Consider the following 60,948-nt stretch of genomic DNA (forward strand, 5'->3'; position numbering starts at 1 on the left):
CTGAAGAGCACAGACACCCAAGTGGTTTTCTCCATTATGCCCAAAGAGGACTCAGCAGAAACATGCATGAACTGCTGGTTGCACAGCTGCTGCTCATAGCAGACTTCTGATCCCCACAAGCACATCAGCCATGGTGAGAATCTGAAGAACATAACCAGGTTCTAAGGAGAGGGAAAGCTGGCAGAGAAGAACGGATATTGTTGAGGTAGATAAGTAGATACCTGCTGTATACCAGATTAGGGACAATCAAAATAGGGAGGAACAGGTTAAGGTATACTTCAACACCCTATATGTACACAGGTTTGTGGAGCCAGATGGGCTTGACCCATGTGCTGAGGCAGGTGAAGGCCAGTGGCATTGCAAGGCCATCCTCAGTGTTCTTTGAAGGTGGAGGTGAGTAGGAAAAGTTGCAAAAGGCTGACTCTCAGCCCTGCCTCCTAACTGTGTAAGGAAGATGAATGAACTGCAGCTTCTTGCAAACCTTTGGAAGATGCTGGAGAAAATCCTCGTGGAGAGAATTTCTGAAAGTGTGAAGAATCAGAAGGTGCTCAGGAGTAGTCAGCCTGGATTTCTGTGCAGAAAACCAAAAACTGTTTACAAAACAAATCCAAAGCTGTTGAAACTCTCCTTTAGTGACCTCCAGGATGGGACAGTGCAGATTCAAGCAAGTTTAGAGAGAATATAAAAGTGGAAGGAGTGAAAGGTGCAGCAGACAGTTGTGCTGCACTTTTTGGGAGCTTCAACAGGAGAAATGCAGAGCTGGGCAGGGAGGAATGTGATAAAGCACAGCAAGAGCAATTGCACTGTCCTGCAGTTGAGGAGGAATAGCTCCATGCACTGGCACATGCTGGGGACTTGTGAAGCTGACAAACAGCTTTGCAGAGAAGTTCTGTGAGGTCCTGCTGGACAGTAAGCTGAGTTTGAGCCAGCAATGCTGGCTTCCTGCAAAAATAACCAACACTGTCCTTGGCTGTATTTAGAAGTGTATTAAAAGCAGCTCAGGGGAATTTGTTCTTCCTCTACCCTCAGTGCTGGTGAGGCCATGTGAGGAGTACCAAGTCCAGTCCTGGGCTCCTCAGCACAGATAAGCTGTAGACAGACTGCAGTGTCTTCAGCACAAGTCAGAGATCCCGCTCTGAAATGGTGCTGCAGCATGTCCAAGAGGCAATTCCTGATACTGCAACTTCACTTCAGTGCCCCCCTGCAGCTCGCACCCACCCTGTGCTAGGGATGGATGCAACCCAGCCCAAAACCATCAAGGGTGATCTGCTGCTTCCTACTGCAGTGTAAATAAGGGGGCACATCATCTCTATGTTCTCTGATTGCAGCTCCTTGAACACTCCAAGGGTACAGCCTTCCAAGATGAGAAATCAAATGAGAATGACAACTATTGTCTAGGTTTTATTCTGCAGTTGGCAGCTGGAGTAGAGGTGAAGTAGAATGTGAAGTGTTTTGGCTCCAAATCCAGCAGGCAAGCTAACACTGCAGGGCTGTCTTTTACTCTCTCTTTGAGATTAAGCAGCCATAACACCAGAGCTGCAAAGGCACTGCAGGCACTTCCTCTGCCTCCCACGCTAATCTGCCTGCTATTGCCTTTTTCTAGGCTTTGCTCAGAGCAATGGGACTGTATTGGCCCCTTAGGAGGGATACAGTGCCTGCCCAGTACCCTCACCAGCAGCTCAAGGATCCTTACAAGACCAGGAGGTCATAGTGTCCTGATGACATGGCAGGTGCACAAAGTTTTCAGCACAGTCTTCCTCCAGCAATTTCCACCATTTTTTTCTCCTTACAGTGGCCTAAAATATGCTACAAACAACATTTCAAATTACATCTTGAATGCAGCCATGAACATTTCCATGCCCAAAGCTGTAATGGATCAACAAACCGTTACAGTGAAAGACAGCTCCAAGGACATGAGCACAGGCAATGGTTCTTCAGATTTTCACCGTGGCTACCATGCCTGTGGGAATCAGAGCAAAACAAAGTAAAACAAAAACAACAAAATAAGCTTTAAAGAGAGTTACAGACTTGAGCTGGCTTCAGCCCACACATTTTTTTTCCAGTGATTGGAGATATCCAGCATCATGACAGTAAGTGTAATGGGAGTTTTGTTTGCATTGTGATCTAGCTGAAGGTTGAAGCTGTTATATTGTGCTTGTATTGTCCATGCTGCTTCAGTCTGCTAAATTAAAATCCAGTCTTCAAATAAGCAAATTTGGTAATAACACATTAAACCCTCCTTATGTGAAATATCTAAAACAGCCTGGTCAGAATGTACTGCATAAGAGAAGAGCCAGGACTGCAAGACAGCAGCAAACACCTCACCACACAGAATGCATCTCCAGCAGGACTGAGTTTACTCAAGGCAACACACACAGTACCTCAGAACATTGTGGAACAGCCACCCCTTTGTGGCATCAAGGGCAACTGGGAAAGATGTAAAAAGACAGGGCCATCTGCATAACACTGTGTACAATCCACCTACTAATGTAAGGCCACAGCCTGACGCAAGCGACAGAGACAGTAGGTGACGCTCCTTTCTGACCTTGATTCAGCTTCAGTCAGTTGAACAACACAATAATAAAACAACAATCTTGCATGTATCAAAAAGTAAAACTCTAAATATATTTATTATTCAGTTATATTTGCTTTTCATTGCACAGATTTGGTTTTTATCCCCATGTTCAACAGTTTTTTACAAAGCTTTTTGGAGTTTTAGAAACAGTTAGAATGATCACTCAAGACTATTTAGGCACAGATCATGAACACATAACTCCATTTTCTCAAGGTTTTTTCCACGTGAAAGATTAGCGGTTGCAGCTAAGCTCCAAATTTAAATACATTTCACAGTCCACGCTTTTACAGGCATACTGTCTAAAAAAGAAGTTTTCATTAAATAGTCTCACCAAAGCCAAAATGAAAGCACCTTCTCTTCCATAAATGCAGAAATCAACACAACTCTAGGATAAAAATCATAGTGGCCAATCATTCTTTATGCTAGTCAGTCATAGAATAACAAAGAACCAGTCCTCAAGAGGATGTAAAAATCCCCTGGAAAAATTACTTTGCTTTAGAAATAATTTAAATAATTTATTTTGTATGAAAAAAATAAGCAAAAAGAAAGGCCAATAAAACACATCTGGTGACAAGGATTTGTCCTAGACATATCCCCTGGACCTAGCTGATTCCGTGATTTCTATGTGCCACAATGGAGGTGCACAGTTACAGGCTAAACAGTGTTTGCTTGCTCTGCCTGGGTTTAAGACATCACTATAACGTCCAGCATCAAGTCAGAGAGCTGGTGCTGAAGGGCACAGATCAGTGTGGCCACAGGGTTGAGGAAGGCTGAGCAGTCTGGGAGGATGCAGGAGGCTGGACAACACAGAGGAAACCTGCAGCTGTAGATGGCTGCAGGAATGGGTCAAAGGTGCTGGCACCTGTGAGCTAAGGAAGCAGCAGTTGCAGGCATTAAGGACAAGTGATATTCCAGCAACCCTGGAGGGCTGTTCATGAATGGCCACTGTCCTGTGATCTTACTGTGGTTGACACACTTCTAGCACCATTGCTGAAACGCCTGCAGTGGGCTGGGGGGTCCAACTCCCCACTAATCCTCTTAAACCCTCTTGGCAAATTCCCCCATTGTTAACACTGTGCAGCTTTAAATGTTGCCCTCATATCTCTGATGACCCTCAGCTGACTGCAGCTGGTCTTTGGCAGAAGGAGGGAAAGAAGGCCACTGACTCACAGGACATAGAGACACTTCAGCTTCTCTGGTGAGAACTAGTCCACACCATCACCTTTTTAAAGTAGGACCTCCAACACCAACTCTCCTTTTCCTATCACAGAAGTGCTGGCCCTTGGCACCCCCGGTGCAGCCTCCCACTCAAGAGCGGGACTATCCCCAGCACCAGGTCAGGGCAGCCACAGCTTTCCCGAACCACCTGGGGGCAGGGCCAAGCTGTCAGGTGAGAGAGGTGCATAAGGATCACTTTGGAGCTAGAGGTACCTCTGAAGCTCAGCAGAGTAGAGTCCCTGGGCAAGGGGACAGCAGCCACAGGAGCTACACTGCTGGGCCCTAGGGTGAGAAAAGAAGCTGGTAGCTGCCTTCAGTCTCCCATTCTCCTGTCACATGGAGGGGCAGCAAAACAGGTCATTCCTAGAGCTTAACATGTAGCTTCTCCAGGGCCAGAAGAGCAAGATTTTCCAAAGTCTCTCACTAGCATTAACACACAAGCTTCTGACATTGGTGAGCAGACAAGCAAGGGGAGCCTGAAAAAGCGCAGAAATCCATCAAAAACTGTCTGGTGATGATTAGGGAAATGTGACCACCACAAGCCAGGGAAGTCCATGCTGCCTGAAATACCAATTTTACCCCCAGTAAAAAACCTAGGAGGAGTTATCTGCAGGAACTGGAGCCTCCCCCTGTGTCTAGGGGCACAAAGGGCTGCAGGCCAGCAACCTCATTAATTGTCTGTGTTCATTAAGACGTTTCTGAGCTCCAGCTCCATCTGTTTCATTTGGACATCTTTCTGGATTAATAACTCACGTAGTCGACGGATTTCTTCTTGTTGCCGGTAATACATCTGTAAAAGCTGTAAGAAAACACACATTTTATTTACTTTACACTAAGAAAACATAGGCTCAGCCTGACAATCCCACCCACCAGAGCTGTCACATCACTTCTGAGAGACACATCTAAGGAGGAGGCCTTTCACTGACTGACAACATCAGCAGTGCTCCTGCTGTCCACTAGATTGGGCTGTGACTGCATGTGTTTCACATAAAGTATTTGTGTAGGGAAACACAGGGCATGGGGCTGGGGCTGAGCCTCATCCCTAGTAGAGTGCAGCTGTGTAAGACAGGTGAACATCATTACAGGAAAAGGAGCACAGAATGCTGATTTGCATTGAGCAATCACAAAAGAGTAAAAGGGCATGCAGGTGTTGTGCATGTGAGAAACAGTCTGTAAAAGGTTGTACTGGGGAATAATAAAGTGCCAATACTTGAAATCATTCTTGGTGTTAATCATGTGTCAATTGGTACCCTGTGTAAGGAGCCACCAACAATGTATTTGGAGTCTAAATTCCTGGTTCTGCCATATATCCTTCTCTGACTTTGGAAAAGTCCTTTTTTCTCTTGCAGTTGGGACTAGCATAGTCTGTCACTACATGCATGCAGCAGAGCACCCAACTCTGCAAGCACTGCCTCTGTAACCTTGGGGTACCAGCTCAGAAACATATGGAAAAATATCCTTTTTCACACCACAGGGAAATTCAGATATGGAAATGCCTGCCCTATCAAGGTGCACATGCTAAATTCTTGCAGAGATGAAAGAGAACCTCAGAACAGGTCCCCTGTACTGGAAAGAAAATTATTCCAGGGTTTCTAAAAGCAAACACTACATGTAGTTGAAAATGTCCCTGAGCTGCCAGCAGTGGGAGGCTGACAAATCACCACAGAGATGTACCACTGTGCCAGCTTTGATTACTATACAGAGAGTATAGCATGTTTTCCATGACTAAAGACAGATCACAGAGCTGCCAGGACCTTTTCTAGAGCCTTTCCCAGGTACATGCTGCAGCCAGCAGCCAACCTCATCAGCACTGCACCAACAAGTTGCCCCTCAGCAACGAGCTGCAGAGGCAGACTCTTTCTCATGTCAGGGTCCACAACAGAGTTAGGCAGCTAAGACTACATGGAAACACCAGGGGTACACCCACCCCTTTCACAGAAATCCCTGCTGCCTTACCAGGCTTACTGACTGCAAGCCTTTGGCTCATCAAAGGGTTATCCTGCATAAACCCCCTTCTCTTCTCAAGAACCTGGAAGTCACAAGGACCTCCTTGTCCCCAGCCTGCCACCAGGGAGGTCTATCCCACAAGAATGCCCAGAAAGTTAAAATGCTGACTGCCCAATCCTTTCCAGATCCCCTCAGCTGGGTTGTTGTTGGGCCACATTTCTGCTTCCCACGTGGCAGGCAAAGCTTTTGGCACCATGAAGAACAAAGAGTTTGCACTGACAATAGGCCTGCAAAATAAACCCTCCCTGAACTGCCACCATGTGAATGGTATCCTTTTGTCATCTGGCTTTGGGCTTCTCCTCTGGCCACACTTCACCCCAGACATCCATACCTCATTTTCAGTTTTTGGTGGTGGACACTCAAATATGTCAAATCCATTGGATAAGCACATTTGCTCATTTTTTGGTAGTTCCTCCTCCACTTCCATCCAACTTCTGTCATCTTGAGCCTCTCTTGGATTTTGCTGGTCCTCCACTGACATACTTTCCTCTTCTTCCTGGTTCGCGTTAGTAGCTTGTGGGAGTGGCTCTGGCTCAAGAAACTGTGGTGGGGAGTTCACAGCTTTAGAGCCTGGTCTTAAGGATACCAAGAGAGGCCCTAGGGAGGGAGGAGACAAGTGAGCACTCACAAACCACACCCAGAAATCAAGCTGTGAGCAATCAGAGATAAGCATGGAGACACCTGACCCGAGCAGCTTCCAAACTTTACAGCAGTAAGTTATTAACCACCTGTAAGTTGTAAGTAAGTAACCGCCAAGTTATTTTAGCTTCTAGCCATGTTTACTATGTCTCTCCTTTTCCATCTTTCCTCTTTCTCTGGCAGGTAATAGGCCAGAGAGCTGGCAGCAGCTTACCCAAGCCCTGGGGAGCTGAAGGGCTGGGGAGCTCTCCATGTGCTGACCTTTATTAATCCCGTTGAGCCATTCTTGTGCTGTCAGTGCTGGCTGGGCTGCTGCAGTCAAGGGGTAGATATCTGCCTGGTATGATTCCGACTGGAAACAAACAGAAGTCCAGAGTAACTATGTCAGTGAGATTTTGGCTTAAAGAGGTCATACTGGATTGTGGTGGAGAAATTAATTTATCCCCCTTCAGCACAGAGAGTGTCATGAGCACTCACTGGCACAGCAATAAAGTCCTTTCACCTGCTCTGCACCTCTCTGCTCCTCACCTCAACTCGGAAGAATTGCATCTGAAGGCCTAATTTAATTCATGCCAGTAAGGTCTTCAGACTAGGGGAGGTTAACATAGGCCAACTCAACTCTCATGAAATCATGTTCCTAAGGATGAATACATGGATACAGAAGATGGACAAGTCACAAAGCATCAGTTGATCATGAGCTGACAGAAGCTAGCCAGGGAGATAAAGCTGGAGGAACACACCTGGTTGGAAGTTCCTGTGTCTCTGAATTCAAGGAACTCATACCTTCTTTTCACATTCTACTTTCTGGAAGTAGAGAGCACAGTACTGACATTTCCCATGTACCATGTACCTATGCTCACAGTCACACGAGAGCTACTTTGGCTAGCTACAGATAGCCAAACTGTATAACTGTATAACTGATAATTGTATACAGTTTCTATAATGACATCAGCTCTGAAACTTACTCCTACATCACCCAGTGCAAAGGGTTGTACCTTACATGCTGCAGAGCAATTATCTGTAACACAGTTCTACCCAAGGGGTGGAGACGCATGAATTCATAATTCATGTTTTACCAGGGTGATTGTTCCTCCTTCCACAGAGATTTTTATGCCACCCAACATCAGCTCCAACCCCTCTCCCTCTTTTGTCATTATGTCAAACAGATTATATTGAAGAAGTTTACAGACAGCTAGCAGGCCTGGCAGCATGTCTTGGAAAGTCAGACATTAAATAGAGACATAACTCCTGAATAACTCTTGAGTTACCCAGATAGGGTTTGTTGGCAGGGCTGCCCCAGAAACTGGCCAGCTATGTCCCTCATGCCAGGAGAGAGAAAATCTCTTGTTCTACCTATTCTCCTGCCCTCAATAGTCACAGAGTGGAGGCAGTGCCCTTATTTTTCCACTGATATTTGCCTCAGATATGAACATGATCTAAGGCTGACTTACCCGTCGAGGCACAATCATGGAGATGGGCTCAATCAGGTTTTTAGTTGGAATCAGTTTGTAGAAACGGAAAATTTCACAAGCTGCCACATCAAGACCTCTCTTTGGCATCACTCCTGGGGGAAGAGCATGAAATGAATGGAGTATAAATCTCCTCAGGAAAGTAATGTCATCAGCCATGTGAAAAGGGTCATCAAACAATGAAAGGAGTCATAGCATCAGCACCACATCAGCATGGTTTGAGGTCCATATCCAAAACTGGCTCAATGGCACAAATGACAAGACTAAACAATTTTTTTTTTCATGTCAGATGATGTTGTTACATACAGGGTGTGTGGTTTTCATGCTAAGCCTCCTGTTCCTTATTCATTCTAATGGCTCCAAATAGAGTGGCAAGAACAGAACAGAACTGGCAGGTGATGCCACAGGATGTGAGTAACAGGATCACTAGGAAGGGATTTCAAGACACCTAAACAGCACCAGAATAGCTATATATGGCTGAAATACCTACCAGGCAAGTATCCTCCCCCAGCGCTGTCCCAAAACAGAAATGAGAATGAGAAGGGAGCGAACATCTGTTCTGCCCATTTGTGTTTTAGGGACTGACTAAGCCACGCAGGGTCTCTCAATTAGGGGTAAACTTTAGGCACAAACTGATAACCTCAGTGGGTTTCTCTCCCATTAGCTTGTACAGTCCAAAGTTATATCCATGTCAATTCTCTTAAAAAGAGAGATTCCCTACGCTAGTAGACCTTGCTTCATGCGACCCAAGCTTAGTTTTCTAATTTCCTATCCTTACTAATACCCAGTGACTTCATTAAGCAGCAGATTCTACATGAAGAACTGTTGCTCCTTACATTATGCATTCTTCTAAAAGTGAATCTAAACTCCACTCCTCCACACAGTATTTTGTTTCAGTAACATGGAAAAGGAAGTTTTGTACAATAACCTTAGCAGTATGCTTGATCAGCTGAACAAAGCAGGATAGGGAAGCAGACATGATTCACTTAGGCATTTTAGAAACACTTCTACACTTCCTTTCCATGAAATTATTTTTAAAGAGATTATGACAATGAGAAATAAGGATGTTGTACTGGAAGGATTATAAAAACTGGATAATGAGGAGATCCTTACAGTTAAATTTTAAATAATATATTCCTTTTAATTTTTTTTAAGGCAACCTTCAGGCAAAAAATTCAGTGCTGCCAAATACCTGTACCAACGTCCTCTAAGAGCAGGAGAGTCCACAGGTAGTGGGGAGGGGTGTTAATGATCCTAGAAACATGTAGAGGAATATGACTCATAGAGTAGATTAGAGAAGGTTCAATAAAGGGTTAACAATAAGGTCTGAGGGCTGAAAGCTAAATTCTGTGACTTGAATTAGTTAAACAGTGGGTAATACATAGACAGGTTAATAAGCAAGGGTCTCCAAAGGAGGAGAGGTGACCTAATCACAGTACATATATTTTTCTAAATAGGAAATGTCAGTAAAAAAGAAGGTAGACAAGCAATAAAGACTGAAGCCATTAAGCAGTGAAGCATCTGTTACCAGAGAAGTCACAGAGTGGGAATGATGGAAATAAGAGTTCAACAACAAAAATCTTGAAGCAGATTGACAAATGGCAAGGAGCATTCTCCACCTTTAAATCCAGACTATCCTCCTTTCCACCATGACCAGGTATGTGAGAGGAGATGCAGCAGTGACTGGTAAAACTTCCCAGCCCATGCTCTGCTGGTCAGAAGGGCCCTTTCCAGGCTCTGACGCTGTCATATTTGGGTGGGCTGGGCCAAGATGACTGTAAGGGTCTGTAAACCTGGGTGGAGGAACCTGACCCATTCTCTTTTCTAAATGGTATTTTGAATAGTCCTACTCTGGCAGCCTTTAAAATAAAGCCACAGTCCTCTTGTAACATTACACTTACATAATGTCATGCCACTCACCAATTCCTTTCTGTGGTAAGTGAGAACGATATTCCATCAGGTAGTTCAGATATGGTTTCTTAGGGCTTATCTCATAGTACCGTATGTTTCCATCACCCTGAAGGCAAAGAAAATCAGCATCAGCCGGACTCTGCTGTTCAGCATGATAGTCTGAGAAGAATTCCTGGCCCCAAGAAGCCATGCAGGATCAACAATGAACCAAATGTTTACCCTTAAATTCCTATACAGGAAGGTTAGGACCCAGCTGTGTACCTTTCCACAATAAACATGGTACACCTGTAAACATGGTAAATGTAGCCTGATGATGAAACACCCTCTGGCCCCACCCCATCTGCTCATGTCCTTAGGTTAACATGCTTGAGGAGCATCTTTGACCTCAGTCTGTCACAACACAGGCTGACATCAGAATCAAACAGGCCTGCACTTGCTGATGTGGGAAGCACTTACCTTTCCCACCACATAAAGCATGTGTGTGTCAGGGTCATAGATGGGAAACAGTAGTCCTGAGGAGCCATCCAGATCCTCCTCCAGTAAAGGCACAGAAAGATCATCCTGGGCAGGACACAGGAAGAAGAGTCAGCTACAATCACCTGTCAGTCATCTCAAGTCCAGGACACCTCACCTGAACCCCACCTGGCAGTGGCATGGGAGCACAGCTCTGTAATGATCCACAGCCCTGAGCAGGGGACTATGCACAGGCCTCTGCAAAGCTCTCTGGGTGGGAAATGGGTGCTCTGTCCCAGGCCTTGACTGAGGGCATGACATCAGTTCCCACCACTCTAACACCTCAGGCATCTGATGGCATTTCAGGGTAGATATGATAAGAAACATTGCCTGCCTCTACATGGGCCAGACCCCAGGAAATGAAGCAGCCTTCAGGGTACACCTGCATTGCTGGTGTAAAATTCACACTGAATTTTACTCATGTTTTCTCAAAATCTCTAGTCAAGGTGATACTTTCACAATAATGCACCACCATAATAAATGCACCATTTCATAATAAAGCAGTCTGCATCAGCCAAGCAGTCTCAGCATTGCACTGTGTGGAGGTGCCTGTTGCAAGGACAGAACCTCCTGCTGGCCTTCTGCAGGTAAGCCGCGTAGGAGGACACAGCACACCACTCCATATGCAAAGCTGGCATGTCTTGTACAAAGCTATCCCTGCACTGCTGAAGGGAGTTATTCTAGGAGGACCAACAGGGCAGATTCTGGTGTCCTATGGCTGTTCATGTTCATGTGTGTTTATGTGATTCTCACATAAACATGTATTTAGCATAGGGTTAACACACATTTTCTCCTGCAGAACTGACCAGCTGCAGGCTGCAGTAAGCCAGAGCTTCCATTTAGATGCAAAGATGGGTGTGGACCTGAGGAAGAGGCCTGCCGGGCAGGTCCTGTGCCAATCCCTGTTCCTAAGGAGGCTTTACATACCTTGCCTCACAGATCTTCCCACTGTGTTCTTAAACCAAGTATGTAGAACCCTGACATGACACCCATGAAGTGTCACAGCACTGCTAAGCATTGTGAAAAGCCTTCAGACAGCAGCATAGAGCTTTGCCTCTCGCATGTGCAGAGCCACGTCCAAACACAGCCAAAACATATCAAATCATAGGCCTAGTCTACCAGCTTTGTCTGGTAACGAAGCGTGACAGCACTACAAAGAGACCAAAGATTGTGCTGCATGGTGGTTGATGCAATGAGGGACACAAAGTAAAAGCATCTCACTGCATATGAAAGGGTAGATGAGAGCAGGGTTTAATAAGGCTATCAGCCATCCTGACAGGAGACCATGTCTTGGAAAGGACCAGATAAGCACTACCTCAGTACTCTACCCTCAGGAATCAGAAATCAAAAGCACCCAACACACTTTTCTTCACTGAGGGCTTCCTCTGAGTAGACTGTGTCTAGAGCTCATTTCTCTTTCCAGCACCAGGACCAGTTTGCCAGTGAGACCAGTAAGAGTCATGTTAAGTCAGAGCTACTGTAACCATACAGAGGTCCTTTGAACAATCTCTTCCTGTAGTGGGCTGTTGTGGTTTAACCTCAGTCAGCTACTAAATACCACGCCATTTGCTCACTTCCCCTTAGTGGGATGGGGAAGAGAATCAGAAAAAGGTAAATCCATGGTTGAGAAAAGAACAACTCAGTAATTGGGGAAAAAAAAAAAAACCACCAAAAAATAGAACAATAACAATTATAATGAAAAGGGAGAGAGAAGAATAAAACTCAAGAAAAGTAAGTGATGGACAACACACACTCACCACACACTGACCCAACCAGTCCCTGAGTAGCAATCCATAGCTCCTGGCCAACTCCCCCAAGATGAGCATGACATTCTATGGGGTAGAATATCTCTTTGGCCATCTGAGTTCAGCTCAGCTGTCCTGGATATCCTCCCTCCCAGTTTCTCGTGCACCTGCACACTGGCAGAGCATGAGACACTGAAAAGTCTTTGACTTGGCGTAAGCACTACTTAGCAGCACCCCAAAGGTCAGTGTGCTTTCAATACTAAATCCAAAACACAACCGTGTGCCAACTGCTAAGAAGAAAATTAATTCTATCCCAGCCAAAACCAGAACACGGGCACAGCATTCACATTGTTCTCTTAGGCTTCTATGTTGAAAACTTCTCCAGAAACTCAGTTAGACCTCACAGCAGTAAGAATTATCACCCTTCAGGAATCTGACAGATCACTTCTGAATTGCTGTTATAAATCAATTCTTGTGTATGTGGCAGGTGGAAAGTTAAAGTGACAGCAAAAGAGAGAAAACTGAAGCTGGTATGTTTAAGATTTTTAGTCCAACTCACTTGATTCCATAATGCAATTTGCCTATTATTCCACCAAGACGTTCCAGTAGAAAACAGCTTTTTCATGTTTCCAAGGAATAAGACTTTATTGACTCTGTGAGACTTGTAGCTTCCTTCCTGTAGAAGAGAAAGGACATTGCATGAGTAAGACATCTGTTGCATAGCTACATTTCATGTTGCATGACAACTCACATTCACCCACATCTGAAAGATCTGTTCAGCCCAGAAAGTTCTGAAAGTTCAGCTGAACTACAGTGAGCAGGATTTCACAGGCATCTGAAAAAAGTGGCCTAAACTCTTCAGAATCACTCCCAAAAGCTCAACCATAGATCATAGAATATTTCGAGTCAAAAGGGACACACAAAGACCATCAAGTCCAGCTCTTAAGCAAATGGCCCATACAGGGATTAAACCCACAGCCCTGGTGTTATCATCACCCTGCTCTGACCAGCTAAGCCAATCTCACCTCCCTAACTATTGATTCACATATTTGCAGTACAGTAGTCTCTGATAGTTGCAGGCAGGACTACCTGTGTACACAAACCTGTCCAAACAGCTACAAAATGCAGACAGCTTCACCTAGCCAACAAAATCCAGGCAACAAGAACAACCTTGATCATTGGGACAAATGTACACTTGCATCCACCTGTCCACCTGATCTCTACCTTCCCTCCCATGATGTCCCTCAGAGGGCTGCACCTATGAAAACAATATAATCCAAATAAGGTTTCAAAGAGCAAAAAACATGGTATCAAGATACAAAATCCCTATTTTCAACAATGACAGCAAGCATTCCATGGAAGTAGAAGGGAACAGCACAGTATAGTGCCTTGGGCAATGCAGGGCACAGATGCATCACCTTTTATGGCAATGAAGCTACCCAGGAGAAGAAACACTCCGAGGTGAGATCAGATGAACCATAAAACTCTGAACCCAACCTACCTGTAGGACTGTTCCAGCACGAGGGTCTATCACACGTATCTTTTTGTCCCTGCAAGCAGTGGCAAGGAGACTGCCATCTGTGTTGAATGACATGGAGAGGACCACATCTTTGTGAGCATCAAGAATCTTCACTGGCTTTTGAAGAATAGCATCCTTGACTTCAAGGTTCCAGATCATTATCTGGAGCAAAAATAATAAAAAAAATCAGCTCTTTGCTGCCTCACACACCAGGGACTTTGTATACTCTATTCACTTCTTTGTCATTTCTCTACATGTACAGGTTTTACTATCATAAGTGATTGCTCTCCACCACTTAAAATAATTCCTGATACTAAGAGCAATGTATCAGTGTCAGCTAAGAATGTACAGTATTTTAATTTCCTTTGCAACCACATTTTATACATTAAAATAGACAACATCAGTGCAGATATATGCATTAGCACAAAGAAAAGTGGATGGCACTGCATGCTGTATCCAATTCAGTAAATGAGAAGTGCAGAGTAGACTGAAGTTCATCAGAAGACTGAAAAATAAGACTCCTTTTGAACTTGTAGCAATATCCTTTTGCCTTTCAGTCACCATGGAATTTTCCCCTGAAGAAAGCTTCCGAACTCTTTAGTACCATCTTACAGCTTATTAAAACAAATTTTAAAACATCCAGCCAAACAGGGTGTCCTAGGAGCACGGACCCACCTTGTAGTCATAGCCAGAGCTGAAGAGGATGTTATCAGCTGTGGGATGCCATTCAATCAGACCGACTCTTCGAGTATGCGCAAGAAGTTCTTTCTTCGGAGTGGTAATGTTTCTTTTTAGCAACTGATTTGGGATGTCCCAGATTTTAACCTGAATGGCATAGGATAGGTCTTTGTCAGATTCCTGAGAAGGAGCTAGTTTGGAATTTACCAATAGCTATCAACTGCCTTGGAATTACTATGCCCTTTGCAGTGAATAGGAATGCACCTGGTTTTTTGAATGTTCATCATTTGCATCTTTACTCTTCTGTGGACCTGAAGATTCCTCTTTATGTTCTATCTTTAGACAGCAATCCTGCCAGGGTTTCTTTAAATTTGGCAATTCAACCCTTAGACCTGTCAGCACAGTTATGAAAAGATATTCCCAAGAGGAAGAAGTAAACCACTGGTCTTGCAGACCTTGACTCTTAACAAATTTTGAGTAGGAGCCAGCAAATCTGAATCCCAAAAGATATTATCATTCTGTGATTCTGTTATATTAGAGCAGTGATTGATCCAAGCTCAATCCTCTCTGACTCTACTGGCCCTCTTCATCCTGGTCCTGAGGATCCATTCAATGTCACCTGGCAGAAGAACTGAGAACTCCTCTGGTCAGGTGACAGCTATACTAACGTGTCTCACAGAAAGCTGTGCCAGTGCTGAATGCTTTGCAAATGACACAGCCATTTGTCAAAGTTCACAGAACACCACGCAGGTGGCCTCAAAACAGACACCCTTAGCAGAGACACCAGGCTGCACCTCACTGAAGCCACTCAGCACTGGGAGCATGCCTTCTTGTAACAGGCCCACCTACAGCTCTGGATCCTTCTAGAAGGTTGCTACATGAAGACAAATACGCTCTGTCCTCCCGGGGTGGAAGAAAACAATAGAGGAAACCAGCAAGAGCGGCTGAACCTCTGGGGGTATAAAAGGAGCCTTTCTCACACTAACCCTAGAAACACAAGTATTTAGGATGCTGGCAGATGATTAATCCTTTGGCTCAATGAAAATTACTATGCTTGTGTCATAATTTTTCTAGTTCTTAGCCTAAAGCAAAAGCAAAATGCTCTTTGGAACATAATTTGTGGAAATCAGCCACAGCTGCCTAAGTCTCCTACTGTTTGGTTGATTTGGATCACTCCTTTCTAAGACAAATAAGAAGCCAACCCAAATTCTGGGACCTCCTGGAAAATATCATAAGCACTCTCCTCAGCAGTGTTTATCCCAATAAGGAAACAAACTCACTAGAAACATAATGACTGTAGAGTCCAGCTGTACCCACATGAACATCTACAGCAGTTAGAGAAAACATCACACTTTACAATCAGACTGACTTGTTTCTTTACACTTTCAACTGCTATCACTAAAGGAATGGGGCTGAGAAACTAGAAAAGGGAAAAAGAGGTTGTGTTCATGCTGACAAGACCTGCCTAGAATGAACCATCCACTCATACTGTGAAATGGTTTGTGATAAAAGCAGAGAAAAGCACCTGGCTGGGGAATATCAAGCTGCATTAAATGGCAGAAATTGCCAGTTCTTTAGTGTGCAGAATAAGCAGATCTTGGACTCAGGCCTGCAGGGCAAGGATGGACAATCCAAGCATGAACAATCTGTCTACCCTGCTACATCTTGAAGAAAGCCTGGTAAAATGAAGTAAAAGGCATGGAGTTGCCCCTCTAAGCAGAAGGGATCAGGTCTTCAACAAGTTGAACTCTTCATGCCTGATGGTTTGCCAAGAAGAACAGAAGGTGTGTAAGAGGACAAACTCTCAGCCCCTAGGCATTTGCATTGGCCTCTGTCCTAAGCCTGCCTGAAACAGCAGTGGGAACTGGAACTCAGTGTTCACAGAGAACATACAATCCTTCCCATGCCCAAAAGTGCCATTCTACATAGCTCCAGCTACGCGCCACAATAGACAGCCATAGTGCTGCCAGATGAAAAATTGTCTGCACCTGGTGGGCTAACACAATGCCTATTCTTCAAAAACCAGTGGCCTGTGGAACTGCACAATGCCCATTCTGTAAGAAGAACTGCAACCAGCCCAGTTGTGCCAACTTTTACCATTTGATCAGGCAGTCAAGTATGACTTTGGGAATCACCAACCACCAGGGATGACCAAAGAGATCCCCAGGACAGAAGAATGCATGTGTAAAAGGGAGAGAAAATATATTACTGATTTGAGGGAAATTATTATTATCAGGGAAAAATCACTGACTATGTACATAAAATATAGTACCTAAACAGGAGTGTTTTTTGTAGTCAGCATGCATGATATTTCAGAGGAGACATCCCCTCATGCATCTGGCTGAATAAAGAATGTCTGCTTCTTAATGCTACATTAGCATTAAGGAGTTTTTATTTTTACCAGTCTTTGGTAACAGCACTGCCACCAAGGCAAGCTCCAGCAAGACTGGTCAAGAAACCTCTGAGAAATGTGGGAGAAGTGAAACTTCCATTGTCTACTCAGAAGCTTGTAGCCTTCATCAGAGGGAGGTCCAGCCCAGTAAGCAATTAGATGCATCTTTGCACACAAGTCTTACTTGCACAGTGGCTTACTAATGCTCAGAGATGGAAGAGAGCACCAGGCTTTTAACAGCAGACTGGAAGGAAGGTTTTTCCTCTCATGTCCAGCCCAGTGGAAGTGATGGACACTTCTGTGACCCTCAAAAAACCTTTCTCAAGCTTCTCTTAAAACAGAGAAGTATTGCTGTGAAGATGTCTCAACAGTATGTCCAATCTGAGCTCTCCAGAACAGGCCAGGTTGAGTAAGATGCTGACCCCACAGAATGAGTCCAACAGCAGACATGAGATGAGAAGGAGACAGCAGCACAGCAAATAAGGAGAGCTGGAAAGAAAACAATTTGTCCAGTCTCTGGCTGCCCTTCAACTACATAGTATGAGAACAGGCAGCTAAACTCTTTGAAGGTACACAAGGAGAGCATCAAATGCAATGAATGTACACGGCAATACAGCAATGCCTGGAGGTCAGAGGTATCCCATTTTCCCTTGAAGGATACTCAACACCTGGAAGAAGGACCTAGTGAGGCCACAGGATCTGTAGCTTTAGAGATCTTCCCACCTCATCGGAGCAAGCCTTGGAGCAACCCAATTCTTTGAGTAGGAGTAGAGTTGGAGTCAGGAAGTGACCTCCAAGGTCTAGCTACAAGGTATCAGGAAAGATACACCAAGAAACAGTCTGCTGTCCTTGCTACTTAACAGGCAGGGAGGTGATGTCTCTATGTCACAGTGCAGAGGACCCCTAAGATACCATTTCCTGGTGCTAGGATGAGGATGGGAGAGTAGTAAAAACAGAGTACAGTCACAAACAGACTTCTTGGAACAACTTTTGATACTGACACCAGTGACATGCTTTGTGTTTCTTTAGTCTGAAGAATGATCCAGAAGTTTCTAGAGAAAATTGAAAAGGAAAGCTGGGGATAGTGAGTCCAGTTTTGTACCCCCCAGTGTAAGAAAGTGGATAAATCTGTGAGTCCAGACGAGGCCACCAGGGTGCTCAGGAGTCTACAGCTCTTTACCCTGTGAGTAGAAGCTCGGGGAGATAGGCTTGGTCAGCCTGGAGAAGAGACAGCTTCCAGGTAAATTGATAAAAGCCCTCAATACTTACAAGACTACTGAGAAAATAGAACCAGGCTCTATCTTGAAATGCGGGGTAGGAGAACAGGGTACAGCAGTTATTAACTACACTGGAAGGAAAAAAAATCACATGGGAAGAGTGAAGGACAGGAACAGGTTGCCCAGAGAGGTGGTGAAAGAAATCCCTTCAACTCAAACACTTCTGCGATTCTGTAACAGCAGTGGGATGTTTTGAAGATGGTGTTCATTTCTCATATGAGGCTCAAAAGAGTGACCAAGGCAGTGCCCTCTGCCACAAGTAAGCCATGTTATGCCATACTTCCTGAGTCACTGAACAGGAAAGACAATCCAAAAAGCTTATAATCAAGAGTGACTTCTTGGCAGAACTAAAATGGCAGAGCATGTGAACCAAGCCAGGGCTGGAGAAAATGACAAAAGAAACCTCCCAGATGCTGTACAACAGAGTGAGAATAAACCCAGTGGGATCTCATATGGGATCTCTGGAAAAAAGCATGTCCTCACTATCGAAGACATCAACATCACACTTTTTACAAGACCTTTTCAAGTGACCTTCCAGTAGGTAAATATGAGCTAAATTGTCCCTTACAAACATTACTTGATTTTTTCAATTGCCATGGTGTCTGCATCCTAACCATACTAACTCCAGCCAGAGCATCCACTGTATGATGCAGAACTGTATGATACAAATTCCTCACCACAACTGATCCAGCATGACTTTATAGAGCACCTGAGTGCTGGAACAAGCTCAGGGAATTCTCTTTTCTGCAGGGATTTAATCTGAAAGAACTGGTCCAGATTATGTTGTGTTGAAGCTCTTATTCTAAAGTACAGACGGAGTTTCAGAGAGATTAAACTTGAATAGCCATTCAAGTTTGGTTACCAAACAAACACACCAAAAAAAGACATAAGCTCCCACAAAACAGATCTTCTTCATTATAATGAATTGGTGTATCACCTGGAAAGCATCACACAGGTCTGAACTCAGCGGAAAGAAAGGAATCTTACTCTTACCTGACTTCTCAAATAAGTATATGCATGCTTTCACATCTCATCCATGAGCTTTTGGTTTCTTTTAACTTCATTCTCCAAAAAGCACATTAGCCAGGTACTAACACAGAATACAAGGTGGTAAACTTACTGTGGCATCTTCTGAACACGAAGCTATTACAAAGTCATTGAATGGGTTCCACTTGATGTCCAGAACATTTCCTTTGTGCCCACACACTTTGGGATAATGTGGATCAAGCTTGCCTGTCTGGAAAAAAAAAATATAATCAAACCTAAGGTGAGCTATGAAATTACAGGAGATTTTCAAGGCAGCTCCAGAAAGAAACTTCTTTCTGCTTGTTGTCCTCGAAGCCCTGGGTGCTCTCTGTCTGTTAAGAATGGGGTTTTGCTGTCCCAAAATGGGGTTTTGCTAGTTATGTCTTGATAATATCACCATAAAGAAAGACTGTCCAGGCCTTCCTAAGTACATGCTGCTGTGAAAAAAATTCTGTCCATGCTTACATATGTATTAGAAAACAGTATTAGGTTCAGACACCAAAATGTAACTTGGAGGAGAAACATATATGAATGACATGAATCTTCGACATTTTTTAAAGATCTTTTAATGGGGAGACAAACAACAGCAAACTTTCTTTCAGAAGACATTTGCAACAAGCAGCAAAAAAAATGGTTTAGGATTTGGATTTAGCAAAAAGGTATTTGTGACACAGATTACAAATTATGAAGTTTTTCTTTCAGCAAGCTATCTATTTCTCTCTGATGGTGTTCAAATCCAGCCCTTTACCAAATTCAATCAGCGTTCTGGACTCTCAAAGGAAAAAAAAATATATCATATTTAGGTTGCATCTGCACTGGTACAGCTCCCGCACCAAGTTCCCTAAGGTGTATTGAGAGCCTTGTGCCACATGGGGGCTGTATTACATTGAATAAACCCACACTGCCGGCATGGTCTCTGCTGTAAGTCTAAATATTTCAATGGTAGAAAGGGTGGTGGTGATTTTATTAACATTGAAGCAACGCTTGCTTCCCTCTGTAAGAAGCAGAAGTAACGGGAGCACCCACCCCAGGCATCAGCTCAAGAGCAGAAGTCAGTCACCTAAGAAGGGGGACATGATGGCAAGCTGGTGGTGCTTACCAGCCTACTGCTTCCTACTTGGAAGAACTGTAGACCAAAATGATTGCAAAGGTGTGCTCTCCTAGAAAGCAGACACTTCTGTAGATGTACTACTCCCTACACCTCTCCAGAGGCGGGCCTTAGGACAGCAGAGCCCAGGGGAATCACTGCTGCCCCTAATCAGCCTGGGGATAGGATATCATTTTCCCAGCTTTTAAATTCTGGGGGTTTTTTGCAATTTTGAACACAAAAAAGGACATCAGTAACTATTCTGGCTTCACTGGAAAGTTTGTTGCATAAACTGAGACTAACCTGCTTTAAACTGAACATCCAAAGGGCTTTGAAATGTAAAAGACTGTGTTTTTTAAAACTACAGTCTAAAACAATTCCCTTTTATAACACCGACAATGCAAAGAGATTTGGGAAGGCAGAAGAGAGATAAAAGGCCTTTAATAAGAAGCACTCCTCCACCCACAGTGTCCTTTTGTAGGCTTCAGAGCTTGGTTTCAAGATGACAACTAAAAGGACTGGACAGCTGGATCCACAGTGATCCCTTGATCCCTAAAGGAACTCTCTCCCCTCCTGGAGCTAGGTGCCTAACTGCACTCCCCACTCCATTTTGGGAGACTCCCAGGCTGTCCTAAGCCCATTTTGCCCGACCCATCCTTCAAAGCTCTCCCACTTCCCCAACAAGCTTTGGAAAAGGAGCCCTTGTTCTCCCAGCCACCAGTCTCACTTGCAATCCCTGGGACAGAGCAGGACTCACCACACACAAACTCCCCAAGAGCCAGCAAACATACATAACACAAAGCTAGAGCTGCTGTTCTCAGGTGCACATCTGCATGTGGAGGTAAAGATCTTCATTGCTGGAGGAAATTTCATTCTACAGATTAAAAATTATTTCAGTAACTACATGTGTTGTCATTCCATGAAGTGGTACCTGACTTCCTCAGTTGCCTGCAGAGCTTGAAAATGAGTAGTTTTTCAACCACTCCCCTTCTAAAATTCTAGCATTTCTGAAAAGCTTGGAACTCTCTGACAAAAATCACTTATAGTAGAACATCTGTTAAAACTCTCCCAGCAGATTTGTAGAGGGTAGATTACTGGGAGGTAGGTCAGCCCCACCTCTGCCCCTAAAGGGCACCAGCACAGTGCTCACATATGGGTCAGTTACATAGGGCTGGAGGGGTTATCAACAGTTTCATTTTACAATCCATGTTCACAGAGAGAAGGGAGGGGAGTTTGTGTCTAGGAGGTTTGCACAGCCACAGATGTCCTCCCTTTCACACCTGGTGCTGACACGTTGAAAGACTGGAGATTGCAGACCAGGGTGCAAATAATCTCCGGTCTCTTGGGACTTTGTTCTCACTTTCCTTTTGCTGCAGAGGAAGAGACAGATGCAGTCTCAACCGAGTCTGGCCATCAGAGAAGGAAAAAGGCAAGACTTCATCTTTCAAAGGAAGGCTACGAAATTTTCTTCCCGTCAAGATCTTTCCTAGGCATGTTATGCATGTACTTCCTCAGCACATTTACACCCAGGCCACACTGTGGGAAAGCAGTTGATCCCTCAGTTACAGTAACTGAGCTCATCTCCTTGAACTTGCAAGATTTACAGTCAGTCAGCCTGTTCTGGGCACCAGGCAGCCTCTGTGGCCACGGCCCTTTCCCTCTCTGTTGAGATGTGCTGCCCTCCACCCAGCTGGTTTCAGTGGCACATACTCACCAGGACATCACTGACACATCCTGCAACAGCCCACTTCCAAAGTGATGGCAAATATTCAACTAATTTCTTATAAGGTTGAATGCAAAAGCCTACTGAAAGGATGGTATCTAGGGCAAAGAACTCATTCTCTACACAACCTCTACTGTCCCCAGCCCTACCTCACCCCCAGGCTCTCGCAGAAGAAGACTAGTGCAGAAGGAAAGAAGTGGTATTTATTCAAGGACAGATGAGAGAGCTGGGTGTCTATGACTCAGCGGGAGAGGAGTACAACAAACAAGCAAGGAGGTGCAGTCAAACAGAGCAAAGCTGAGGCTTCATTCAAGGACATCCTTAGACAGACAGCCCCTCCAGCAACAACACATGCAGAATGAACTAAAGAAAGCATTGGAGGGAGGGACAAGAACAGCTCCCTCCCTGAAGAGGTTGTTTATCCTCTTCAGCAAGTGCAGCCCTCCCTGTCCTGGCTACTATCTCTTGCTTTGACCAAATGTGTGACATCCTGGCTCTTGGGCTATTGGGCTCTTCCTCCACGCTTTGTCACACTTGGAATGTGTCTGCTTCCCGTGAATCCAGTCAGTAACCACAGTACCACAGTCAGCTGTCCATTGTAAGAGGGCAATACTGTCCCAGACACATCTCCAGAATAGGCTGTCTTTGTTGCCTTTCATCTGAGGACACAAGCCAAGTGTCCAGTAGACTGTCTGCCATGGCTCACCATCACAGGGGGAAATGGCAGTCATAAAAAAACACATCATCAGAAGTACAAGTCAAAAGTTTCTGCTTTGAACCAGGGGGTACCACTTTGGAAGTGCATCAAACAAAAAAAAGTGGCCGGTATCGAAGGTCCCAACTTGGAAAATCTCTTTCTTTGGATGTCTGAGGCTGCTTTAACCCCCAGCATGGGTCAGGAACTGGTATTCAGAGAACAGCTGTGTGAAGCACCTAATTTCTCTGATTCACAACCAAAGGTTAACCCTCAAGGGACCAACTCCTCTCCATAGCTCCATTTTGAATCAGTTAATTCATGCAGACTCATCAGCATCCAGAACAGTGAGCCCCACATAAGAACTGCAGCAGCATTTACATTTGCTGCTAACATTCTGCTCCCTGGTCTCCAGAATCCCCTTCACCAAACAAATCAAGAAGAGTTGCTCCTTAAACTTCTTCTTCTCTCAGCTTTATACATCTTGCTCATATGCCTTTTTTCCCAGACAGATTGAAGCCTGACCTGCAAAGTCTTTCCTCACATGAAAGTACTTTCAAATTTTCATTGACATACTTTAATTATCCTTTTCTGTATCTTTTTAGTTCTACCATGCCTTTGATTTCTGCATGCAATATTTCAGAACTGGGTGGAGTATTTGAGCAGGTGTAAGAAGGAAAAATTACTACAAAGACAAGCCAAGCTAAGAAGAAGTGAAAAGACTGAAAAATTAATAGTAAGCAGTGCAAGCACTTTCAACTACTTTTGCCAGCACTTTGAGAGCTTGGTCCCACACCACATCCCACAGTCAACAGCTGTCTGCTTACAGATGAAGCTCTGTGATAAAGACAAGTTGTTGAGTCTCAATAGACCATCACTGCGGGGGCAGAAGAGACTCAGTCAAGAAAAACAAGGTAGTGGTTAATTTTAGAAGGACAGTCTCTAAACAGCACCAGCAGTGAAGGAATGAATTAACAAAGTCCAGAAGGGCCGGAAACTGTGCTAGGTTCTTCAAGCACAACCAGTTCACTTTCATCCTTAGCAAATATATATTGAAAAAGTGGCATTGCAATAACACCATCAATTAACTTTTAATTAAAGGCTGAACTTTTGCCTTTCATCTGTTATGTCCTGATTCCAGAGAGATCATAATCTCATATTGAAGTTAATCCACATCAGTGCATGCCTAATTTTACTGAAGCAATAAACGTCAGATGGCCAGCTTCTCTCTCTCATCATATCCTAAGTCATCAAAACTCATATACATGGGATTTGTTTCTGAAAGAGAAGTCTTCACAGCATCAATGCTTGAGTTTAAGAGCTTCATTGCCTGTTAACTATGTCTTCATTCTTTCACAAAGGAGACGGTAGAATAAAACATATCATATTCTCCTTTGGTTACAGCTGAATCCATGTCGCTAAAGCATTTTTCTGGTTTTGCCCTCTGTATCCACTAAATAGTTTTTAATTTGCAGTTTCTCCCAGGAGACAAACATCTGAACAGAACATTATGCTGATTATACAAGAAAGGCAAATGAGTTGTAAAATGAAGCAAGGTGTTAAAAATCTGCAAGCAGCAATGCAAGACATATAAATACACACATGCCAGGATCACCAGCTAAGGCAACTCAGGCCTCTTTCATCATTTTGCAATTTGGGCAACATTCACATATTAACTGAATATCCCCTGTGATCTAGCTCCCTAGAAAGCCTGTCCCTCCTCCAGCATCTTGATGATCTCTCGAAAGCCAGCTAGCCTTGGGGAGCTCACCTGATTGATGGGAATGACGAGGAAGGCGCCGCCGCCCGCACACTCAGTCACCACTGCGATGAAGTTGGGGTTCACGGCACAGAAGTTGTTGTCATGGACGTTGAGGGTGATGGGCATGCAGTTGTAGCACTTATCCTTGCTGGCGGCTTTGCCATACACGTGGCGGAACTTGGAGCTGCGGTACCGTGGATGCCACGACATCTGCAAGGAGAGAAACACAATGTCCCAAGGCATAAGGACAGGCCATCCTGGCAAGGCTTGCAGAGCCCCACTCCCCTCTCCCCACCACAGGCTCACCCTCCCCATTTGGGCCGCTCACACCAAGCCTCAGCCATCAAGATGTAGAGAGTTTTCTCTGGTGTCCACCCCTTTGCCGTAACCTTGTTCACATCTCTGATGGAGAGAGGAGAGTGCAGGGAAGAATGACAGCTCTCACCATCACCAGCTAGCTGGTGCATGTGCCAGCAGTCCCTATAGCTGGGGCAGGGTCACATGGCAGCAAGTTTAAGAGGAGATGAATTCTGGTGCAATAGAGCTCAGAAAAGTGTGAAAAATACAACATCTTGGGTAAGGAAAGCAGGAAAGATGGTGAGTAAACAAGCCAGTCTGGATGCACGCTTTGTGTGGCCCTCAGGTGGTTCAGGACCAAAACTTATTCTAAATTTTGCTCACATGAATGGAAAAAAAAGAAGTTTGACAGATCACAAGGACAGTCACCTGTTGATGTTTCTTCCACAGACAATTATATTCTGTGTGTCTGGTTTATAACTGCACTACAGCCATCTGTCAGACAGCATTTTAAATGGTGTTTAAATGACACATAAAACATGCTAAACACAAAAATCCCTTCTCATAGAGAGCAGTGAAGCTTAATGGAACTGATGGAACTGATTTCATAAAACTGTAGAGTTACAGAGTCATGGAATGGTTTGGGTCGGAAGAGACCTTGTTCCCTTCCAACACCCCTGACATGGGCAAGAACACTTCCCACTAGACCAGGTTACTCAAGGCCTTATCCAAACCAGCCACAAACAGTGTCAGGGATGGGTCATTCACAGCTTTTCTGGGCAATTTGTTCCGGTATCTCACCACCCTCACAGTAAAGAAATTATTCCTAATATCTAATCTAATTTTCCCTTCTTTCAGTTTGTATGCATTAGTCCTTGTCCTACTGCTACACTTCCTGATGAAAAGTCATTCTCCACCTTCCCTGTAAACCCTTCAGATATTGGAAGGTTGCTATGAGGTTTCCCAGCAGCCTTCTCTTCTCGTGAACAGCCCCAGTTTTCTCAGCCTGTCTTCATAGAGGAGGTGCTCCAGTCCTCTTATCAATTTTGAGGCCCTCCTCTGTACTTGCTCCAGCAGTTCCATGTCATTATTATGCTGGGGGCACCAAAACTGTACACACTGTTCTAGGTGGGGTCTCACAAGAGTAGAGGGGTAGAATCCTGTCCTTCAACTGGCCATTTTCAAACAAGAAACTATCAGTGTTGGTCAGAAAAGGTTATTAAGACTATTAAATCCAGATCCGACAAGATTTAGAGAGCAAAAGGCATCTGGTGAGTGTAGTGAGAAGATTCTACTGGCCAAATGAAAAGAAATGCAAAGCAGGCAGGAAGACTATGTGTGAAAGAGCACCTCACAACAGCTGAGAATATAGGCAGATGCTGGCAGAGGGCATGGTTTTGCCCCATACGGTGCACACACTTTAATGTTCATTTTGTGAACAGTATTATCAGTGATGCTGGATCAATAATACTCCAATTTAACAAGGCAACCCAACTAAGTAGCTTTTGAGCTACAGCAAGGCTGAGACAGCTCGCTCACATGGTTGAAGGGAAGCATGCAGGTACTCAGTGTCAGGAAGCCAACTGCATCATCACCTGACAAGCAGAGGTCTAAGCAATCCTAAACCAAAATGTCCATGTTGCTGGCATGGCATTGCATCCTATTGGGATGACTATCAAAGGCTGAGAAACTGTATGGCTTGATACTGGGCAGACAAACTGGAGCTTTACAAGCTCTCATCAATAGAAAGATCCACAAAGCTCATATCCTGTGTCACACTGTGTTGGCTGTGTGGGCTGTGAAAAGTACTAGGACACAAGTTCTATCCTATTTTCTGCATCCTCACAATTCTACTGACACAGCTCAGAGCCAGCCCCACCTAAGACAAATACACATGCCTGTAAGAGTCCAGCAGATCACCCATTGCTCTCACAGTCATCTTTGTTGCTCTTTTACCGCAGCATGTCTTACCTATGCTAACCCTGACTTGTCTTATTTTTAGCTGAATAAATCTCTTCCACAGAAAACATTAGGTGCAAAGGCCTAAATCTTTTATACAGTGAGAGCCACCTGTGCCAAACAAAAACAAAATGCAAGTTATTTGAAAAAGAAAGCAGCAATCCTGAAAGCTGATCTTGGAAGAAGGGATATTCACAGGCAGAGAGTAAGCTGAGGTTATGTGCAACTGGCTAGCTCCCCAAACAGCCCCAGAGGTGCAGAGCTCTCAAACAATTTCATGCTCATTACAGCTTTAGTGGTTAGGTTTACTCACACCAGGAGCAGGGGAGTGGGGGAATCACTGTGTTGTCTAGATGCAGCAGTATGCAGCCGTTGTTTCCTACAGCAGGACTATTATCTTTCCAAAAGGAACTAAATTGCCTGGCTGCAAGGAAATTCTAGCTATACTGCTCTTGAGTTGGGAGAGAGTGTAGTCTGAAGATTCAAGCCTCTTCTGCAGAAAGGAGTCACCAAGCACAAAGGAGCAATTATTGAGAAAGCCAGGACTCTTCACCTAGAGAAGCTCAGAAGGATCTTATCAATGCATACCAACACTTCAGTGTGGTAGTAGAGAAGACAGAGTCAGATTCTCCTCAGCAGCACCCAACAACAGTACAAGAAGTAGTGTGTATGAAGCGAAACTCAGAAAACTCCATTTATATGCAATGAAACACTTTCTCTGCGTCGGCTGTCCAACACTGGCACAGGTTACCCAAAACATAGGGGAATCTCCATTCTTGGAGCTTGGTCCTGGGCAACTTTTCTAGTTGACCTTGCTTTGAGAAGGATTGGACTAGATGATCTCAAGGGATCACTTCTAACCTTTAACTTTTCCGTGATCCTGTGATTGTAGGGCCTCTGGATCTCAGCCATCTTATACGGCCCTAAAAATGCCACTGCCAACAGACCAAGATGTACACCCATACAGGCAGACTTTCAAGCCAATAAACATGAAGTGTGCCTTGCAGGTTCCTCTGACAGGAAGTGATGACAACACATTTCTTCCTCATTCATAAAAACTGCTATATGGACAGACAACCATTTTCAAAACAGCGCAAAGAGCAACCAATATAAGGAATGGGGCAGGGGGGAGAAGGTGATGCAAAATATACCAATTTTTTGTCAGACAAAATTGGATTGCTTTTACATTGCAAGAACTGGCACTATCATCTCTAAATAATTAAATGGCATATTTGTGCATTTTATAATGTCTGAAAATTAAATGTTTTGAATGGTCCCTTAACAATATGTTTTCCCTAGTTTTTTTGACTAACAGCACTAGCTTTCTCCCTGAACTGGAGAGTTGCCCCCTGTTGTAGAGGGTCTCTCCTTGCACAGCCATGTTTGAGCTGTATGAGCCCATATGGGCAGAGTACAAGGACCTGAAAATCCTGTTTGTGCAGCACTGGGTAAGGCTTGAAGCCACAGCTGAGGCATCTCCAGCTCACCTCACTGCTTGTGGGACAGCAAAATGCCAGGGTGCCCACAGCAGGGCATGCAGATCACCTGTGCACACAGGGCAGCACACATGGAGAGCATATTTTGGGAGGCTGCTGGAACTCAGGTCTGGGTCCTCCCTCTGGAAAAAGGCAGAAGACCTCCCTCATTTGCTGCTCAGGCCTCTGGTGCCAGCACACAGACTGATCCTGAACTGACAAAAGGATATAAGTGACTGATGAAGGGATCACTGATCCTCTGCCAGGGTAGCACAGAGCACTTTGCATCCTGGAAAAAGAAGGAAGGCAGCATAGCCTTACAATCCAAGAATCAGACTCCTGCCTTTCCTCCTCATCATCATGACCTAATTCCCAGTATAGCCAGCCTCCCTGTGGGCAAGGGGAGAACTGGGATGGAGGAAGACAGTGCAGATTATACTACTGTTCATGTATTTTTAACCATACAGCTGATGTAAAGACTGGCTAGCAAAGTCCTCTCACTCAGCTCTCAGGGACCAAATCCTGGGACCTTGTGGTTTTCATTACCACCTCTCCCAGCAAAAAGCACAAAGTAGATCTTTTCCTTAAGCTGCCAAGAGTTCCTGGAGAAGGATACAAAGATCCCTACAAGCACTTGTCAGATCTCTGCTTACCAGGTTGGATATCAGCTTTTTCAGGCTGGACAGTGTTTCCAGACAGCTTCTGCCTATTAAGATGAGAAACCCTAGCACTGGAAACACTATCTCATGAAAGAATGTGTAGCGCTTCACACAAAATAGAGCAAAATACATCCATTTGCTTTGGAATTCCTCACTGCTGGCATAAAGACAGGAAGTCACTCCTCTGCCTCTGTAAGCAGGACAAAGCAACTATAAGAGACATGGCAAGGACACACAGTTTAAAATTGTTTCTGTAGCTTCTCACTGTAGGCATTCCTTGGTCTTGACTCCAAAAGAATGATATAACATGGACTACTCTGAGAGGCAGATCTGATTGTGAGGAGAGTCTCAACTACAGAGCAAGGAAAACTTCATGAAAGCTTGATGCAGCAAGTGCAGTCAGCAACAGGTCATTGAAGGAAGAGCAGAAGGGAAGGGAATCAACCAAGAATCTGTTGCTTGGTTATCTTTCCTATTTTTTTTTTTTTTTTTTTTAAGTCAGAGCTCAGCAGTTGGGTCTGAAATTATGAGATAAAAAAGCAAAGCCATAGCAAATCTCAGCCCAGTGCTCAGAAGAGGTGAGAATTTTCTCTCTGGCACCTCAAAGGGTGACTAGAAAACACTGAGGTATTTTAATACCCTCAAGCACAGCCTCCTCAGCTTAGGACTCATATTTGGTCTTACCAAATATGACCATCAAAATGGTTGTGTGACCTCTAGAGAACAGGCAGTTAAAGACTGAGACTCCAGTTCTACCAGAGGTCTTCCGAAATACAGTGCAGTAGCACTGAAGGAACTTTGCTCTGCTTTAGCTCTCACTCTTTTACATGGCTGTTTATGAAAAGTTAGCTTTTCATGACTGGTCTGCAAAGCATGATTGCAGATGTCTTAGCTCTTGCCAAAGGAGTGAGCTCCTAGAAGGGTTGTGAAGCCTAGGGATGTCTGCAGCACTTCAATGCATCCTTAGGAAAGCCATGCTATGGCACATTTACTACTCCTGAGGAATGTCAGACCAAACCAACAGGCATATGTCTGTACAACGGACTGAACATGTGCTTCACCATAGGCCAACATGTCTCCAGTTTTCCTATTGTATCCCACTTACCCTAAGATTACAGATTTTCCTGCACCATTGTATTGGTTTTGCATGGGCTGGTTTTGGTAGCAAGGGTCTAGGGGGTGGCTTCTGTGAAAAGCTGCTGGAATCTTCTTCCCAACAGAGCAAATCTGTGGTAGCTCCAAAGATGGACATGCCACTGGCCAAGGCTGGGCCAGTTAGGACTGATGGTAATGCCTCTGTGATAACAGATTTAAGAAGAAATCAAAACAAGAAGGGGTTGAGCAGTTGTAATAGCAATGAGAGCAGAGTGAAAACATGTGAGAAGAATAGCTCTGCAGATACCAAGGTCACTGGAGAAGGAGGGGCAGGAGGTGCTGGAGCTGAGATTCCCCTGCAGCCCCTGGTGCAGCCCATGGTGAAGCAGCTGTGCCCTGCAGCCCCTGGGGATCCACGGGGGATGCAGAGATCCACCCACAGCCCGTGGAGGAGCTCATGCTGGAGCAGGTGGATGCCTGGAAGAGACTGTGACCCCATGGGAGACCCATGGAGAGAGGGGCCCTGCTCCCAGGCTGGAGCAGCCTGTCCTTGGATGATTGCACCCGTGGAAGAGTGACCTTCACTGCAGCAGTTTGAGGGGGCTGGTGCCCACGGGATGGAGCTACGTCAGAGAAGCTCATGAAGAACTGTCTCCTGTGGGAGGGACGCCAGGGTGCAGCAGGAGAACAACTCCTCTCCCTGAGCAGTGGGAGCAGCCGTGGGTGATAAACTGACCACAGTCCCCACTCCTTGCACTACTGGGGTAGGAGGTAGAGCTGGAAGGAGGGAAGGGTGGGGGAGGGTGTTTTTAAGGGTTTATTTTATTTCTCATTACCCTGCTCTGATTTTGTAAGTAATAAATTCACTTTGTATCTCTAAGTTGAGCCTGTTTTTCCTGTGATGCTATTTGATGAATGACCATTCTCCATTCCTTAATCTCAGCCCAGGAACCCTTCATTAAATTTTCTTTCCTCTGTCCAGCTGCAGAGGAGTGAGTGAGCAACTTTGGTGGGTGCCTGGCATCTGGCCTGGGTCAACCCGCTACAACCATGCATGACATTTGTGAATTCTGGATGAATTTATCCTGGTCCTGGACAAAATGATCACATGGAAAAAGTGAAATATGTTTGAGGAAATCCAGACATATGGTAGCTTAATCCAGATCAAACTAAGAGTACCCTCCACTCTGGTACCGCAGCATTTGTGAAAGACTGACAGCAGTAGAGTCAGCCCCAATGGTGTAAAAACTCAAAATTCTGCCAACGCGTTATTCTCTATATTCACTATATTTATTGTTTCTCATCTTTGATATCCTTAGTGGTTTTGATATCCCTGGCAGTGCCAGGAGCAGACCAGGAAATTATTTGCCTTACATCCTGGGAAAGGCCTGAAGAAGACTGATGGGCACCTTATCTTCTACAAATACCAGTTCCTGGGTGTGGCTTCACACACTGCTAGGAGGTGACCTCTCCAGCACACAGTCCTGGAGTGCTTGTGGTCTGGCACCTTCAGCCCCATCCACAAGCTGCTTTCTCTTACTCTGAGCAGAAAATTAATGTGGGGGGAGGATGGGAATTATGAAAACACAAGCAAACAAACAAGCAAAAGACCACAACAACAAGCAGTCACAAAACTCATCCAAAAACCAGAACAAGGCACATGAGCAGAATCAGATCATAAAAAGTATCTGATGTGAGTTAATAAGAGCACAAATGATAGGGCTCACATCACATCTGGAAGGAGGGGAATTTGGAGTGTTTTGGCAGCAATGAGATCTCTCACTCTGCCCACCCAGGAAACCACGGCCAGGCAGTGTGACCATGTCACCCCAGGAAAGACGTAGCTATGAAGCAGAGCTTGCCTCATTCCCCTGTGAACAGACATGCACATCTCCAGCTATGATGGCACCAGAAGACTTGGGAGCCAGGACTTCCATGCATCCCACTGCTGATTGCCAGGAAGGTGACTCATTTTCTACTTCCTAGGTGCACAGAGCAGGACTATCAGGTACCGGGCCCCCACCAGCCAAACAAACCCCAAGAGCTCAGCATCGTGAATCTTTTAGAGTCAAGAGTGTCTGCTGCCACCCATCCCTATTCCACAATGAGCTTAGTGTTGATGACAATTTTTCACTGACTTTATACAAGGGAAAAGGCTGAGCAACCCCACCATTCACCAACCTGGATGTTCTCCATGTATTTTCTTTCCTTCCAGGTATATTCCCTATTTTGAAAATACAAGCAAGAAATGAAGTAGACTGGCTTTGTGCTGAATTACCAAGTCATGGCATGAGTTGTCTGTATTTTCAGGAGTGAAATGACGTGTAACAAGTGTGCAGACAAGAGGATGCTGAATACTGCACTCTTGTGCTCCACTCCACTGGCCTGCACTGGGATTTCTGTTCAGCGTGTGCTTCTATCACCAGCAACAGGAACACTAGACAAAAGACCTCAGCTCAGGGCACTGCTCTTGAGGACGTGCCAGTGAGTTAGAGGAGAATTCAGGGCAGAGCTGTACGGACCAGTGATCAGAGGTGTGATATCTGCTAAGAAATCCTAAAAACTTTGGGGTGCAGATGAAGGAGGGAAGCCATGACAGTAAGCTTCAAACACAGAACAAGTTGGTACAAGAAGGACATAAATCATCTGCTTTCTAAGTCTAAGGAAGACAACAAAGTCGAAAGGCATGTGTTTTAACTGCATCAAAGAAGTTTCCAATTAGGCAGCAGCAAAACTTTTATCAGTCATAGGAGTGGGAGAGAGAAGGGCATTAATCTCTCCTGGCATTTCCCAGGCAGATTCAATAAAAACCTAGCAATGACAACAGAGCTACAGCTGCTCCTGATTTGGACAGAAAACAGACTCACAGAGATGGATGAGAAATCAGATAATAATTTTAATTTCATGTGCAATAAGTCTGCTATATCTGGATTGTGGCAGGGCTATACACCCACTCATCCTGGCTGCACTAACCCACTCAGAGGTGCACCCAGTGTCTCCATTTTAAGCATTTTTCAGCTGCAGTACTTAATACCAAAATCTTAATTTTTAACATCCAGGGACAAAGCAGCTGAATCAGATAATAGCTACTTGAGAACAATCTGCTTCATTATGGTACCAAGAGCTGAGTTGCAATTAAAGCCGTTTAGCAATGGCCATTATTCCAACCATTAACTGGCCAGAGTAGTTTGTTCCAAATATATCACTCTTTAGGATCATTTTTAAGAGTGATATAATGGTATATGAAAGCCAGAAGCTTAATTTCAGTTTGTCTGTTTGATGTAGAGCTTGAGCTGAAAGCTTTTTCGCTGCATTGTAAAAACAAGTAGGCCCTAGTTCCTTGAGGTTAATCTCAGCAACTCTGTGAGACTGCAGAAAGGACTTGTAGAGGAACAAGACCACCCCATCCAGATACAGACCTGAAGATAAGGGTGAGCAAAAGGGGTGGCACTTTCAAAAGCAGAGATCACACGACATCAGAGTGACACACGACATCAAAGGAAGGAAATGGATACATAAAAGCATTCAAAGTGGTACAAAACTGCACCTGGAGAACTCAAAGGAGGAGTAAGTCCAGGGGACACAAGAAATTTCTGCTCTTGGCAAGGCCACGTGGAGCTCCTTCAGGAAGATGTCTGAGGTCTCCAGCACCAGAAAGTTTTTCAAGCTAACCAGGCTGGAAATCACCTTCCTGTTTGCAGAGAGCTGCTCTTGGTGTCCAGAGCTGCCCATGCCAACACCCATCTCCTGTGGGACTCAGGCTCCAGACGTGAACTACACCCTCTCCACACCCCTCGCACAGCAGGTTCCTGGCAGCACCCAGCACACATCCACCCAACACACACCCAGCAAGGCACAAGTCCTTGACCCCTTCTGCCCCCCACACCAACACTTGTCACTGGTTCAGTGATTCAAGGCTGTGAAGGGAGGAGGCTCACAGCTGACTCCAGTGACACCAACAGGCATTCTATTCCATCACCTGTAAAATATTCAAAGCCTTTTTTCCAAGTTTCATACCAACTAAGCCTGTGCAAGCACAAGATCCCTGCCTGTAGAGCATCACATTAGATGAGTCTTGTGAGTCGCTCACAAGACTGTATTATGGTCTTGGCATGGAAGCAGGGCACACAGAGGCTGTGTGGATTGCAGAAGCAGCACTCAGTTAAACCAATGCAGTACTTTTAATCCGAGTAACAGTTTGTAAATTCTAACAGAAAGCTCTCCAGCTCTGTCTGTCTTCAGGTAAGCAATAGACGGACAGACTGGAGATCTCTGCTCTTGATCTCTGGGTCTCATGGGCCATTCACTGAAGAGTTGGATTTGATGACTTTTTAGGTGCCTTGCAACTCTGAACATTCTGTGAAATCTGTGAAACACTATTGCAGCGATCAAAGAACAGACAGAGCTCTTCAAGAGACCAGAATCTGGCACAGGATTTCCTGAAGAGACAAACTTGTACCCTTTCCCTGTCCAAACCCACAATGCTCACACTCCTCAGAACACCTGGGCTCAGAGGCTTCCAGTTCATAGTGCACAATGGTTCCATTGCACAGATCCATCATGTGCATGGTACATGCCCCATGCTGAACAATTGTTTTCTGTTCTCTTGTGCTGCACACCTCTGAGCAGAGTAGAAACATGTGCCAATGAATTAATAATGGTTATGTTTGCTTCACGCTCCCCCAGCTTCCTGCAAGAAGTCTCCCTTCTCCTCGAGACCTGTTCTCCACATGGCCTGTGTTGTATTCCTGCATGAAAACTGTCCTGGCACTGGGAGAGGCAGGCTGAAATCCAGCCAAACCTCTGGAGACCTAGTCCCAATGCATCCCTGGGGAAAGCAAATAACATGACAGTCTACCAAAAAACTGTTTAAGTTTAAAAAACAGTTAAAAGTTTTAAAACTGTTTTCTACTGTTCATAGGCAGGCTTCCAAACTCTGCTAATATCTCTTACTTGCCACTCTGAAAAGCACTTCAGATGTTCAGGTGATCTAGCCTGACAAGTGGGATTCTCTTTCTCCTGTGTCTTTACTGCCAGGGAATCAAGAGAACTTAAAGTTCTGAATGACTTTTCAGGGGTCTCAATCCCTTGAAAGTTAGAGGTCATTTGAAAAGCAGAGAGATGAACAGTGAAAAAAAATACACTCCGTCCTCATTCCTTCTCTTGTATGAAGGGCCAAAAGAATTAAAAAGGAGATAAAAGAAGGAATGCAAATGCTAGTAAGGGGGATTTTGAAAGTTACAATGAACATTTCAATCTCAAATGCCATTAAAACTTCATCTCCCTTTTTACCTTCTCCTTTGGAATGCTAAACCTGCATTGCATTGGTAATGCCCTTCCTTTTCAGCTTAGTAATTTTTAAGCAATGTTTCTATGGCTAAAAAACCCTTAGGGGCAGCCTTGCAAGTCTTTTGAGAGGACTGTTTGCAAGCATCCAAGGAGAAGCCACAAGAGATTCAAATTTCCAGCCTCATGCCAAAAAAAAGCAGATGGAAAGTGGCACAAGGATAAACAGCTAGAAAACTTCCAAGAAGACACACATCCTCTTCTCAGTCCTGTACCACCAGTCCATGAAATAAAATCTTTACCTGCACTCAGCTCCAAGTAATAAAATCAAACAGAAGTAAGAATCACTGTCATTCCTGGAATCTGCCTAGATCCATTATTTTCTCTGGTCCTTTCCCTCCTTTCTTGAAATCATCCATCAGTTTCATCCATCTTATCCTTCTCCTGCTCTGTTAAAATCTCTCTCATCCCCTACAATTTTCTTCCACACAACATATTCTCTCAAAATTCATTCCTCCCCATCCAAAAATGAATGAGGTAACTTGGTGCCAAAAAGTAAGAAGGATCACTCTGGGAGACTCAAAAAGCCCTTCCAGCTATCTTGTCTCTGCCAATGACAATTAGACAATGTTTACATCCAGATGACAAGAAAATTACGTACATGAAGTCAGTTTCAGTACTGCCTCACACTGAACACCAAGCTATGTATTGGAAATAGGGGATACATTCCCATTCCCAGTACCCCAAGGCTTGTGGAAAGGAAGCAGTTAAACACCTCATTTTAAATAAGGCAATTAATATATCATGAAATGGTTTCCTACCTGAGAGCCAGCTACACACACTGTAAATTTCATGACATGGCTCTAAATGGAGCAAACTGTACAAGAGAGCTTCATAAAAAGTACATCCCCTCTCCTCACTCTGCTGTCCCCACGGTAGATTTATGTTGATGCAGGAAGACATGTGCTACTTGCTCCCAAAGCAGGCTTCTGCATTCTTTACACAGGCACAGTGTCCTGGTTTCAGCGTCTCTCTACTTTAAGCAGACTACTTTCCCCTCTCCTGATCAGAGAGGTGTGATTCTTGCTGCATCATGCTTTTCCTGATGAATCTCAGCAGAGGATGCTAAGCAGGCTGCTCCAAACCTTTCTGCTCTTACCTACCAGCATCAGGGCACAGGGCACAGCTCTGATCAGGGAAGCAGTGCAGTGCTGTAAATACCTCATGCCAGCAAGGTGAATGTGCCTTACACATCCTGCAGAAGACACCTGTCACCTGCACAGGACACAGCAGCAAAACTGACATACAAGCACCCTCACTGGGATAAGGCTGCTTTTAGCAGCTAACTAATCAACTAAGACAACTAAGTCCCAGGTCCACACAGCTGGACTGGGACAGTTTTGGTGAACACAAACACATCACATAACTGTATTCACTCTGAAAAATGCTATTAATGCTTCTTTCACGGGGCAAAGTTCTCTCTCCGCAGCACCTGGTACTGCAACCCTGCCCCGTGGTTAAACAAGGGCATTCAAAGAGACAGGCATTGTAAAACAGTGTCCAGAGGTACTTCTCACTTCCAGACACTTCAAAACCCTTCAACCTCACACTGCTCCAAATGCCTTCCTCACCCTGTCTTCTTGCCTTATACAGAGAAAGGGCTGCTGGCTGCAACCCTGTTAGGATCACAGTGATCACAAAGCAAGGAAGCAATGTGAAAGGTGTCTGTTTGTTGTGCTAGTCTGCAGGTGAAACTTTTTAGTACAAGCAATTGGTGCAATTTCCCATCCCGTGTATGCTCATTTGCCACCAGCTATCATGGAAATGAAAAGGGCTCATTAGAAACAGCAAAGTGGGAAACACATCGCTCTTGCTAAATCAAGCATTGTAGTAAGGTGCAGTTTCCTCCAAGTAGTATGCACCCATCCCAGAAAGGTTTTGGTATACAGGACAAACTCCCGTGAACATGGACCAGGCTCAGGCATGAGCAGTCAGCCCACTGGAGAACAGTCAGTGTTCATCGTTTGTTCATCCCCACACCAATATTAGTCCCAGGTGATTTAACCAGACCTCATCCTGATCCCACTCTCCTCTTTTCCCTTCCATCTGAAGCAGCAGTAAGGGACAACTTCATCACACATGCAAGTTAACTTTCTGGCTAAGAGAAAGGCCATCCTCAGAGACATACCAGTATGGCTGCAGCTTTCTCCAGCTGCACCTTGCAAACTCCCAGGAGGGAGACTCCCTCACTCTCCTGGTGCCCTGCACCACCTTCCTTAGGTTAACCTACCCTCACAGACTTCTGCCCACGCTCTCCATGCATGACCTGGAGAACCAGCAGAGCAGGGAGTACTTTCAGGAGCACCTGCTTCTTGCTTCCAGAGAGGACTCGGCAGCAGCCAGAGGGAAGCCAGTGGGGTTGGGCTTGCGACTCTTTTAATCACAGTTACTAACTGCATGGCTGTATTCCAAAATACCAAGCCCTGTGCACCACTAGACAGGTGGGGAGGCAGTCCTTGGTTTGCAGCCTGCAAAGTAACTAGAAGTGACCCCCTCAAAACACCAAGGGAATTACTGCAGTGCCAGGTTGGCAGAAGAGTGGGTGGAAGTTTTGACAAGACATCCTTTTGCTTCACTGATCTGAGACAACCCTCAACTCAACTTACTAGCAGCTCTTGTTTCCCCGTGAGGAAGGTCTTTATCATAAAGGCAAATGCTCCTCTCTCCTGTCCTCTTCTGCTCGGTGATGACTTTTAAGATCTTCCCGTGAGAATGTACATAACAGATCAAGGCCAAGCCCTCAATACAGCCAACCAAACCTTGTGTTGAAAGGGTCACCCCATCCCTTCTCATTTTAAGCATTCCTTTTCTTGTGAAAGCTTTTGGATAAGGCTGTGTCTCTATGAAGAAAATATCGCTAAGAACTGATCTTGGAGACAAGCATTTAACAAATTATGTGTTCCAACAGCTGGCAATGGTACTCCATGGATCACCTTCCAGTCTTCTGCTACTGAGGAAGCTGCTCACTGGTGCACGAGGAAGATGCAGGTGTCACAACAGATCTCCAGATTTTCAGCTCCTTTCTTAAAGGAAATGTGAAACTTTTATTTTGCCCTGAGAAGGCAGAAAGTATAAATGCTAACTGTAACTCTCTTGTGTCCCTGGAAGTAGTTCCAAATACAAATGAGGAAGTTTGTTGCAAAGGAGCACTAGAAAAAGCAGCAGGGACACTGAAAAGACTGAGGCATTGAATGACTTCTTCACCACAGTCTTTACTGCAAAGATCAGCCTTCAGGCACCCTGGAGCCCTGAGAGATCCAGAAAATCCAAAGCAAGGAAAACTGACTCTTGTTGGAGGAAGATCAGATCAGGGAACATTTAAACAGACTGGATATGGACAAGGGCCTGATGGAATGGACCCATAGGAGCTGAGGAAGCTGGCCCTTGTTGTTGCAAGGTCATTCCTGGTTTTCTTTGAAAGCTCATGGCAATGGGGTATCATCCCTGAGGACCAGAAGAATGTGTCACCCTTGCCTTCAAAGGGGCACGACAGAGGATCTGGGGAACCACAGGTTGTTCAGGCTGAGCCTGATCAGAGAGTTAAATGCAAAAAGGAACTTTTAGACTCTGAGGGTGGTCACACACTCTGCCTGTCTCAGACACAGGTTGCTGAGAGAGGCTGTGGAGTCTTAGAGACACTCAAAACCCAACAAGACAACTCCCTGAACCTGCACTGAGATGGCAGCTGGACTAGGTGAACTCCAGAGGTGCCTCCACTCTCAGCCAGGCTGTGACACTGTGAAATCCACACTGATCTCTTGGGTGAGGATCCTGAACAGGTACGGTCAAAGTAGACCAGAACTTACTGTGTGCATTCAGTGTGAAGAAGATGGGAGATATCCCTGCCACACAACACTGCCTGCAAGGGACTCATCATATGGGCAATGCTAACGGGAAGGAAAACAAGCAGCAACTCAAACAAATGGCGTAAAGCAACAAAAACAGCAGAACTGCAGTGTAAACTCTCTCATTCAAGACCAACTAGATGAGGAACAGGCAGGTTAGAAGGTTTTCTTGGGTGGCTGGGGAAAGGAGAATGGTATCAAGGTAGTACAAAGTGGAACTTGGTAGATATGCAGATAAAACTGAGAAAGATGGAGAGTCAGCTTAGCTTTTGTAAACTCTGGCCAGGCTTCACAAGCCAAACTGCATTAACAAAACCCAAAATCATCATGACATTCAGATTTCAGTACTATGATAGTTTCTCACCACAGCATGAGGTTAGCAAGAAGGTCCTCAAATGAATAAGTGAAAAATGGGAAACACCTACATTTGAGTGCTGCAGGCTTAAGTTCAAAATAGATTTTCACCATTCTGTTTATATACAACCATGTCCTCCAGGAAGCATAAATTTGTGGAACAAAAGCACCACAGGTCTTGTGAGCCCATCTTTTTTCCTGTCCTTCTCATTAATTTTTCTCCATTCTCCCCTAATGACTTTTTTTCCCAAAATTCTCAAGTAATGGAGAGACTATCATCATCCTGCTAAACTTAACCCAGCAGACAGCTGCCTTTACCATTATGCAGCTTTTCTCTGCTGTCAAAATTAAGTCTCCTTCTGCGCAGCGTCTCTTGCTTCTTATTCTATTTAGCCAGATCCCAGGCAAAAGACTCTATACCCTCCTTATTCCAGTAAGCCTTCCTCCACAGCTGACACACAGCTTCCCAGTCTTCCCTGGTTTTTACCCCATTCTCCTGTCAGCCATGTTTTCTGAAGAGCTGACCAATTTGTCCTCCTTGCTTCCACTCTCTTTGGCTCATCTGCATTTTACCAGAGCAGCTGCACCTAAAATTCACAGAATACATCTATTCCACTAACATGGAGGGACAGAACCATCCAAGGCTTCCTTTAAAATTTACCAGATATTCTCCAGTTCATATTTATCATTTTCTTTCTACAGCATGTCACCAGGTTGTGTGGAAACAAATGCAGCCTTTGGATGCCTTTCTGCAGAACTGCACTGGGTCTGATGGTACTGCATTATCTGAAGACCCAAACCTCTCTCTGCTGAACCGTATCCTAATTTTCCCATGCCATTACTTCAGCTCATCAAGGCAGTTTCAAACCAGAGCCCTGTCATTCTGCAAGTTTCCTGCTCCTCCTTGTTTCCTGTTTGTTGTTTATTCCTTTGTCCTAATTGCTAATAAAAATACAAAAAGCATCAGATGTCAAGAAGAATCCTGCAAAACTCTTCTCAATAAATCCTCACATTCTGATACCAAACTGTCATGTAATCTCTTCTCTATAATTCTCTCACCAGATTTACAGATATCTGACCACAGACAGATGTATATAGTGCATATTCCTTTACTTTAATTGTGTGGGATAACATTTTTCTAAAGTCAAGATAAACGACTCCACATCCATAGGCTTTATCACACTGTGGAAGATGAAATCTGAGTATTGACATGATTTGGTTTATCATGCTCATGCTGCCTTTTTGATCTCATTATTTCTCCAATGTGTTCTGCCTTTCTTATTCTTCTGACATCCTCCTTATAAAGAGGCTCAATCTTCCTTCCCTGTGTCTAGAGTTCAGGAACCTCCTCCATCCTCTGGAGAGACCTCAAAGACAACCTGTTAATTGCTCTGAGTCAATGTCAGGCAGGTCTTCATGTGTTCTGCAGCTCACACTGACTGGGGTCCCCACACATGTGCCATGAGCACTGTCCAACATCACCTGCCCCACTGTAGTCTGAAGTACCACTCATCCCTTCTTGCTATTACTGGGGGATTTAGCCTGGCTTGGGGAGGGCTCTGCATTTGTCCCTAGAATAATCCAGTGTGGTTGGAAGTTGTGACCCCTTCCAGACCAGCCTGCAGTGCTGAGCTGATCACAGGGCATCCCCTAGGCAGCAACTGGCTAAGCAACCAGTATCCCAAGAACCCACTGGGATCCCCAGACAGGGCTGCATGCAGGACACTAAAATGCTTGCTGTTCACAGCCTGCCAGGGGTACAAGTTCCTCAGGATCTCCAAGCCTTTGTTCTCCTGGGGCTCTCTGGGAGTTGGTTTTTCCAACACACAAGACTAAGCTCCATGTCCAGCACAGCAAGCATCCGTATAATTAGCAGATCACTCACAGAAAGCCTTTTCTGCAGCAGGAGAAGACCTTCTGTCTCACCTGTGACTGGACATCTGGTGCAACACCCAGGAGCACAGATTCAGAATCAGTGAGCCAGTGAACACCTCCTGTCACAGCCTGCCTTTCTGGGCTGCACTATCTTGCTGCTCCTACTGTGGAAAGTCAGGCCTGCAGCACTGTGCAACCCTGCAGCTCTCTGCAGGACAGGCAGTCTCACATTTCTGCCTGCACTGGGTTTTGCACACTGACAAATGTCCCTGTGCAGACATGGTTCTCTGAAGGCAAAATGGGGGATGAAAGCATCTTCTCCTTTCCCCCTGTGAGAAGTACCTACCTCTTTTGGATCAGTTTCTGCATACCAAGAAGGACCAGCAATACTGGTGTGATTGTATTAATATAATTACAGGCTTTAGCTTCTGCTGAAAATATATTCCCACATAAACAGGCCTGGAAAGCCCAGTGGTAGCAACAGGATAAGCAAAAGTGTCTGTGCTTTGCAGTACATGAAAAGCAACAGCCCTAGAAATCCAGAGAGCAACTACAGCTCACACCTTACAGCTCAGCAGATAACACTATCACTGCCGTTTTTGTTTCTTCCTCCTTTTAATTCCAGCCATAGCTCTTTAATTTCAAAACAGAAATTCTCTATTCCTTCCTGGGAAAGGGGTGGGGAACTGCTCCGTGAGGACACTCCTCAGAACATTTATCCATGATCTTTGCAAGTAATCAGTCATACACCTCTTAGTCCGGCATGTCTGACTGCTGTCCTTTGCCAGCCACGTCCCTGCACCCAGCAGCACAGTCAGAGCACGGCCATAAGCGCACAGAAGCTGTGCCATGTGCTGGGCTACCCTGGGCAATTCACTTGCCCTGGTGTGTCCATTTGCCACACCCATGTTACAGACTACTCTGCTGGCTCCCACCCTCATTCAGGCAACAAATTTAATTTAATTTAATGCTCTCAGGTTTACATTTTTGAGTTTGCATTTTTTTTTCAAAAATACACCCACACATGCTTCCATCTTCAAAGACGGAATACAAGTACACCCTTAAAAAGGCAACCCTGAAGGCAAACAGAGGAATGTCGGTGTTATCTACAATTTGTAAGACACACACATGAGAAACAGTTTCCTGTTATATCACAGTATGTGTTGAGTTGCTGCTTCAAGACAAAATCAGAGCCCTCAGAATTTCACCACCAGACACCAGCCTTCTGGCTCAGATGCCAAATAAGAACAGACAATTTAATTTCTGGACTCCCTTTCCACAAACCTATCACACAAATGGTTTGTAAGCCTCTCAGCTTAAGCTAGGTTTCCCTCAAAGCCACACACTCTCCTGGGCATATCTGCAATACAGTAGGTGACACACCCCTAGACGCACCTTGCCATCCAAATTCCACTTCTTGTGCTATAACACTATCAAGGGGAAATTACCAGTAATAAATTCCTTTGGAACCAAAGTCAACCAGACCATATGATTACACAGCAACCCAGAGCTTTAAATACCATCTGCACGTGTCATCTCAAACAATACTACAAGCTCAGAGGCTACAAGACTATTGTTACGGGAGAAATGACATGGTGGCTTTCACCTCTTGGTTCATGACTTGGTTGCACCTAATGCAGGGGAAGGTGGAGTCTGCATTTGAGGCCATCCCTCTTCCACAACTGTGGTCTGAGAAGCAAAATCCTTGAGAGCCAAATGTTGCCTTGCAGGTGAGGTTTATCAGTTCAGAGTCCCGGGATGGAGAACCTAACCACCAGGCCCTGGTCTTGACCATGTCACTTGACAGCCTCTTTGCTAACAGCAAAGAGATCTACAGAAAAAGACATGTTCCCAGGCTGGCTTCTGTGTATTCAGCCTCCAGAACAGGATCTCAGGCAGTCCAGTCACAAGCACATACACTGCAGTTTTGTCCCCACATGCTGCAGTTTCGCCTCTTCACAAACAGAGTCCGTGTATCACAGCACTGCATGCTGAACCTTGGGTGAGGTCTTTCCACTGCAGCCGGTGTGCAGAAACACAGGACCTGTGTCCCATAGCCCTGCTGCTGCTGCTGCTGGGTTCCCCAGGGTCTGTTTACAGCAGAGGGAATCTCATGGCTAAGGCTACTGAATATGCATTAACAGAGAATCCGAAGTGGGACACTTACTGCAGACACTTGAGCTGGGATAGGGAAGCAGTTTAAGCTGCTGCCGCAAGAAAACTGAGTTACTGATGAAGTCTTGCAAACAGGGCCAGCCTAGCAAGCAGTTTTGTATGAATAATGCATTAAAATAAAAAAAAAAAAAAAAAGCGCTGAGAATGGTTTTTGTAAACAAAAAAGGAGGTGGAGAGCCATTAACTAAGTGATCTCACATTCCTCGATTTGCTTTATCAATCTCAGTATTCAGAAAAAAAAAGCTTAAGAGCAGTCCAGGCTCTCCAGTGAATCAACAAAACCACACAAAGGACCGTACCACTCCTCACAGCCTCCAGGCTGTACATTAGCTTTTAGCAACGGTATCTACCACATGAATAATGCAGCACGTCTTCCAGAGCATCTGTACTCCAATCAATCCACAGTAGCAAATAAAAACCTTTCAGCACGCCTTTCTATCAGGCAGCAGGACCTTTTTACAGCTGCTCAGAGGCATATCCTTGGAAAAACAACCCTATCTGCGACCAAAGCTGGAAGCTTTTAAATCGGCCAGCTGGGAACCAGCCTTTTAAATCAGCCATCCTGCGATGGGCCTCGATTTTATCAATTGCCTTTCTTTGTCTTTTGTTCCGTAAGGATCCACACCCACCGTTCCGGGGCTCAGATTAAGGGAGCTCAGACTAAGGTTTCATTCTGCTTTGAGAAACAGACACGTGTCTCTTCCCAAAAGCAGCTCAGAGCCTGCAGCCGGCCCTTCCCAAGAGGGACACGGTGGCCTCTCCGGACACAGCATACACGCCACATCCTTCTCCTGCACTATAAAGCAGCCTCATAATGAAGTATGGACAAAGACCCTTCACCAAACCAAGCATCAGTCAGATGCTCCAGTTCGTATTTTCAGAAGCAGAACAGGTGATGGAACGAGGTGCTTTGTCCATGTCCATCACCAGTGCTGCTTTGAGCACTGCTCCTCTGCAGAAGCACCAAGGTCCCTTCTCCTGGGACCTTTGGGCAGCCCACGAGGAGTTGTGGGAACTGGTTCTGTCACCACAGGCAGCAGCAAATCATGCAGGCTACTGTCTGCCTGAGCTAGGGCATGCCACCTGTACAGATGGACCAGGAGCCGCAGAAGTGGTGGGGGACAAATTGACAGCAGCAAGCAAGATCTCAAAGAACAACATATTACAGAGATGTTGTCTTTCATCAGAAAACCCAGCTCTATATAACACTCCAAAATATTTGCAGCTCTCCAGCACGGCACAGATACTTAAATATGGTGCCCTGGTAATCTGGTTGTGGAAAACAAACAGCTCTGCCTGTAGAATAAACATTGCACAAGTAGAGAGGACTTGAAGTAGGAAGGTGAAGGAGTCACTCAAAACTAAAATAATTAGTTGATTTCTGTTGGAACCCTGGGCACAGAGAATTTCATGCTCTCTGTGCTGACAGGCACAGACCCACAAGAGAACACTGTGTTTGAGACCATGGAAAAGGCTTCTGAAATTGATAGAACTGAAACTGTGAGTGTGTAGTTTAAACAGAAGTGTGTTACATCACTTAGTGGAAAATTTTGACTTTAATATTTTAGAATATAGTGATATATCTGCAACAAGATGGAGGGTTTAGGGCATTAACTTGCCTTGTTCTTTCACCTTCTTCTTCATAGATTTTAGTAATACTGTGTGATTGGTATGTAAGTCCACAGTGCGGAACACAAGCGTTTGGTTATTGGGTTATAAGTAAAAATAATAAATTGGCATTTTATAGTTGGGTAGTTGACACTTAAAAGGCCTTGGGAAGAGATACCTGGGGCTCCATTTTCTAGACTGTTGGCTTAGTGTGCAGACAAACTCTCTGTCTGTGAGAATGTAGTAGATAAGAAAAGATAAACAACTGAGTCCAAACACAGAAACCATCTCACTCCCTCTCATTAATCCTGACCTTGAGGAAAAGAAGCACGGAGACTTTTTACAGATTTCCTCATCCACAAGACAGGAATGCCAATAGCTTTCTCTTGCCCTCAATTTTTGGTGAACACTGGCCAGGGCAGGACATGAGGTCTCATGTGAGTCCTTGCAAGGAGATGTGTCAGCCCTTGTCCCAAGCCGGCAGTGGGTCAAAGCTTACGCAGGGGGTACTACATGGACACAGCCTCAGGAGAGGTGAGACATGGCTCCTCCACTGACACAGGCATCTTCTGCTCAGACCATAAGCAGAAGGATATTTTGCATCCCTCAGTTACTGGCTTAGGCCAGGGAAGGCAAACATTGCAAAGAGACCCTATACTCTGAACAGAAAACTTGTGTACTCTTATGCACTGAACAGAAAGACTCCCAAAACCCACTGCAGCCATACACCCCACAAACATCATCACCAGCTGGTACCACATGTTTTGTCTGAGAGTCTCTTTCTAATGATGGAACCCAAGGCTGTCCAACTAGGACCAAATTCATGCCAAGGTCCCAAGCTAGGCAAAATGCACATTGTTCAAATGTTTTTACCTTAGAAGATACATGTACTGTGAACCTCAAAATAATTTTAAGTACATAAATCCAGGGGCAGGCAAGGGCTGCCAAGAGTGAGTGAAACAAGGCCACTCTTCATAAGACAAGGTTGAAATAGCAAAAATCCTTTTGTCTTCCTTGATGAGTTTTCCAGCTGCACTTGTGTTTAGTCACAGGTTTAAACCACAGTGGACTCAAGCAAGGCAGGCAGCAGTGCCAAATGGCATCCAGCACAATAACGCCCTCATGGTCACACCTGTCCACGTTATTGCCACATCCCCACTGCCCAGTACTTCTCTTCTGTGCTCTTCTGCCATGCTGGCAAAGCAGGGAGATGGACAAGGGAGCACATGTGCCTCATAAAAATAGCTCAGCCAGGTTATTTTTAACTCATCCCAGCACAGTCAGCAACAATGGTGAGGAGCAGTGAAGAGAGCAAAGAGAAAAACTGGCAGAGACTATAGCCTCAGGCAGCTCTGAAGAGGCTCAGACTCTCCTTTCAACTGATCTGGTGAGGAACCCAAGACTATATTTTGGGTAGAATCCCCCAGAACACTTTGAAGTGCACATTTTGAAGTATTGGCTGAATTGTCACCTGTTCTTTATTACATTGCTGTGGTCGCTTCCAATCTTGACACCAAATGTATATTTGAGCCTCCCTGGGACAAGTGAATAAAGCTAAGAGAAATTACAACAGTAAATTACAACAGTAAATTACAACAGTAAAACACAGAACTGCATGAAAACATCAGGCCAGAATGCACTTCTGGAGGTCCTGAGTCCATCCTGTCTTCAGCCCCAGCAAAGTTCACTACAAAGGCAGGTCAGGTTACTTAGACTGTCCAGTGAGTTTGAAAGACTGACGAGGATGGAGATCCCATTGGCCCCCTTGGGAAATATGCCTATCAGGAGTCCTGTGGAGAAGCTCAGGCTGTAGTTGCTCTGCAGAGTTACCCAGATGACTCTGGTCAAACTTGCTGCCCACCAGGACTCTCACAGCCTTCACAAGAGCTGTTCTTTTCACTGCAAGGAGAGGCTGCACATCAGGGGCAGAAGTTGACTTTTATCTTTATTACATTTCAGGGGGGGCTGTTTTTTACCCTCGTTATAGGCATAAAGCAGTCTGGAATCTCCAGCTTGCTTAGAAAGCCCAAGAGCTGGGAAGTGCCCATGGAGGGTCTGTTACCAGAAGCTGGACTTCCCTGCAGTGGCCTGACAAGCATCATTCTTCCCATAAGTAACCAAAGACTTCACCCTGGGGCAAGGGAGCCTGAGGCAGCATCACTCTTATTCCACTGCCAACAGCACCTGGAGCTTAGCTTCTTGATGGTTCACATTGCTCACTTAGGCACAAGGAATAAAATGATCACAAATCAACCTGTCACAGGAGAAGTTTCTTCATTAATATTTTTAAGCCAACATCAGTTAGAAATCAAGCTGAAGCACACGGACCATCCCTCAGTACATGTGAAAACACTTGTGCTCAGTCAGTGAAAAGTCAGTTTGAGCATCCCAGGAGGCACTGAGGAATACTCCAGGGATGACTCCACACTCAGGGGTAACGCCTTTTTTGGCAGCTCAACCCATCCCTTCACCGCTCCCTTTTCTGCCTCATGTGGTGCTGTACTCTACAAGCTCTGACAGAGAGCTTGAGTACATAAATGAGTTGATGACATAAATGTCTTCAGTCAACATGGCCTTTACAAGGTACCATAGTGGATCAGAGGAGTGTGAAGACTAGCAAAACCCAAAACAACCCCACATCTCAGCTTAGTTTCATTACGTTTATCAGAGCTCTCAGGAAGGGCAGGAGGCCGTATTACCGAAGCAGAGGATGGGGCAACGCCAGCCTCTTTGGAGGGTAAGCCCCGCCTTCCTCTGATTCACCTCTAGCTTTCCAAGATAGCCTGTGTACAGAAAGATAAAGCTAACTTGCCTGCATTCTCCAGAGACAATACCCTCTTTCACTTTGCTGGTTACCTGGGCAGCAAAGAAAATATTATTGCTTATCAACTTCCTTGTGAGTACTAATGTGCTTCTGAATTCAACAAGAGGGCAAATTCCACCTTAGAGACCTTTTATATGCTGGCAAGATCCTGCTACATTACAAAAGAAATGCAAATAAAACAATCCTGGTTCAAAGAACAATAAAAACTGGAAGCCTCTTCTGCCTCTCTCCCCCCACCACCTGCAAAACTCAACTTAAAAAGGAAGTTATTAACTTTCAGGGACATTGCCACACTTCTTGTCAGAAAGGCAGCCTTGAAAAACTCATCATCAGACACTCTACAAGCTCAGCAGTTTCTCCTGAAACTAGAATGCCATTCCCATTTCACAGAAAGAAGTTTCCTGCTATTCAAGGCCAAGCTGGCTTCTGGGTTTCAGAAAAGATTCAGCTCCCCATCAAAATGATGCAGTTGGGTCTTAGGAACCTGTCATGTTCTTTGGGAAGACAAGGAGATGTGGTCCCACCTGTCTTTATTGTGTGGTCTAACTGTGCTTGCAGACATCTGGCAGAGTCAGAGTGCATCTCATCTAAAGGCTACTGTACAGAAGGCTTTTCTTGAGCTGGCTTTCCTTCAGCATCACTGGTTCAAGGGTTCAAGATTGTTCACCTTCAGGGAATACCAAGATCTTGGTTACTGGCCCACAGGAGTCCAAGGGGGATCCACTGGGTTAGCCACATTTCTTCTCAAACTTGTTCTGCCTACCTGAGCAGTTGTGGCTGGCACCAGAACACACATACATGAGAAAACGTGAAGTGCCCGGCAGGACGGTGAGGCAATGGAAATACCCCAACTGCAGATGTTCCTCCTGAGTTCTGTCAAGGTTTGGAGGTTACACACTTCCCTTGACCGTCTCAGTACACAGCCCTTACATCTCATGTGATGTCATGTCACTGCACACTCCGCCATGGCTGAAGCTCTGTACACAGCCTTGAACGTGATGAGATCCTGGCCAGAGATACCAAGTCCGTACCTCACCTCTGAAACTGCCTGGGGAAATGAAAACTGCTGAAGAGCTGGGTGGGGGCACTAACCAGGCTCCTACTTGTCTGTGAAGGAAAGGACAACCACATATGAAAAGGCACAGTGTAGGAGACCCCACTTCTGTGGTCTCCAGTTAAGCCTCACTGTCAATCTACCCATAGTTCTTAATCAGGACAGATGTGGAGCCTTCAAAATCCCTAAGGATGATGGCCTCCACCTGCCTGATCCCACTGCCCTCCCGGGGATGCAGTTTTCTCTAATGTCTGACCTACTTCCCTCCAGCTGCAGCTCGCATTCCTGGTCTCCTTATTACATTGTCAGTACCAAGGAGAGTCTGGCTCGGTAACTGCCCTCCCAGAAGTTGCATCCTTCTGTTAGCAAATGGGTTTAGCAGCAAAGGACACAGGTACTTCCTACCATAGACCAGAGAAGAACCAGCTGAGAGTTTCCCTGCTGTGAGCCCGAATTAGAGGGAAATGGTCCCTGTTCTTCTGGGGGCAATGACAGCAGGACTTTGTTCCTTGAAAGGCAGCAGGCAGCATCAGAGGTATTCTCTGAAACCCACAGCCTCAGAGTTCTTCTACCTCCCTTACAGCATCATTTGCATGCAAAAACTATTGAGGGGCCCACACAAAAGAGAAGTGTGGGAAACTCTCCCACACCAATGCAGCGCCTGTGGAATTATGATTCCAGTTGAGGCTTTTCTCTCTTAGTGGCTGATTAAATCAGAATTGTCATCTCTCTAGTCTCCAGAAAACTCCTAACACAGTTTTGAGCTTTTTAACAGCAGGTTCCACTTATCTGAAGCATGACAAGCCAGCAAGAGAGTGTGGCAAAGGCAGGTATCACAGGCACAACAGCCAATGCTTTCTTCCACCACATTTTAGAATCATAGAATGTACTGAGTTGGAAGGGACCCATCATTGAAATACAGCTCCTATCTCTGCATAGGATATCCCCAAGATATCCCTATCCCAATGTGAAAGCATCGTCCAAACACTTCTTGAACTCTGTCAGGCTTGGTGCTGTGACCACTTTCCTGGAGACCCTGTTACAGTGCCCAGCCATCCTCAGGGAGAAGAACCTTTTCCTTATATCTAACCTAAACCTTCCCTAAATCAGTTTCAGGCCTTTTCCTCAAGTCCTGTCACTGGTCACAAGGGTCTAGATGTCAGTGTCCCCCTCCTCTCCCCCTCACAAAGAAGTTGAAGACTGCAGTGAGGTCTCCCCTCAGTCTCCTCCAGGCTGAACAGACCAAGTGACCTCAGCTGCCCCTCATATGGCTTCACCTCAAGGCCTTTCACCATCTTCACTGGCATCCTTTGGACAGTCTCCAATAGTTTAATGTCATTTTTCCATTGTGTCACCCAGACCCGCCCCAGCACTCGAGGTGAGGCTACCCCAGTACAGAGCAGAGCAGGACAATCCCTCCCTTGCCCAGCTGTGATGCTGGGCCTGATGTACCCCAGGACACAGGTGGCACTCCTGGCTGCCAGGGCACTGCTGACTTGTGTTGTGTAATCAACCAGGACACCCAGGTCCCATTCCATGGAGCTGCTCTCAGCCTTTTGTTCCCCAATCTATATGCGCACCCAGGGTTGCCCCATCTCAGGTGCAGAATCCAGCACTTCCCCTTGATAAACTTCATACTGTTGTGGTCGCCCAGCCCTCTGTTTTATCAGAGTTTCTCCACAGGGCCTCTCTGTCCTCAAGGGAGTCAACAGTTCCTGCAAATTTAGTGGCATTGGTGAACTTGCTTAGTATCCCTTTCAGTCCTGCACCCAAGTTGTTAACGAAGATGTTGAAGAGCACAGGGCCAAGGATGAAGCCCTGTGGAAGCACACTAGGGACAGGTCTCCAGTTTGATGTCTCCCCATAGTGAGTATGGTACCCTATACATCATATATTCTACAGTTCATCATTTAGAGCAGGTTGAGTTTTGCTTTTTGATTTTTAGTCTGGCTTTGACTGATGCTGACTAAGATGGAAGACTACCCATGCTTTCCCTGCCATGGAAATGAGATTCTGTGCCAATTCATTCACCGGCTGGGCTTGGCAAATATACAGTTTCTGGAAACCACCACCATCACTCTGAAACTATTCCATGAGTGCAAGTACAAAAGCATTGTTTGATTCAGACTTGGAGCATGGGTTTGCAGCCAATCTCTTTATTGCCGCCATTCACTGCACTCCAGTTTGCATTGCAAAGCCATCTTGGAGCATGCAGACAGGATTCCCTCCAGCTGAAATTAAAATCATTCCAGGATCAGGACCCTGTATGCTCCATCTGCTAATGGAACCAGCTGAGTCAAATTAAAACATCCAAAATGCCTGTGGATATAAAAAGTCCTGGTATCACCTCTTTCACTCTACAGATCTACTTTTCTTGAACTGTAGATGTTACAGTTAGCAGAGAGGTGAGTCACTGCACACAGACATCCCTCTCTGTTTGACCTTCAGCCTTACCTGTCTTCCTATAGACTATTTTATTTACCTCCTCTCCTCCAAGTACTGCACTTTATACTGCTTTTAGGTGCTCCTCAATCTCTGATCATTTGATTCAGCACCACTGCTCTCCTCTGTGACCAGTCTCATTCTTCACACCTCTCTATCTTCACACCTCCCAGCAATGGAGATCAGCCTCTCCTCCCACACAGTAATAGTTTAATTACTGTATACTTCATTCCTGCCAGCCTCTTCACGTATTTCTGCCAGTAAGAGTTTTGATCATCTTCCAGCTTTGTCCCACCGCAGCAGCATCATCTTCAACCCTTCCAGCCAGGGGGCACCCCTGGAAGTGCCTCCACATCCCAGCAGACCTCCCTGCTACAGGCCGTTTCTACTTCTACCACTGCTGCTTTCCACTCCAGCCTATTTCTCCAGCATAGTTGATATCCATGCCACAAACTGATATTTTCTATTCCTTTGAGTCAGCTCTGGGCATCTGTGCCCTGCTGACTTTTAGAGCCAAAGGCTTATCTGTCTATTCAGCCAGTCGTAATGGATTTTCCGCTTGCAGATTCATCTAATGGCTTTTCTTGAACCACATCCCCAACATCCTGTGTCAATGCGTTCCACTGTTTATCTGCATCCTGTAGTTCCTGGGCAATGATAAACAGAGGAACAATCACTCCCTATCTGAACTCTCCATGCCATCATATGTGAAAAGCCGTAAGTCATATCCCTTTTCTGACATACCTTTCCCAAGCTAAACAGTTGTCCTTCTCTGCATTCCATTCTGCATTACCAGACCCTCAGTGAGCTGCAGAAAGCTAGCTTTGCATGAGGCACTGAAGACCCAGTTGCACTATAGATGTATCCAGACAGTTTTGGGTTTTTTTTAAATCTGTGCAGTAAGAAGGAGGAAAAAATAAAATTAAAAAAAAAAAACCTACAATTTAAAAAAAAAAAGGTAGCACAGCCCTTAAAATCTGGCTGTGAATTAAAGCAGAATTCTGAATCCCTGACATAATGCAGGCCAGGCAGCTTGGGATGCTATTTCCATGCCTTAGGCAGCAAAAACAAAGACTGTCTGTGTGAAGAAGAGTGAGAAGTAAAGCACTGGGTAGGACACACTAGGCCTCACTGCAGCTATCTGAATACACAGTTTTCTGTGTGTATCTTATATACGTTCATGAAATTACATTTGTATCTAGGGCTTTCCAGTACCCGAGAGCCTTCAGGCTGCAGGAAACCTCTGAAGACTGGTCAGAGCCAGTGGAGAGTCAGCACTGTGCTCCTAGCTTAGCCCGGGATGACAGCAAATGTTAAGAGTCCCATGGAGGGCTCCCCGAGCAGGCTCAAGGGCTGCAGGTGAGCACTACCTACACTGTCATGCCAGGGAACTCCAGGCGTAGGAAGGACAGCAGGTAATGACACCAGTAGATGTGAAAGTAAAGAAAGCGTTAGTTTAGAAACAGCTCAAAATCAGAATCTGGATTTCCTGGGGAAGTCTTGTTTTTCTGCAGGAGTTGAAGACACTTGCAGATTTCCCAACTAATAGGCTAAGACGACTGTGTGGTCATCTGCCTGTACTGGCAGTGGCCAGTAGCACCAGTGGAAGCAGAACCCCTCAACAACAACAGGTGTGTGAAACACTTCTAGCACCACGTATGGTGTCTGTGCCTTTAATCTTCCAAACTCACACAGCTGAGCTGGACTGCAAGACAGGCAGAAATTGAGAGTACAAATGTTGCTATTTTTTTTTTTTATATATGTAAGGTGAGCTGTCATGAAGTCACAGAGAAGTTCATGTTGCAAGTCATGTCAGGGAAGGAAGTATAGGTAAGACATTGTAAAACTCTTCTAAAATATACAAAACCATACATAAAATAATGACTGGTTTCTCAAAATTGAAAGAAAGACAAGGTAGAGAAATTGTAACTTCAGTTCCCCTTTTACACCTTACATGACATTTCTTAATCAGGCTTAAGAAGCCCTGTTCTAATACCAGCCCACAGACAACTGGACACCAAAACAAAGAGATTCCCCAAGCTAAGAACAAGATGAGCTTTAGTGAAATAGGTTTTTTTGAAACCTCAAGGATGACCAAAATGCACTCAAGGATATCTTTTGATATTTTTCCTTAATTTAGTGGATCAACCTATAAAGCAGGTCTGTGTGCTGAAGAGAAAGTTAGGAATTCTTAACTACTCATCCAAGTTCAACATGCATCATGAATATTGGGAAAGAAACACGGAACAAGGACCAAGGCACACTTTCTAGGTGGATTTTAGCTGTGGGTTTTCTTGCTTTAACTTATGGAAACTTCCACTCCTAATATCACTACCAGGTTTTTGCTTCTTATATCACAACCAAATCACAGGCAAATTTAGGCTGGGAGGGACCTCTGATGGTCCACAGCACAAATTTCCAGTCAAAATAGTGTCAGCCTTTAAGTCAAGCCAGGTTTTTCACAGCCTTGTTCATGTGAATTCTGAAAATCTCCAAAGGCGGAGGTACTAAAGGCCAGAAAACCATCCTACTAAGCCCCTGTCTGAATAATTGTGAACTCAGTCATTACACACCAGTCACAAAACCAGGTACTGGTCCTACACAGTGCTCTGCCTCCATGAGGTCACCTACCCCTCCCTCTCCAGATCTCAAGTCAACACAGCCAATTAAGTCCTTCTCCACTTACAGTTCAAATGGCTCAACAGTTCAATGTTCAAACTGGCTCAGAGGACTCCTGCCTTCAAATTATCATCCCACCAGTGACCAAAAAACATAACTCAGGAGAGAAAGTTAGCTGTTGTGTTAGGGAACAAGAACACCACCATGGGACCCTAAGGGCAAAGCCCAGCAGAACATGCAGAGAGCTTGCAGAGAGACATGCATGGTCTCCTCTGTGAGATGAGATGCTCTAGGGGTGGCAAGCTGGAGAAAAGAAATTTCTGCAGGAGGCCAGGCAGCTACTGTTTGGCTAATGGCAGACTGAGAGATGTCGCCTAATTCCAGAGAACACTGCAATCTGCACTGAGTGACATTATTTAGGTGATCATCCTGTTCAAGTTTCTAGCAATGTATCATCCCGGGAAGCTCTTCCCAGGATGATGATTCCTCCTCTTTACTGCTAAAAACACAACTGCTTTATTATTTTGCCAAGTAATAATTTCTCCTTACAGCTACCAGCTCTCATTGTGGTTTGTCAACCCAGCTGAAGAATCCATTATCTATAAAGACAGAAGTGATTTTTGATCTTTTAAATTCCACAGAAACCAAGAGTTCACCAAAATACAACCTGGAGACCTGCTGGTTTTTCAAGCAAGGCAAACACCCTAGTCCAGGAGCCAGCCCGTGGCCTCTCTCCCGGGCCACCCTGGCCAATCTACCCACAAGACATCAATATGATGGATGGCGAAGCAATGGCGTTTATTGCGGGGGAATTTGACAATTTATAACTTAGGGTCATTGTGTTACTCCCATCTGCTCACGTCACACCTAAGTGCTATTGGCTAATTACAGGAGGTTTTACTATCCTAACAGAGAGGGGTTTTTGCTAACTTTCCGTTACATTCCGAGATCTTCCGCATCGCCGGGCCTTAAACTGCAACAGAGACCATGAAAGACAAAAGTGTCAACTTTCCACTTGAGGTTTCACCTATAAAATCTCATAGAGGGGTTGAGATTTTCTGCTCCAAGACTTGTGTTGCCTGGCAGGATGCATCACACCCAGAACTACTGCACAGGAGATTAATGTATGGCAGGGCCATGAGCCTCAAATATGCAAAGATGCAAGGGGCTGTACAGTCAAGCCCTTCAATCCCTATTAATCCTTTAAATAAACGCCATGATTTTTAAAACTGTGAGACACTGAATCCTAATTGATTTCTGTGAAAGATGTCAGATGCCAGGCTATCATTAGCAAAATCAATCTTTTCAATCAAGACTCAAGCATCAGTTACTGACATAAAGACCTTTTGCAAATTCAAAGCAAAACAGCCATGACCACAGGCAGGAGGGTCAGAAGACAAGCTCTGATCCTCCCTAACTGCAAGGAAAAGAGCCTCTGTATGTAAAAGAGGCTGAGCATTACAAGAGCAGGAACTTGGAGCAATGCTATTCTGATTTTGTTTTTGTTCCTCTATGTGTGCATTTTGGTATTCAAATTAAATTAGCGAAAATGGCAGAGAAAAATAACGTGAACTAATTACATTTAAGTAGATGTTAGCAGGACAATCTTTGACTACTTCTACTCGTCTCTTGCAATTAAAGAGCTGTCTGGATTCTCTGTGTCTATTACCCTGCAATTTTGTTGCCAGCACAGGCTCTTTTTACAGAGCAGATAGAAGAAGCAGAAGAAACCACGGATGACAAGGAAGATTGGCCCTTCCTGGCATCCTTCATGGTACAGGCGGTGTTCCTAAAAACGTCAATGTTAGGCTTCCTAGAAACGAGCCCTGCAACTGTGCCAGCAATTCAGGCAAAATGGTAGCTATGCTTTTCTAAGGCAACATGGTTTATATTTTTCAAGATGTGCATATTCTTACTCAGGGAAAACGCTGTGAAACACTGGTTTAAATAACTGGTTTAAATAACCTTAATGTAACCACGTGAAAGGAGGCTGAGAACTGAATAGCACTGTCAGAGTCAAATTTGCTGCAGCCCAAACTGCACAGATATCCGACAGGGTAGCTGTGGTGCTACAGGATTCAGCACAGATCAGTGATGTGACAATTAACACTGGGGGGCATTCAGGGGCAGCCCTTCAGGGGCCGTTTTGGCAGACTGGCAAACGTCTTATGTGCTAACACTGCCTAGCTAAACAAGACCCAGGTGAGGCTGGAGAAGGAGAGACAGTACCAGGAGAGATCTGCTGCTCCCAGACCTGTGCTTGCACATGCTCTAGTTCACCTGCTGTATCACCCCATATCCCAGCCCACAGAGAGAGCCACATCTGAGGTGCCTGAGGAACAGGCACTCATCCATCAAGCACTTCTCATGCACCCTACCACTGATTTCCAGAAAACCTGGGATGGGATCCAGAGATTTCAGACTCTCCCAAGGAGGATTTCAGCCCTTTTCACATGCATTTTGCAAGGCAAGTTTAAATCATGGTATTTGTAGAGCAAGGACTGATTAATTTCAGCTCTTGGGAGTAAGCCCAGTATTTGCCTTGGCCCCTCCCTATACCTTTTTTTCTGACTGTCGCTGCTCAACTTTAAGTACAAGCTCAAGCCACAAGGCTCATATTTCCTTTATTAATGCAACCCTGACACGGACAGCCTTGCCCAGTCGCCTTTTTCTGGGAGGAGCTCTCCCCCAGCATCGCCTCCTCTCCTGTTTAAGCACAGCTCCCAGAACTGCAAGAGGAAGAACAAGGTGGAATTTGGCCTCTGCTTCTTTCCTGGAAGCTGACTTATCAGCTTTAATGAACTTTGTCTTACTCTCAGTGATAAAATACCACAATTGCTGGGATTTTCTTCTGCTTTGTCTTCCTTATCATTTTCCTAGGTGACTTTGTCCCACAGAGGGAGAGAGGCAATGCAGAGTTGCAACCTCCTCTCTGCAGGTAGGTCCATGTTTCTTGGCACAGAGATAAAGAACAAGCAATTCACCAGACTAGAAAAAAACTCTTCGACAAACCAGAGCCCTGAAGGATGCTGAAAAGAAAGAGGGAGAGAAGCTCCAAACTTTGGGCACTGCTCTGAAAAATTGAAACTGTGTGAAGCAGAGCAGAGAACAGGTCAACAAGGGAAGAAAGAACAGGGCTCAGAGCTGCACACTGTCATTGGTCCTACCCTTGGCAGCAGCTTGTCTCCAAGCTTTAGAAAGGGTTTTGCTTGGCTGAGGGTCAAAAAGTCCTATTTGTGAATTTCAAAGTGCTTTAGAAATAGTAAGCATCAGCATTACACTAATAGAGCCCTGCAGGGTGTATTTTCAAAATGGGGAATTGCTGGCAAGCCTGTAATACCACAGAGGGGAAATCCCTGGAAATACTAGGCCAGTCTAGCTTCTACTTACAAGCCAGTGTAACCCTGTGAATATCAAAATCTCTCAACCAATACAGCCTCCTGGATGATGTAAAGGTCTTTCCTGTTTCTCCTGAGGAGAGGCAGGAGGCGCGTCTGCATAATTGCAGTGTGCTGCAGGCTGCTTGCCTCAGTCAGCTCCACAGCCAGGGCAGCTTAATGTGCACTTACTGAAAGCCTGGTAATGACTGCATGTGAAACACCTCACCACACCGTCGCTCTGGTGCCTTCTCGCCACGGGAGCAAGAGACCAGACCGTCTGTGCTCCTGCTGTGCATCAAGAGGTGGCCAGACACAGCTATTTCAAAGCACAGCTGCTGCCCAGTATCACCAGGGATGCCCTTGGCTCTGAGCAGCAGTTTAGTAGCAAGGTCCAGCAGCCACCCAAACAGCGCACGGGCCAACTGTAAGACCGCTGGTGTTTATAACTGGAAGTCAGGAACATTCAGATAAGGTGCTGGGGTTTTGTGGGGCTTTTTTGTTGAAGCAAACGCTTCAAAGAAACTTTCCCATGAGAATGGAGAACAGGGTGTGGCCGTAAAGGACCTGCTGAGTCCCCTTGAACCAGCCAGGAGTGGATGGTAGCGAAATGACCTGTAACAGTTTCCCTCCATACTATTTCTTAACAGAGCCTCTGTCATACCCTGCCACAGCCCACTCCCCAATAGTTTTCCTGTCAAAATCCCTGCCGGGGAAATCAGGACCTAACAAAGTGGCATGAAGACTTCGTGCTATGCTGCCAACTGTGGATCAAGGAATGAAAAAAGTCAGAGGCAACAAACTGACCACAATTTATGAGGAACCAGCAAGGTCATGAATAAAATATAGCTTAGCCTGCCCCAGGGCAACCATCTCTCACTCAAACCATCACCTTTTTGTCTGGGATGTGCCAAAGCCTTCAGTTCTCTCCCTAAGCCTCTGTAACAGTGAGCATCTGGGCACCTGAAGCTTACAGCACAGGGATCTGCTCTGTACTCAACTATTCATCCCAAAAACACAGCTCACACCACATTTAGGCATCTGGCAGTCCACACAGCCCACAGGCAAGAGACAGCTGCACTTGCAGAGGCACTATAAACCTGTTCCAGAGACAGCAGTCTGCCCAGTGCCAAGCCACCTAGAAAGAGACTCACAGAAACCTGCCACAAACTCAGGCAACTGAAAATCCACTCATTATCCAGCTACTAACAAATGTAGCACACACAGAAACATGAAAATATTATCCATTACTGGCATTTGGAGAGCGAGAAATTTGCTCAGAGGGGGAAAACCTCCTCTGAGCATACTTGAAAGGCAGAAGTTACCAAGGTAGGAAAGAAGAATGATAAATGTTGAACATCTGGAGATAGCCTGACCTGCTACCAGGAGATCCACCTGCTGCACAGGCACAGCCAGCAGACAACTGGATCAATGGGATGGAGGTGATCAGTGCTGCTGGTCAGGCAGCGCAGCTGCCACACGGGACAGGGCTCTCCCTCACCCACGGACTTGCAAAACAGGCACACTCATGCTTAGGTGCTTTGCCTCAGAGGAAAGGGGGCCAGGAGATGGGCCTGAGCTGGGATGCAGGCAGCAGAATTGTCTGGCTCTTTTTCCAAACATCACCAGCACCTGGGTCTCACATTTCCTAGGTCTATGGCAGCTCTGCTGAGATAACAGGCTTTGATTTGTTGCTACAGAGCAACAGATTGAATGAATTTGAAATACTTCTCATCGAACCTATAATAATAGATGTCATAATACTAATTCACTAAACAACAGCAGCACATATGAAAACACCTCCTTTTTCCTTATCTCTGAGAAGCAACCAGCTCTCCCTCTCTGGAAGCTCTGGAGTTTCTTGAAATGCTCACAACCAAAACATGAACTCCCTGATGTCTCCATCAGTCACTCCGTATCTCTGATCAAACCAGGAGAGATCAGAGCTCTCCAAAGAGGGCACAGCCAGAGGAAGAACAAAGGGAACAGCAGGGCTACACAGGCTGCTCCTTTGTTAACCCACTGGGGAGCCTGCACTGGGGAAGCTTAAAGGCAACTCTCAGTCAACCTTCTCCCAAACGGTCCCTGAATCCTCTGAAATCACTTCCCCTGAGCACCCAAGGGGCCAAAAGAGACTAAGTCTGTCCAGGCAAATACCCTTCACATGGACTGCAGCACAGTGTCTCCTTAGAAAGTGTAAGTGAAAGGGGCTGGGGCAGGGTGGTGTGGGAATCAGGAACAGACAGGATGCTCCAGAGCACGACAAGGAGGGCACCATTCCCTGCAAAGTGAACAATGTGTTCAGACACTGCACACAGCTGGCCTCACCGGGCCATCAGTCTGCAAAGTGCTGTCTGTTACACATCCCTTTGCAACAACCTGTCTTGGCCCTTGACAGAGCTGCAGCATCAAAGCCAGACCCATGGAAGAAGCAGTCGCCAAAGCTGTGCTGCCTGAAAATAAGACTCCTTCAAGGCGCCAGTTCCCCCTTCAGGGGGAAGTGGCACCAGGAGATGCCGGTGCCAGAGAGTCATTTATGTGGCTGTCATCGTGCTCTGTGCAGGATGTGACCTACCCTGACAGCAAGCACCCGAATTCCCCACGACTCCAGCCAAAAAGGCCAAATTTAACCCATCACACACTCAGCCATAGGTGAGGCTTCTCTATAAATAATAAGCGAAGTTATACAGATGCTAAACCGTGCCACCGGCGGCACCGGCCAGCAGGGCTGGCAGAAGGCGCAGCCCTCCCGAGCAGGCAGCAGGATAGCTCGGGTCGGCAGGAAGCCCTGTTGCTCCGCGCACCGCCGCCTGCAGACCCCCGGGCCGGAGGGCCCCCGCCGCGGGCCGGTTGCCGGTCCGCCACACCCCGCGCAGAAAATCCCGCCGGCAGCTCCCTGCAGGAATAGCCCTGGCGCTACTGGCGAGCAACAGAACCTCGCCCGCCGAGAGCGCGACCAGCACCGGCTGCCCCGAGCGCGGCCAGCGGGAACGCCCCGCTCCCGCCGCACGCACCGGGGGATGCCCGAGGCCCGCGGCACCGGCCGCCCAAGGCATCCCCCGGCCGTCGCTGTCCCCGCGGCTGCGGGCGGCGGACCCAGCTCCGCACAAAGCGGGGTGGGGCCGGAGGGAGCTGCGGCACCCCCGGCGCAAGGCGGGCGGAGCAGGCGTCTCCCCTCGCTCCGCGGCACCGCCGGGCTCCGCAGGCCCCGGGCTGCGGCAGGTGCCCGAGCCGGCCCTGCCCGCTCGCGTCCCGGCCCCGCACCGCCACCCGCCCTCTCGTACCTTGCCGCTGGCCGCGGGGATCTGGACGTGCGCACGGGATCCGCGCCGCGCCAGCCCGGCCCGGCCCGCCCGCCGTCCCCGCCCCGGCCCGCCCCCGCGCCGCGCCCCGCAGCCGGGAGTGCCGCGGGGCCCCGGGCCTGCGGCTGGCCACGGGGAGCCCCGAGGAGCCTGCCCGCGGCGACCAGGCCCGCGGCCGTGCCCGGCTCCGGAGCGCAGCCCCCCGTGGCCAGCAAGGGCTTATCCTGGTGCTTGTGGCGGGGAGAGCCCCTCCGCAGACACAGCAAGGTGCTCAAGTGCCTCTCCGCTGCCCCGGGCTTGGGAGCCAGCGCAGCCGGCCGACGTGCGCCATTCACCGTCACCATCGCCGTTGCGGGTGGGTCCCCGACTCTGTGCCCGGAGGCACACGGTGAAAGGTGAATGCGTGA

At 45.8% G+C, this 60,948-nt stretch overlaps 1 protein-coding gene across 1 annotated transcript; it reads right to left on the reverse strand.

The window, feature by feature from the left end:
- Positions 1-2,611: 2,611 nt before the first annotated feature.
- Positions 2,612-60,592, reverse strand: CORO2A (coronin 2A). Its single transcript, XM_005529981.2, has 12 exons — positions 60,524-60,592; positions 24,245-24,445; positions 19,064-19,180; positions 14,272-14,421; positions 13,579-13,758; positions 12,637-12,753; positions 10,276-10,380; positions 9,829-9,925; positions 7,891-8,003; positions 6,701-6,791; positions 6,132-6,397; positions 2,612-4,592 (listed from the first exon to the last, which is right to left on the reverse strand). The coding sequence occupies exons 2-12, from the start codon at positions 24,443-24,445 to the stop codon at positions 4,464-4,466; spliced, it is 1,566 nt and encodes a 521-aa protein (XP_005530038.2). The 5' UTR covers positions 60,524-60,592; the 3' UTR covers positions 2,612-4,463.
- Between the last annotated feature and the right edge of the window lie 356 nt (positions 60,593-60,948).

This window comes from Pseudopodoces humilis, chromosome 4 (genome assembly GCF_049639895.1).
Source record: "Pseudopodoces humilis isolate 2021_Gansu_Grassland_sample_001 chromosome 4, ASM4963989v1, whole genome shotgun sequence".
In the NCBI taxonomy this organism is placed as follows: domain Eukaryota; kingdom Metazoa; phylum Chordata; class Aves; order Passeriformes; family Paridae; genus Pseudopodoces; species Pseudopodoces humilis.

Excerpts from the sequence above, each read along its gene's own strand:
- CORO2A (XM_005529981.2), bottom strand. The coding sequence starts at position 24,445 with ATGTCGTGGCATCCACGGTACCGCAGCTCCAAGTTCCGCCACGTGTAT. Across the intron at positions 14,422-19,063 it reads CGTGTTCAGAAGATGCCACA|GTTAAAATCTGGGACATCCC; the intron begins GTAAGTTTACCA and ends TATGCCATTCAG. Across the intron at positions 13,759-14,271 it reads GCTCTGGCTATGACTACAAG|ATAATGATCTGGAACCTTGA; the intron begins GTGGGTCCGTGC and ends TTTTTGCTCCAG.